The sequence below is a fragment of the Emys orbicularis genome, chromosome 2, assembly GCF_028017835.1.
Source record: "Emys orbicularis isolate rEmyOrb1 chromosome 2, rEmyOrb1.hap1, whole genome shotgun sequence".
Classification (NCBI taxonomy): domain Eukaryota; kingdom Metazoa; phylum Chordata; order Testudines; family Emydidae; genus Emys; species Emys orbicularis.
The window spans coordinates 71,204,193-71,276,281 of NC_088684.1; the positions used below are offsets into that span (position 1 = coordinate 71,204,193).

The 72,089-nt window shown below is 40.4% G+C and overlaps 1 protein-coding gene across 1 annotated transcript; it reads left to right on the top strand.

Annotated features, from left to right (window-relative positions):
• The first annotated feature begins 7,782 nt into the window (after positions 1 to 7,782).
• ALKAL1 (ALK and LTK ligand 1) lies at positions 7,783 to 48,161 on the top strand. The gene is made up of 4 exons (XM_065397665.1): positions 7,783 to 8,128; positions 40,827 to 40,880; positions 46,357 to 46,437; positions 48,097 to 48,161. Exons 1-4 carry the CDS (start codon positions 7,783 to 7,785, stop codon positions 48,159 to 48,161), a joined length of 546 nt encoding a protein of 181 aa, XP_065253737.1.
• Positions 48,162 to 72,089: the final 23,928 nt, after the last annotated feature.

Here is a 72,089-nt window from a genome sequence, read left to right on the forward strand (position 1 = left end):
GCCACAAGAAGTATCTAAGATTCACAGTGGGGCCTATTATTAATACAGGGTTCTACCCTTCTGATTCTCCATGGCACCAAGAGTGTTCACCAAGTACCTGGAAGTAGTGGCAACACATTTATGAAAACAGGAAATCCACATTTACCCATACTGGCTGATCAGCAGCAGGTCCCTGCAGGAGCTTGAGACAACCTTAAATTGTGTCCTTTCTCTGTTCTCTCAACTAGGATTTCTTGTGAACTACAGTAAATTGTCTCTCATACCATCAAACACAGTAGAGTTAATAGGAGCTTTAGTCAGCTCCAGAGCAGCAAGTGGTTACTTGACAACAGAAAGGTTATGATCTCTTCAGTCTGTCATAAACAATTCACAGATTAAATAGACTATGACAGTCCCTATGTGTCTGGAGCTCTTAGGCTACATGTCGGTGTGCACCTTGCCAAACTTCACCTTTGGTCCTTACAACTTTGGCCTCCACATCCAGATGGCTCATGAACGGTCCTGCCTCAAGTCCGGGGAGTGGTTATTTGGTGGCTAGACCCCTTGAATGTGTGGAAAGGGGGAAATGTTTTCAGTCACTTCCCTGATGATGGCTTTTATCATGGATGCTTCTGGAACAGGCTGGGGCACCCACCTCAACCACCTGCAAATGTACTGAGTAACATAAAACTGATGATTATAAGTTAAAATTCCCATTGACTTCAATAGGAGCAGGATTTCACCTTCTGGGTTTTCTTGTGTAGCCGGGTTGATATGAAAGACATGCTAACAGATTCACTTTGACTCAGTCAGGCACCTATTCTTTGAATCTTCACTTTATCTGCTTTCAGTTATATATATATATATATATATATATATATATATATATATATATATATACAGCCAAAATGCTTCTGAAATAAATGTAGTCAAACTTTACTAATTCTGGGTCACTGAGAACGAAAATGATGCTTAAAATTGTTGATTGGCTCTAGTTTTCAAGATATGCTATTGGGTCAGTATATACGAACCTTGACTTGGGAATGGCGGAGGATAAGTGAGTTATAAAGGGAAGGGATCTCAATTTAAACCAGAAATGACTAAAATACATCTTTGACTGGATCTATGAATAAATCTATGATTGGGTTTGGACAGTACTTGCTTTTTAGGCAAAACAATGAATGATGCAATCTGAAGCTGGTATTGCGTCATACGTGATATGAATTGCATCATGTTATTCCTAGAAGTCATGGATGATGCAATCATAACGAAGCTTACATCACTCTGCTGAACAAATTGCCCTATATCAGCTCTAGAAATCATACAGTGTCGTGCTTTCTTATTTGTCAGTGTTTGATTTTGCAAAGGGACACATTTCTGTTTAGCCAAAGTGAGCAGAGATGCCTTGTACTTGTGTGAACAGTGCAGATAACTTCTGCTATGTTTGTGGTGAAGTGACTTTTGCATCACAAAAGCGCAGTATAACCACTATGGTTAAGAAAGCCTATCACCTTTATTTTGGCTGCAAAATTGGAGATCAGGACAAGAGGTGGGCCCCACACATATGCTGCAACACTTGTGCAACAAATCTTTGCCAGTGGTTGAACAGGAAAAGGAAATCTATGCCTTTTGCAGTGCCAATGATTTGGAGAGAGCCAACAGATCATACCAGCAATTGTTACTTCTGCATAGTGCCTCCAGTTGGGAAAGGTGTGTCAAAGAAGAAAAAGTGGACTGTGCATTATCCAAACATTCCATCAGCTATACGCCCAGTACCCCACGGAGAAGGACTGCCGGTTCCTGATGCACCAGAATCATTCTCACTTGAGTCAGATGAGCAAGAGGAAGAGGATGAAACTTCTGGTCCTGAACCATCAATGTCACAGGACCCACATTTTCTCCCATCCTCCTCCTCTGAACCACACCTCATAACACAAGGTGAACTGAATGACCTTGTCAGGGATTTGGAACTACCCAAGAGTAAGGCAGAGCTGTTGGGCTCCAGACTACAGCAGTGGAATCTCCTGGCAGGTGATGTTAGGGTTTCCATGTTCCGTGACCGTCAAAAGGATCTTGTCCCATTCTTCTTCATGGAAGGTGATCTTGTAGCCTGCAACAACATCGATGGTGTGATGGCAGCCCTCAACATCGTTCACGATCCAGATGAGTGGAGACTGTTCATTGATTCATCGAAGACGAGTCTTAAAGCTGTTTTACTGCATAATGGCAATGTTTTGCCATCAATTCCAGTTGGCCATGCAGTCCATATGAAGGAAACCTATGACAACATGAAACAACTTTTGAGGTGCATAAACTATGACCAACATCAGTGGCAGCTTTGTGGCGATTTGAAGGTTGTTGCTCTCTTGCTTGGTCTGCAGACCGGATACACAAAGTACTGCTGTTTTCTCTGCGAATGGGATAGTCGTGCAAGAGATTCCCACTACATCAAGAAAGATTGGCCACTCCGACAGTCATTGGAGCCTGGGAGGAAAAGTGTTCAGCATCCACCACTTGTTGAATCAAGGAAGATTTTGTTACCACCCTTACACATCAAGCTGGGTCTGATGAAGAACTTTGTCAAGGCCATTGACAAAACACAAGCAGCTTTCAAGTACCTCCGTGGAAAATTTCCAAAGTTAAGTGAAGCTAAGATAAAGGAAGGTGTCTTTGTTGGTCCTCAGATTCGTGAACTTCTTCGAGATGATGCATTTGACCATGCACTGCATGGCAAGGAAAAGACGACATGGAAAGCCTTCCAGTTAGTGGCAATAAATTTTCTCGGAAACAACAAGGCAGACAGCTACAGGTTGTTGGTGGAAAACCTCCTCAAGGCATACAAAAGCCTTGGTTGCAACATGTCATTAAAGATACATTTTTTGCACTCTCATCTAGATTTTTTTCCCACCGAACTGCGGAGCAGTGAGCGACGAGCACGGCGAGCGATTTCACCAGGACATTGCAACAATGGAGAAACGCTATCAGGGCAAATGGAGCCCATCAATGCTTGCAGACTATTGCTGGACAGTGACAAGAGATGCTCCATTTAATGAATACAAGAGACAAGCCAAGAAGCGCCAAGTAGACACTGAATAGGACTAAACTATGTACAGAATAGTTTTTTGCCTTTTGTTTCATAATAAATTTTATTTATATAACCCTTTTGCTGATTTTTAAAGTGTTACATAAACAGGACAGGTGAAATATTATCATGTAAAGCAACCATAAACACATGAAAAGACCTAGGTTTACAATTTACGATTAAAACTCTACTATCTACACAATATACATAGACATAAAATGTAAAAACTTAAATATCTTAGAAACAGTAGCCAATCAGTTGTTTTAATTGTCATATTTGAATTCAGCACATCAGAATACATAATAAATAGCACATTTTATCTCTGAAGCAGATGACTTCTCAAAAATTGTAGACCAGTGTAATTTGAGGGTAAACTTGGGTAGTTTGTGTATTTTAGTACCTAGAAACCTCATCACTAAAGCAACACTTGCAAGGAGGTCACCCACTTGCAATTGAGCTATGTTGACTGAGGATAAGGTGAAAATTCAAAAGAGTGTCTCACTGAGCCTAAATGATTTTGTCAGTATGACTTTAATTTCAGCCCAGCTGAACACACACTTGTTACTGAGGGATGTCAGAGAAGAAAAAAAAAGTACCACTAATCAATGCAGTAACTAAACCAGTGGTTTATAGTTCGGATAGCAAGTAAATATCTCAAACAATTTATGGCTATTGTGGTCATGTTCTTTACAAATGTCCTAAATAAGGGGCCGTGTCAACTCTAAATCCTTTAGAATTAAGATTTACTCTCTTTGCTGTCTTCCAAGTACTTTTGCTATAAAAATCACACTGGGATTCTTTCCAAGAATACTGATGTGGGGGCTCTTCATGGCCACTGCTAGATAGCCCTGCTGGAGTCCTGGCCTGAGAATAGGTTTTCAACCTATCAAAATTGCCTGGGATTAGTTAAGCAGTCTTCTCCCTCTAGTTGCTGCCCATGTCTCCTTCTTTGAAATACTTTCTGAAGAATGCACATTCCCAAACAACATAAACAGAGGTAAGGCTTTGCGCAATAATAGAAAATAAATCTTAAAAACAAAATCATAGTTTCTGAGGTTCTTGGGTACTTTTTTAACAAAATAGGAAAAGTTACTTAAAAGTAGAGATTCAGGAAGCATGTTGCCCTAATTAGTTCTTGTAATTATTTTAGGGCTTGATCCAACTCCCATTGCAGTCAATGAGAATCCTTGCAGTGACTTTAATGGAAGCTAGATCAGCCCTACTATCTGTTATGCTTACTCTCTTACTCACTTGGTTTCTTGTTTATTCTCTTGAAAACAGGAGGAATACATTTAAAAAAATGTAAAAGATGGGATAGTGCATTGGGCTTTCACCTATGGCAACCTGAGTTGTTCTTTTTATATTTATTTATTTAATTGAAAGTGTTTATTGTTTTTTAGGTGGGAATACCAGTATATTGTTAATCCAAAAAAGTTAGGGTGCAGGTCATTGGAAAGAGAGAATAAAGGTAGAGAAAGGTAGCAGGAATAAAAGAGAAAGGAAGAAGTTGGGTGGTCCAGAAGGTATTCAATGAATGGCAATCAAATAAAATGAAAGTGTGATACAGAGCTTTGCAGTATATAACTATAGATTATTGACCATACGTGTCAAGGAATAGGTTATCGCTACCTACAACCAAATTTGCTGGGTTTATACTAATTCCTAGCAGACATCCGCTTCCCCGAACCACCACAGAATTTGGATGGCAAGAATAGTAGTTTTTTCTCAAGGGATGCTCAGGCGTCCAGATCAGGATCCCCAAGATGTTACTGATCAAGATTCAGCTGCATTTGCAGAGCTGACTAGGGAAGCTTGCAAAATGCCTGCTCGTTACTAGGGTTTTGAGACCTGAGATTGGGAAGATTACTTTAGGATCATAGTGATTGCCATACCAGGTCACTCCATGTAGCACAGCATGCTGTCTGACAAGGACCAGTCCCCAATACTTCTAAGGATGATACAAACAACCCTGAGATAGCCAATTATGGGATAATCTGACCAAGGGAAAGTTTCTTCCTAGCTCCCCTATTAGTTAAAGTTTGGCTTATATGTCTAAGCATGAAGATTTATATCTCCTCCAAAACTCTTGCTTAAAAAAAAAACACCCTTACTCTTACAACTTTGGTTACTCCATATAAATGTCCAATTCTTTTTTTAATCCTGCTAAATTTTGTCCTGAGGCGACTTGTGGCAAAGGGCTTCATAGGCTAATTCTGTGCTGTTGTGAAGTATTTCCGCTTATCATTTTAAAATGCGCTGCTTTTCAATTTACTGCAGTATCTTCTGTGCCTGACTGTTCTTCCAGTGCAGAGGTCCAATTTTCAATGATTTCAAAGCTTCCTTTCCATCTTTATGAATCTTCAAGGCAAATGTACATACATTTTGGAATTAATGATTTTGCTAAGGCAGTGATAACTATTTTGCCATTTTATTTTTTGTCTCCCATGTTCTGAAATTATTTTTTAAAGAAAAGTATTAACTTTTAATGTGCTTTACTTTATTGGTTCATTAAAAACTCTCTCTCCCTACCTGCCCTCAAACCATGACAAACCTGGGTGTGTGCAATTTATACACACTGTTCCTTTCTGATAGCTTCTTTTTCCTCTCCATTCAACAGTATGAGAAATTAATTTTACTTTCTCCCAATGTATTAATAGCTGTACAAGGGAATTCCACTACGTTCAAAAGTATTCTCCTCTCTTGTACGTGTAGGTTTAGCAAGCATTTCCTAATCTTCAGAGAAATCTAATTTCACAAATAGATCCGAGCCACTTCAATTGATGGCTTTCAATTGCTATCCACCGGGGGACGAAAAGGGAGGAGGAAGTTTGTCAGAAACACTTTCGCTGAGGCGAAGAATGATTACCAAAGATGTCTTCATTGACTGCCACCCACCTACAGTCGATAGTACTCAAATGAATACGCCCGAAAGTGAACTATATAAGACAGGCGAATGGCTGCTAAAGGCGCATCCTGCTGTTTTGGGTTTAGAACCGATCGGTCCCCATTCACTCTCTAACCAAAGAAGTACGTCTTCACTGGGAGGAAGAGGAAGGAAAGTCTCTTAGCAACTTAGAAATACCAGAGTTGAGCAAAATTTGACTCTACTTCAAGGTAAGCGCTCCCTCTTGTCCTCTGTTTAGAGAGAGAGACATTTTGCCAGGCTGCTGCAATTCTCTTTGTAGTCAAGATATGGTGGCTGGGGTTTAGCGATTTCTTTAATTATTCCAGGGGTAGTGTCACCACTTAGAATAATCAGGATCCGCTCGCCGCATCAATGAATGAAAGGCTAAATCCGTTCCTAATTCATTCCTAGAGCTAGTCATATGCAATAGCTGCCGGTGCAGCGGCACAAACCTCGAACCATTTTTGGGGCAGTTCGATATCTTTTTAGCTCTTTTGACAAAAGGGAGTTGCAAGCGATGCAAACATAAATCGGTTTGTAAATAACTGAATTATTCTCCCCTTTCGTAATCCTAATTATTTGCTATATTTAGAATAGCTTACTTAGATGTATTAAGTTCTCTGCTAGGAGTCTCAGCCCGTCATTATTGTGTTTGCCTTTTAAACCGCCTTTCATATTTGTCTCCGCTCCAAAATAATGAAACACCCCAGCCTCCGTTTTCCTAAGATACTTAAAGAAGTATCTTGGCTGTAGTGTCTCCACGTGTGTAATGTGCTCGCGTGGATGTAGGAGGGCTTTGAGCTCTCACACTGATATAGTAAAACATACTAAAGGTTTGGACTTTTAAAATGTATTCGTAGCAGAACACGGGCTACATCGAAAAATAAAGCGCCTAAATTCTCTTACCAGTCACCTAGCATAATCACTAACCCCCCCCCCCCCCAGAAAGCCAGGAGTTCGATCAATGAATGTGCCCAGTAGATTCACAGAGATGAAAGGCAAGCCCTTAACAAGAACTGGGGGAAATTGTCATTCTAAGGGGAGAGACAGCGAGAGTGTATTTTATATAATGTATATCAGTATGAGAATCTAGGGCAATGCCAGAGTAGTGTGGGGATTTCTAGTTCTATGGTTTAAAAGTCCTGGGAAGATTTCTCTTTCCTTCCCCATTTAAAAAAAAAAAGTCTCTGTCTCGGTTATTTGTGTCCAGCTGAAAGTTAAAACTGGTTGTGATTCCGCTGAATGACTAAAGCTTCAGGGGTGATCACACTGGGAGAAGAAAGCCAGGCAAATCCCCCAATAAAGCCCGGGATTGTAATATGTGCTGCTTGGTTAATACCCTTGTCCTAATCCGTATCTATAAATGTGTCCTAAAGGGATCTGAGATGAAACTGCAACGCTTGCCGCGGTGGGCGGGGAAGTGTGGTGGGGCCAGGCAATCCGGAGAGCCCTCCTTCTCCCCCCGCTGCCCCCCACCCCAGCGCAGCGGGGCTAGCACTAGCACGGTCCCCAGCCCGGCAGCGCGCACTGTAGACGCGGGAGAGGAGAGGGGTGTGCTGAGCCCAGCGCCCTTGCGCCCACCCGGCTCCCTGCGCGTCCAACAACACGCGCCTCCGCTGCGCTCCAGCCAGTCTGGTCCCAGCAGCGCTCTTCTTCCCCTGTGCTCTGCAGCCGGCCTCAGTCAGCCCCCATTGGCTTCGCTCGCTTTCCCCACCCAGTGGGACAGGAGCCGGCCCCAGCATGAGGAGAGGGCTGGGTGCGGACATGGCCAGGAGCTAACCGTGCTCTGCTCTATCTTCTCTCAGGAGCCAGAGAGATGCGAGGGGCAAAGAGATGTCACGCTCTGCCTGCCATCTTCTTCCTGCTGCTCACTTCAGCCCCTGCGCCGCCGGGGGTCGAGGGCAGCAGCAGGGACCTGGAGGCGCCAGGAGGGGACAGGAGGACTCTGCTCGATCTCCTCTTGCAAGCTATCGGGGACAGCCAGAGCCACCAGCCCCACCCACCCCGAAGGGGGGACAGGGTGATCTCCAGGCGCTACAGCGGCAGCGCCCTCTACTCCGCAGCTGTGGACCAAGACCCCCGGGTGACTTCCTCCTCCTCCGCCTCCAGGGAGCGAGCAGCGGGGCAGGTGCCCCGGCTCTTCACCAGCTCCAGGCACGTAGGTAAGAGCAGCGTCCCTTCCCCCGTCCTTTCCCCTCCGCATCCCCGATCCCAGCAGGCTGGGGACGGGTTTCAGTCACTAACCGCTCAGCCTCTCTCCCCATCCCTGGCCTGGCAGAGGAAACTTGTCCTCAGCAGCTGCGGTACTTGTCAGACCTAGGTAGGGTGACCAGATGTCCTAATTTTATAGGGACACTCGCGATTTTTGGGTCTTTTTCTTATATAGGCTCCTATTACCCCCCCCCCCCCCCTGATTTTTCACACTTGCTGTCTGGTCACCCTAGACCTAGGCTGGGAGGAAGGGCGTGTCTCCCCAGCTCCCCCGAGGGCAATCACGCGTATTTTGTCGTGCTCCGTGGGGATCTGTGTTTCAACCCTGCCCTTCTATCTGCGGGAGCGGGACGTGTTGATGGCTTTAGAGCCAGCAGGAGCCAAGCTGACCGTCGTCCTGGCTCCGCTTTCACGTGGATCCCTGCCGCCCAGAGGAGCTGGCCTCAGCCTTGTAGAAACACAGAAGCAGAGAGCGAGCTTCCAGAAATCTGCTTCTGCGCTTCCTTCCCCCTCTGCCCTGGTATCCTCGTCGCTGCTGCTCGGCTCCCGTGGCAGCCACTGCAGCGCGCAAGCTGCAAACTTTCGGTGCAGGCAGGAGCAGCACGCGGATGTTTTGACTAGAGCAGAGCGCGTGGCCCGATGCCCGGGATTGGATGCTGCTGCCTGTGTGAACTGCAGAACTTTCCCCACCTTGTCCTTAAAGTTTCTACCTAAGCGATTCCCATTCACTTTCAGGTCCTCGGGTGCCTTGTTAGCCTTTAAGTGCAGCAGGTCTCCCGAGGCTAAGACGAGCCTGAGTTTACCCCGTGAGCTGCTGTCCCTCTCCCTTACACACCCGCAGGCGGGGCGCAGGAGGTCGGACGATGGGCTGGGGCAGCGGAAAGCACAGCGCTGGGTAGGGAGAGCCGCTGGGGGCGGGGGTGAGCCGCGGCAGCACGGGAGCCTCTTACAGAACAGGGGCCGGGGGCTGCTCCAGGAGAGCTTTTCTTCTTTATCACTTCGCCGTCGTTTCCTGGCAGCTCTCGGCAGCTCCTGGGTTTGTTTCTGCCTTTGCGTCCCTCCCGGGGCAGGCGGTAGACTCAGCGCATCGAGACCCGGTGGTTCTCCTTCCCCTTCCGCCCGCTGCACCCTGAAGGGGACTCCTCTCGGACCCGTACTTTTTAACTAGCAAACAAATATAGGAAGCGATTTATTATCCTGCCGCCTCCGCTTTGGCTCCATTCCCCAAACTAGGAGTTCAGCTTGTCTCGGGCTCCTCGGGGTGTGTGTGTGTGTAGGGGGGAGGTAAAGTCACACCAAATTTACCAAATTATGCGGTCCTTATCTGGAGGAGTGAGAGGGGGAATCGAGTTTACCGGTGTCATGTGATTGTCACTTTGGCTGCAAAAGTCGAGCTTCATATTTTTTGGAAAAACAAAACTACTGAGTAGTGGTTTTAAACCAAGCCCCTCGCGTTTCATATTTACATTGACTTGTTCTCTCCTTGGGTTAGCACAGAAACAATTCTCAGGAAAACGAATTCCTACCCACAGTCTGCGCTGGCAGTTCTCTTCTTCCTAGAATTAAGCGCAGAGAAAATAACTGATGTTACATTTAGCTCTGGATTTATTAATTCAAGATGTCTTGTTTTATTGATCATGACAGCACCATTTGGTCCATATATTAATTAAATGTTAGCCACTTTCATGAGTCTGCGTGGGGGAAATGCAGTTTACCTTTTCTTCTTTTTGTGTGAAGAAGGTCAGAGTAGGTCAGAAACGTTGGTACCATTAAGCAATAAAGTATGGCAGGGGAATGAATTGTGGGTTTGGGCACAAAAGTCAATTGTGATCAACATAATTGTGCACAGCACAGATCAGGTACTAAGATCTTATTGTGATAATAACATCTTGTATCCAGTAATGATGCCAATACACTGAATTACAGTGATTAGTTATTAGCAGAATTCTTTAGTAGATAAATGTATAGATAAGACACACAGTCTTTTGTCTATGTGGTTAGGCTATGTACATTCTACATAACTGGTATTTTTGCATGAAAGTAGCATTATAAGATTTACAAAAAGGAGATTAAAGCGTGAATATATCCTGGCTTTAGCCCACTGGTGTTTTCCATCAGGCTCACTGCCATTTCCTCCGGATGATGCTGGGCAATGAGGAAAAGACACATTAGAAAAGTTGACATGGCAAAAACAAATAAAGTTTGGCCCTTCAGTATTGTACTTATGCCTCTTCTATACACAGTCCTTGACCCCTACATTTCAAAGGGGCAGGAAGATGCAATTAGTGAATACAGTCCCAGGAAGGAGGGTGTCTTTAATGAACCTTCCAACATTTCCCCCAGTGTTTAGACCACCAGTTTACTGAAAAGAGAGGTGCCCATGATGCATGATCTATCACTATCCTGGCTTGGACTACATGTGAGACAACTGCAAATATGTCTGATTTTTCACGGGTCCCCTTTTCAAGGCAACATGCAGGATGCTTGACCAAGTTCCACCATAAGTAATTTATTCTCATGATTGGATGGTAGAAGGACAGAATAATTACACTCCCTGGTCTATGTATAGAAATCCTCAGGCTGGGGAGTGCTATTTTTTTTAAAAAGCATGATAGATGCAAAAGAAGCATAAACCTCTTAGTGTTGAGAGCAGCCAGACTAACTCTGGGAGTTATAAAAAAGTCTATTAGAAAACATGTTCAGATAATATCCCCACAGATTCATGTGCTGACAAGAAGGGTGATAGCAGGGAACATAGGTTTTGACATACCAGAAAAGACTAGTGGGCCATCAAATCCTGTATCCTGTCACTAACAGTTGCTAATATCAGATGCTTTAAAGGAAGGCATAATTATACAATACCTACCATAGAGGCAGTTTCTTATGCACTGAAATATAAAAGTTATAGGCATATAAAATATTTATATCATATCTAATGTAACAGTGACGCTTCATTACCCATATAAATGTCTATTTTTTAGAATCTTTTCTGATGGACAGAGAAATACTTTTGAGTGCAGTTCACACAGCATGGTTTCTTTCTCTTTAAATACTTAGTTTTAGAGAATGTAGTGCTTGTGAAGAATGCAGGACTGATAACCTTGGAAACTGCAGGCCTCCAGTTATCCATAGAACAGGTACAACATGGTTAACCACCGAGCAAGCTTCCTCCCTGACCTAGAGAGATCTTCTCTAGAGTTTAGAAATTTTCATGCCTATTCAGCTTCTGGATTTACTGACACAATAGACAGCGAGAGTGCCAATTACACCTATTTTCATGGCTGAGGTTTTTGAGGTGGCCACCCATACACTTGAAACTGGACTTAGTTAATCAACTCTTTTCATTTATGTCAATGGCATGGTGACAACTTTTGTTTCAGATGGTCACAAAGTGTCTATTGAACTGGATTGATAAAGAGATCTCTCAGTCAGAAGGCTGGTTCACTCAGATCAGGATGCAGATAGAGCTCCTTATTTGGATCATCACTCTTATGTTCATTTTTGAAAATGATCATTTTGTGTCAAATGACAATTCAGTACCCCTTTTTGTTTCTTCTTTCAAAAACAAAAGGTACATGGAGCTATGGCACAGTAGGAGAAACACCTATTTTATGTGTCCTTCCTTTCCCTCTTCTCCTAGGAGCCATTCAATAGATTTGGAGAAAGAGGTCTTAGATTATACTAATCATCTCATATTGTGCATGGAGACCCTTATTTCCAGATCCAGTGAAGATGACAGCTTCATCATCACTTTCTCTCTCTCCACTCAGAACCCAAGTCACAGGAACCTCCATTGCCCAGATCCTTCCAAGTTACATCCGACGAAGTGGGCATTCACCCACGAAAGCTTATGCTTCAATACATCTGTTAGTTTTAAAGGTGCCACAGGACTCTCTGTTGCTTTTTACAGATCCAGACTAACACGGCTACCCCTCTGAAAGATTAACTAAGGAAGTCAAATAAAAATGTTTGACTTCTTAACTTAATAAAATAGAATTACTTATAAAGTGGCTCCATCTGTTACTTTAGCTGATCTTTAGGGGTTGGTCTGTCTGGTGGACATGTTATTCTGGAGAATGGAAAGTTTTGATTACTGTTATTTCCTTTTCTCCCAATATCCAGAAATCTTTACTTTCACACTATACGTAGGAAAAAGTTATTTGAATATTGAAAATAAATAATAATAATAATAATTAATTGGAGAAAGCATAGGCACTGCCTGGAATATCCCATGTGCATCATGACAGAACATACTTTTTAATTTCCTATTATTTTTATAATAATTAGCAAGTTTCTATTCTTCATCAGCCTCAATTCTGTTCTCCATTACATCATTTAAAATCTGAAGTTGTCTGTTGAATTTACACTGGTGTAACTGAGAACAGAACCCGGCTTTGTGGCCTAAAATCCTGGAAAAAAATCAGCTGATATCTTTTAAAATAATATCCTCTCATAGCAAAGGCAAAATTTGAGCCACATAGCTGTTGTGAATTTAGATGACTCTTTCCTCTACAAAAAGAGAGAATAGTGAATATATACGGTCTTTTAATTTTTAGGACTACTTTAGCATGTAGGCTACACCAAAGCTGTTCCTGTTTTGCAGAAAGTATTTGGATAAAAGGCAGCTAAGAAAATCTCATGAAATTAATGAAATATTCATGTTTACCCAAACATTCAATTAGAAGATAATCTGAGGACCACCGTATCTTTGTGGGAAATACAGCTTTAATTTTCAGATGAAAAGGCAGAATTGAAAACTCATGTACTCAGAGTAATGATGATTAGGAAGCCACAGTTACATATAGGGAATAGGGAGAAAATTTCAATCATGGTTCAAAAAGGAGGGACCCATAACAACTTTTCAAAGCAAAAAATATGCTTCTTAATATGACGAGTTCTCAGACTTATAGAGGCTCAAAGTATGGATGTTGTAGTAGCAAATTTAACTCCATTAGGGATAACACACTATTCAAAGGAACAACGTGTATTTTTAGTCACATTCTAGAAGACATCCTAGCAGAAGATTGTCTTTTGGTTGCTAGATATTACTTTGTCTGAATACCTCTCTGGGGAATAGGTGCTCACTTTCGCTAATCAAAATGGCCAAACAGAGCCAGTGGAGAATCCCCTCTGTGCAGGGGAACTCACCACTGATGGAAACCTGGCAGATGCTGATCAGCCACCTCCTGTAACAGCTGCCCTACCCACTCCCACTGTAGAAGAGGATGAAGGGGGTGGCTGGGTGGAGAGGGACTGTGGTAGAATAGCACTTTACTAAGCCTGATACCTCTCTGGCATAAGGACCCCAAATGTGTAAGTTAGAGCTTTTTCCCACAGCTGGAAGTTGAGCTGGGTCTGTGTAGGTGAGGCTCAAAGAGCTGGAAATGGCGCTGTATCAGCAATCCCCCTCACTGTCGCTGTGCAGAGTTTGGATACAGTCAAGAATCTGTTTCACTATCCATGCCCTGAAGAACCTACAGTCTAATTCAATGTAAGACCTAAGTAAAGGGAGACAAATAAAAACACCTTCCCAGCATGATTTGTTTAACCATAAACATGTGATCTGTAATCAATTCACAGTGAACTGGAATCATAGGTTCACACAACATGGATCCACCATAAAATATGTTACTTTTAACTGTAAACTAATCAACCATGTTGTCTTCTGATCAGGTTATATTTTAAATTTGTAAAAATATATTTAAAAAATTGCTCACTACAGTATTTTTACCATATGCAAATTTAGAATCAGCATAATAAATATATACATATATAATATTCATGTATGCAAATTCATGCAATTTGTATACAACTTAATGCTTTAAATGTTCAAGTTTTGAGAGGCGAGTAACTTTAAAAAAAATCTTATTAATATTAGTAGGGGCCTGACCCAGTAAGGTGCTCAGCACCAGTGCCCATTGGGGGCCCTAAGCAGCAATATTTTTGGAGGCCCTCACACACAACACATACTAATAATTAGTTGGGGACCCCCTTGAGCTGCTCAGGGCTATAAGCAATTGCTTAGTCATCTTATGCCTAGTGCAGGCTCTGCTCAGCACTTTGGGCCTGGATACACAAAAGGACTTAGGCATTGTGACTCTGAGAGTCACAGCACCTAACTTTTAGATGCCTGGAAAATCACAGGAGCACATTACGATTCACCATGCCGAATTAGGTGCCTAGGCTCCCTGTAGAATGAACGAGAAGAGAGAGATGCCGGACTGTGATTCACAAAAGTCAGCGTGCTAGTCAGGAAGCTGCCAAAGCTAGCCAATGGGAGTTGCCAACCAGAGGGGTATATGCTAAGTTCCACCCCTCTCTCAGTGATAAACACTTAAGTCTGGGCTGCAGGGAGGCCCCTGCCTCTGCTAGCGATTTACAGCCAGGAACCCTCTTTGGATGCTGGGTATTAGAAAAGTTAAAAATAAAAATCAGTGATGTATCCATTACTAAACAAGGGAAAATCTTCTGATGCTTTCTGGAATCCTGTTTGTATTGTATAACTATATTTAGCATGACAAATGAGCCCCAATAAATAATGGGTTAAATTTTGGCTCCATTGAAATCAATGGCAAAATTCCTATGGACTTTAATAGGGCCAAGGTTTTACCCAATACAGAAGGAAGCAAATAACAGGTAAAATAAATTAGCTTCAAAATAATCTGTGGCAAGGACTGGATGGTTCATAGGATCAATAATGGGATGTGAATTTTTACCTCTATGCCAGTAATGTGACTCAGCCTAGCTTGGTAGTGAGTCTATGACCAAACTGTTGAATGACATAAATCAATAAGCTATTTATTTTATTCTGTATTATTATCCAATTACTTGTTAACCCAGCAGGGGCATAGCAATGAGCCAAAGGTGGTGGGTGATGGTCTGGATGAACAAGAGTTACAATAGGGTAAGACTATGGGATATGTTTATTGTTACATAGGCATCTATTCAGCGGCATATAGTGTACATGTAGCTACAGACAGCAGTGTGGATGTTGTGAAAGACTCTGGCAGAGGCAAGGAAGTGGGAAAAGGCTTCAGCAGCTCCCTGCTGCTGGAGTCATTCACTGGGGCGAGAAAAGGCTCTGGTGGGGGATAGGTAGCACAGTAAGGCTGATCCTTTCCCCACTGGTCAAGTCTTCCCCTGAAGTGAGGGAAAGGCTCCTGCAGTGGGGAGCTACTGGAATCTTTCCCTGCCGCAGTGGGGAGCTGCTGGAGTTTTGCCTTGAGACGGGGAAAGGCCTCAGCTGCTGGCAGAGCCTTTCCCCACTGCTGGAGTCTGTTACTGTGGTCGGTAAGGGCACCAGCAGCGGGGAGCAGCCCCCCTGCCCCACCAGAGCCTTTCGCCACTGCCTGAGTCTTTTCCAGGGAAAGGCTCCAGCAATGGGGATCCAGCTGGACACTACACTGCTAAAACAGCATTGTAGCTGGGGAGACACAGTTTGGGCGAGTAGAGCATCAGGTAGGGTATGTACTTCAATACACATCCACTCTCTTCAGGCATGTCTTAACTTGTCTAAGCCATCCCTCACTGTTTACACTGCTATTTATTCCCATGCTAGAGCGGCAGTATGAGTAAGTACAGTACACACCACCAAACGAAGTGTGCAGTTTAGAAACCCCCATAGATTTTTTTAAGGCAAGAAGGGACTACTGTGAGCATCTTGTCTGACCTCCTGCATAACACAGGCCACAAGACTTGCCTCTATTAATTCTGGCTTCAAGTCTAACAGCTGTGCTTGAACTGGAACATATAATTTAGAAAAACATCCAAGCTTGATTTAAAATTTTCCTTTGATGGAGAATCCAACACAACCTTTGATAAATTGTTCCCAGTGCCAGATTAAAGGATATTTGGGCTATGCACTATGGAAATCATTCAAATTAGGCCTGGCTGCCCCCTCATCATGCCTGAGGGGCAGCCAGGCCAAACCTGAGCGGCACTGAGTCCCTGTGTTCCAGGTCACAGCACCACCCACCCAAATCCTGTAGAAGTGCACTAAACAGACATTGGTTAATCCAGGCATGGTTGTTCCAATGGTTAACTACCTAAATTGTTAAAAATTTGCACCTTTATTTCTAGTCTGAATTTGTCTAGCTTCAACTTCCTGCCTTGGATAGTGTTATATCTTTCTCTGCTACATTGAAGAGTGCATTATCAAATATTTGTTCCCTGTGTTGGTACTTATAGACTAGGACCAAATCAACCCTTAACCTTCTCTTTGATAAAATGAATAGATTGAGCTCTTTGAAACTTTCACTATAAGGCATGTTTTCCAATCCTTTAATCATCCTTGTGGCTCTTCTCTGAACCCTCTCTAATTTATCAACTTGCTTCTTGAATTGTGGATACCAGAATGAACACAGATTTCCAGCAGTGGTTGTACCAGTGCCAGATACAGAGGAAACATACTCTTTCTACCCCTAGTTGCTATTCCCCTGCTTATATATCCAAGGATCACATTAGCTCTTTTGGCCACAGAATCACACTTGGAGCTCATTTTCAGCTGATTATCCACCATGACCTTCAAGTTTTTTTTTCAGAGCACTGCTTCCCAGGATAGAGTCCTCCATCCTGTCTTTATGGCCAGCATTCTTTGTATGAAAAAGTGTTACTTTACCATACTGAAACACATACTGTTTTCTTGCAGTCAGCTTACCCAAGATATCCAGATTGCTATGTATCAGTGACCTGTCCATTTCAATATTTACCAGGTCCCCCTGAATCTTTGCATTATCTGAAAATTGTATCTGTGATTATTTTATGTTTTTTCCCCCTCCAAATCATTGATAAAGATGCCAGGAACATATCCTCCTGAGACCCCTCTAAAAACACAGCCCATTGACAATGAATCCCTCATTATAATTACATTTTGAGACCTATCATTTCACTAATTTTTAATTCATTTAATGTATGCCATGTTAAATTTGTATCATTCTAGTTTATTAATCAAGATGTCGGGTGGTACTAAGTCAAATGCCTTTACAGAAGTCTAAGTATATTATATCAGCACTATAACCTTTATTAGCCAAGCTTGTAATCTCATCAAAAATTGATATGAAATTAGTTTGACAAGATCTATTTTCCAGAAACTTATATTGATTGGCATTATTATGTTACTTTCCTTTAATTCTTTATTAATCAAGTCCCTTATCAGCCATTACATGATTTTTCCTGGAATCGATGTCAGGCTACCAGGCTTGTAGTTACCTGGGTCATTCCATTTACCTTTTAAAATATTGGAACATCATTAACTTTCTTTCAGTTCTCTGGAACTTCCCCTTTACTACAAAACTTACTGAAAATCAGTATTAACAGTCCAGAGAGAGCCTTGATCAGATCTTATAAGCTCTTGCATGCAAGTTATCTAGATCTGCTAATTAAAAATGTTTAACTTTAGTAGATGCTGTTTAATATCATACTTAGTTTCTGTTGGAATGGAAAGTATTTAATCTCATCATCATCATCATCATATGATATGAATACAGTTTTTTCTCCAAATATAGAATTCTACATATCCATCTAGTAATGGACTCATTGCCATTGTTAGATTTTTTTTTTTACGTATATCAAGAATGAAAGGAATCCTATCTGTGGACCTAAACTATTATTATTATTATTATTATTATTATTATTTGGATTTAGTTTTAAATTAATTTTAAATGTTTGGGACTATGTCTGGAATGAGGGTCATGGTGGAGGACAGTGGGGAAAAGCTTTCTGAAAGAAGTGGGTTTTCTGGAGGGTTTTTCAGGCAGAGAATGAAGTTGTGTGATATCATGGTTTTGGAATACTACGGTAGTAATTGCATTAGAAATACTGTGTGGGATTCTCAAAAGTGCGTAAGTGTCAGAACATAGGGCACATGAAGCAGAGTAGAAAAGAAATGATATATAGGCAGGGTGCAAAAGGTGAGGATAAGGAGTTTGAATATGATATTGGGGTAAACTGGAAGCCAGTGCAAACATTCAGGAAGGCTGACATGTTCAAAAGCACCAGACAAAGAAGATGCAGATAAGTTTGAAGGGTATACTGTGAAATTTGGGGAGGCCAGTGAGAGGAAGTTTCAGGAGTCAACAGGACCAGAGTAGTAAGAATGGAGAGGAAGGGATGAATTTTAGAGAAACTCTAAGTGGAGAACAGATAGGATTTAACAATGGCCTTTAATTAGCAAGCAAATTAATGTGCTTTGACCTAGTCCTTTTTGAAAGGGGACGAGTCAAAGTGCATTAACAAACTGTTAATGCAGCAGAGTTCACGTGGACAATTAATATGAGGTGCTAGTCCAGGGTAGATTCACACTCCAGTTTGCCACAAACTAATTGTTCATGTAGACAGGGCCGGCTCCAGGCACCAGCCTTCCAAGCAGGTGCTTGGGGCGGCAATCTGCAAGGGGCGGCAGTCCATGTGTTTTTGCCCCCAAGCAGTGCACCGAATTGCCGCCGCGGACGGCGGGGGCAGTCCGTGCGCCATTAGGGCGGCACGCGCGTTTCCGCGGCAGTGGCAATTCGGCGGCAGCTTCTATGTTCAGCTGCCTGCGGCGGCAATTCGGCGGCAGCTTTTGTCTTCCGGCTGAAGACAGAAGCTGCCGCCGAATTGCCGCCGCCACGGAAACGCACTTGCCGCCCTAACGGCACATGGACTGCCCCCGCCGTGCGCGGCGGCAATTCGGCGCACTGCTTGGGGCGGCAAAAACAGTAGAGCTGGCCCTGCATGTAGACAAACCCTAGATGTGATGGAGGAAAGGAAAAAGGGTGTCCTTAGATTACTCTACGGCTGTGAACTTTGGTGTCATTAGAGATGGTGAAGTTGACAGTGACAGAGAAGGAGAGAGGATTTATTTATTTATTTTTTTGAGGGAGGAAAAATAAGGAGTTCCTTTTCACTTTGAGTTTAAATCAATGACTGGACATTTGAGAGATATTTCCCAGTTAAAGAAGCAGGGCCAGATAGAATGAGAGAGGTCAGAATTGCTGAGGTGGATTTGGGTATCATTAGCTTAGGGGTGATAACTGAATTAGTGAGAGTTGGTGGGATCACCCATGTATACCACAAAAAAGTGAGAAGAGGAGGGAGGTAGTTAAGGGGCCCTGCGAGACACTGGATGAGAGTGGGAAGTATGTAAGATGAAAATGAGGGGCCACCTAGCAATACAGTGACTGGAGAGGTAGGATGGAAACTGATTCAGTTTGCCATAGTCCAGTTTCTATCAGAAAAGTGTCCACATCACAGTTAGCAGTTTTTGGAAGCCTTGTTGCCAGTTTCAGCAGAGGCCAGAGGTTGATTTTTTATTTTTACAGATGTTCTTTCCAAGTGAGAGTGGAAGGAGTTTGCCAGGGTAAAAGTATGCCTGTACTGCATCTGTATTGTAGAGGATTTAATCTCCAGCACTGCTTATCTAGCACTTTTCACAAATAAATTTACTAAAATAATAACGTATTTTTGCTTTTCCTAAACAGTGCCATTTAAAATATGTTTTAAAACATTTTCTCAATATATCCTTATTTCAAAGAATTACACTTATATAAACATATCACAAGTGCTTTCTTCTGTAGAAGAAGTACTTGATTGAGATTGTACTGAAAGCTATAATTCCCTGAGTAATATTTTGATGTTTGTGCTTTGAGTAGGTTTGCTTTTGGTTATGAGGTAGGAATTGACCATGGGTTGTTAGAAAAGGGTAAGGTGTCTGTGGACATATGGATAGCTCAGTGGTTTGAGCATTGGTCTGCTCAACCCAGGGTTGTGAGTTCAATCCTTGAGGTGGCCACTTAGGGATCTGGGGCAAAATCAGTACTTGGTTCTGCTAGTGAAGGCAGGGGGCTGGACTCAATGACCATTCAAGGTCCCTTCCAGTTCTAGGAGATAGGCTAGGATATGTACACAGCGGGATAGTATTTTCTATTCAAACATCTTTTCAACTGATTACTTGTGGCTTTTATAATAACATAAGTTTTTAAGCAATAGTATAAATTCCATATGCATGAAAATAATTCCTCCAATTACTCTGGAGGAAAATCAGCAATGTCTAACTATACTTTACCAAATCTCTAAAAATGACTAATGTGTACTAGGAGAGAAATACCTAGCTGGACACTCTGTGGAGGAGCCCACCAAAGAGAATGGAAGAACTTCCATTGACCTCAGTGGGCTTTGTGTCTAGCCCACTTACAAAATCTGTCTGATACGTGACACAGAACTGCCTGGAAGTGAGTTTTACTTTCTAAAGTGACCATTACAATAGCTAATAAGTTGACAGTCTGATTTCTTTCAGAATACATACTTTTATTAGTCATCATTATTACATTAGGGCTGGTGATGATTTTGGAAATTTGTCTGCACACAACTTATGAATTCAGGCTGATGTTATGAAATTGATGCCTCATGGAATGTCTCAGTGCATAGTGAGTCAGCCATAAATTGACTGGAGTTTGTCAGACGAGGTACAGTGTTTAGTTCTAATACCTTAATGATCAGCTTAGGATAGTGGGATGGCTGAAGCCTTGGGAAAACAGTTTGACCCAGTCTGTCTACAGGGAGGGGGTCTGGAGAGTGGAAGATCCCCAGATGCAGAACAAAGAAATCAAAGTGTTGATGCTAGCCTTTAAAAACCACAGAGACTGGGTGAATCAGAGGAGACTCACAGAAACACACAGGAAGCTTTGGGCAGGAAAGAGGAAGAGATAGGAAGAGGCATCAGCTGTCAGGGATGCTATACTTGGTCTGTCTTCAGCATAGGGGAACGATCTAGGTGACCTCTTGAGGTCCTCTCCAACCACACATTTCTATTCTATGCTTTTGTAGTGGGGGGGGTCCTGTTTAATTGCGTGAGCAGCTGTGGAAGAAGGAAGCTAGCTGACCTAGAGAGAGAGGATCATGGACACCCCAGAGGACTCAGTACTAATTCCAGAAAATGCTCCAGAGTGGTGAGGAAACTGAGGCAGGGAAATGAGTATTAGTATTTGTCATTTTTCTAGATCTGTGTTTCCCTTGTGCTATCTAAGTAAAGAGTATTTGCCTTTAGAATCCCGTGCAAATCTACCTGTGTGTTTATCTGTGGTTCAATGAAGAGCTAAACTGTAAACCCAGAGTGCCCAGATGGTTGGAGCTCCAGGAAAAGGTGTGCTTAAGCTATGGGGAAATCTGAGGTGTCAGTACTGGTCCTGGTGGCCATGGGTAGCAGAACTGCCCATTTCTGTGAAGGGATAACAGAGAGAACACTTGGTTGAAAATGTCACAGAGAGGCCACAGACACTGCTGGAGCCTGCTCAGCTAAAGGGAAGCTTAAAGCACATGGGTCCAGTGGATTAGGACTCAGAATCGCAGCCTGATGCCAGAGAGATCTTGATTATGGTTGTGTGTGACACAGAGGTTATTACTGGTTGTTGCTTCAATGACCTTTTTATAGGCTATTTATTCATGTTTATGACATGTTTAATATCAGTTGGTTGAAACATGGTTGTTCTAGTGAAAATATTGTTTTGCTATTGTGTGATTGTTCATTGGTACAGTATGCACAAAACTGATAAGAACTGAATCAGACATTAAGAATACAACCATTTGCCAGGCTACTGACATTTTTTATATCATTTTATGCCTACTATATTTTATTATGCCTAATGGGTAAAATTCAGTGCTGTGCAAGTGGGTTTAACCCTGCTGATTTCCGTAATCTTGTGCTTACTCTTACAAAAGGTGAATTGTCTCATCTAAAGAAGAAAAGTGTGTTTAATGCAAACATTAGAGCTGATTGAAAATGAGACCCTATTATGAAAAAAATGAAAATCTGAATTTTTTTGTTTTGAAGTGTTAGAAATCAATCCTTTTTATTTTTGAAATATGTGATTTTTTTGTCTTACATTTTTGTTTTTGAAAATGTTAAAATGGTTAAGCTCAATAATTTTTTCAATGCTTTTAAAAATAATGGGGGGAAATGGCACAATTTGTCTCACAAATGAAACATTTAAACAATGTCAACAATTGTTTGTGAAACATTTCATTTTAGAAAAAAGCCAGTTTTTGTTCCAAAATTGAAATCAGCTGTAACAATTGTAGTCTTAGTTCTTTTCTTGGTGTGTTCAGCTATGGTAGTTGTTTCATTTTAGCAAATATTCCATTATGACACAGTTTGGAACCTAAGTGTCTGGGGATGGTGATTGAAAAAAAAAAAGTTAAACTGCACCACCACTTACTGCAGCTATTGTCAGCTTTAAGATTTACTACAAGATTAGGGATACTATGACACAAGCACAATGATAGATTTGCCTTATAAAGCACAGTGTCCCTTCAAAATAAAAATAACTAATAAAAGGCTACTGAAATGTGGCTCACAACCCTATTAAATCCTTAACTACACAGTTTCTCACCCCTTCACTATTTATGGACCAAGGTTAGATATTTCAATGAAAGATACCTTTAAAGAAATAGTGTTAGTAAGTAGTGCATACTTAACGGTGCATGTGGCAGCAGCAATGGATAAATGTGGCAGCACTAGATAAGTACAGTAGATCGGCAAACCTATTAAATCCTGTGGGATTAAAATAGCCAAAGAGTTAGCAGTGATGTTATTAGAATAGCTTTGATAAAGCAGTTACTCCTTCTTTGTCTGTTAATGACATATCATAACTAATGTACGGGCAGTGTATCATAGTGGATAGAGTACTGGATAGCTACTCAGGAGACCAGGGCTCTATTACTGGTCTGCTGGGTGACCTTGGGCAAGTTATGTTGCTGCTCTGTGCCTCAGTTTCCCCATCTATAAAATAGAGATAATGATATTGATCACCCTGGTAAAGTGCTATGAGATCTACTGCTGAAAAGTATTATTTACCACAATAGACATCTAGTTTGTCAAACAAGTTTTAATAATTTCCTAGGGATTTTTGTCTTGTATATAGTATGGTTTGTTTATATCCATTTACATCTTCTTAAAGTTATTTGATATGACTTCAACTACATCACCAGATTGTAATAACCATGAAACCATAGAATATTCTTTCTTGCGTGTAATGCTGGTGAAAGGTTTCAGAAAAATGGCCTGTGGTCCTTTTTCCACCATACCCCTTCCAGTATAACCAATGTAATTTATAATCCTTACCTGCTTTGACAAGATGTTAGTAAGCCCTTTGTGACAATAACAGCATGATACCTTTTCAATGCAGCGAAACCCCTAACCACCCTACTGCTAATCATTCACTGAACTTTGTATGACTAGAAAACTGATGTGGGTATGAGCTTATGTTGGTTTCCAACTGGTTTCCTGTCATCAGTGACTATTCCACAACCCCCATAGAAGGATTACTTGGTGGCTTAGAAATGTAATTATCTGCTTGAGCCTCCAGCTGCTTGTGCCACAATCAAGCAAATTAAATCATTACAAATCCAATATATCTTACTATACTGATTCTAGTAAATTGCGGAGAACCTACATCAGGCATTGTACAATCTTGTCCTCATCTTAAGTGGCCCCTCAGTATTCCCTGGACAAATTGCAATAGATTTCATTGTAGCAACAACTCTCTTCACTATTATTACTAAATTCAATGCCTTTGTGCTCATGGGATCTAAGGTGTTTAGCTTTCAGATAGCTGTGGCTATTTCTGCACTGAATAATGTAATTTAGGAGACCAGAAAAAGACACAGTTCAATGTTTGGTAGAAAAAAAAAATTGCTGTGAAAACTCTTTCCTGCGGATTCAGAAGCAAAGCATAAATCCTTCATTTGGTAATGCTTCAAAGTACCATTTCCAAATGAACACCATGATTAGCCTTGTCAAGCTTTTTATAGTAAGCAATAGATCTGAGTATTCAGGGCCAAATATTGGAAAACCCATAGCAGAATTGGGATACTCTGCAAATTAAATCTTGCAGTTACTTTCACATCACGCCATGGAGAGGTGAACTTTATAGATAGCCGTACTAACATGAGGATGTCCTGAGATCTGCAGGGAAAGCTCATGGATCACAGGAGAATCTGCAGAAGGTTGGCACATCTACATTGAGACCCAGGGACTCTGTTGCTCACTAACTTCACCCTAACCTTGTTCCCACTGGCTCCTCACTTCTGCCTAAACAGCTCTTCATTCCTTTAGGGGCAGAGAGTGGTGTCATGAACAGTACTGAGCATGAGATAGTACTACCAAGGTCAGCATTATCTTGCCTAGAAAAATCCTCCTGGGTTTTGTGGGTAATGATATCATTGCTGGCCCAGCTCCCTTTCTCCCCAGCTGTGTACGTGTACACACACACACACACACACACACACACACACACACACACACACACACACACACACACACACACACACACACACACACACACACACACACACAATTACAGAATTAGTGGTATAGGCATGGCATAAAAAAACCAAACATGGAAACAACAGCGGCATAGTATATGGAGATTATTTGTAGGGGATTAGATGGGCTCTGTTTAAGGTCAACACTCTTTGCCTCCCAAACTTTGGCCCATTTAAATGTGAGGTTTTCACATTTTTCCCTTTGGTTTATCTTTCCTAGATTCATATATGGTTCCCATTACCATAGTGTATGAACACCTCATAATCTTTGATGAATTTATCCTCACAGCATCCCCACAAGTTAGGGAAGATTATCCCCATTTTGCACATAGGGATACAAGGCAAAGACATAAAGTGACTTGCCAGGATCACAGAGAAGGTGTGGAATAGAGTAGGGAATAGAACTATGGTTTTCTTATGTCCCAGACTAGACCTTAACCACTGAAAAATCATGACCACCATGGTTTGTAAAACAAATGTTTTCAATAATTACTATTTTAAAAAGTGTAATATCTTTCAATGGAAAACCTACAAGGCCAGGGGAAAGCATTTGAAAACCATTTTGCTCTCAGGGGAGAGGTCTACATCCTCACGGTACAGCCCCCAAATGCCAGAGTCCATGGGAAACTTCAACCTTGCAGATTATGGAGGTTTGCACCTTTTTGGGTTGCTCCCCTACCTGGCCTTAATAGCAACACCCCCAGAGAAGCCATGCAGTAATTAGTTCTGTCTTCCTAGATCCCCAAAGCTTGGAGGAGGAGTTTAATGCTGATGGGAGGAGCATTAACTCCCACATGGATTTGTCTGCAAATCCAATATTTATTTATCATGTTTGGAGGGGAACATGCTATACAGAGCTGCTGCTCCTAAGCCTAATCCTCACTCCAGCATGCCACCTTTCTCCCTACAATGCAATTTTGGCACTTTAACTATGTGGTGTTTGTGTAGAGGGATGAATTTCTAGTCAAATGCCTCATTCCATGAAGCCATAGTTCTCTATTTCTTTACCTTTAGAATATATTGAACTGAAGCTTTAAAACACACTATTAATAAAATCATTTAATAATAATATTTAATAATAATCATTTTATTCAAAGCATCTGATGTTGGAAGTTACAGTGTGCGCCTAACGCCTCGCACCTTGAGGTGAGATTAATGGTCCTGATCTTTAGTTCGGGCCAAGAACTGCATAGTGCAGCTGGTACTATGCTAGCCGCCTGCTGGAATGTTGCTTGTGTACTCTGACTGCCAAAGGCTCTAAAGGGGTGATTGAGCAGCCAGGATCAAAAAAGTTTAAGGAATCCCTGGCCCTGCTGCCTTTTCTCAGCCATGCCCCTACTCCAGTAGCATAGGTTATGGGTGGCATTTGATCTACTGGGGTGATCCAACTATGGCTGACCCTGCAGACTTTAGGGCTGTTGCCCAGTGATCCGGGGAAAAGTGACTGAACCAGAAGCAGGATCTGGACCATTTTATTGGTCGAGTACAATCAAGTAGATAATAGTCATGGCTGTTACTAATTCTTTTGGACTTAACACACTGGATAAGCAAATACTTTGAGTCTAATTATTATTTTATACAAATCTGGCAGTGTAAAGTGTCCTTAATATGGGTTCAAATGTAATTTGTGTTCACTTTGAAGTACTTTTAGGCTAACAGAGCAGTCTAAAGGTGTAAATGAGAATCTGGCCCTAAGCCTTAAGTGTAAGGATTCCTTATAGACTGGTATGTCCTTTATTTAGATATTCAGTCTGGATTACTAATTACTCTATCTGCACCATTACTGTTCTAATTCAAAGAAGAAATAGAAACATTTCTAAAATAAGCATAGGAAATGTCAAGTACACTAAAACATTACCACCTACACTGCAAGTAAACTCGAGCCTAATATGTCTCATTACTTTAAATAACTTGTCCTTTTAAAGCTTTATAAGCAGTTAATGTTTATAGTAAATCAGGGTTTGTTCAAAATGTAATAAATAATTTTTGTTCCACCATCAGGTATGCCTGCTACTTTTTCTCATAAACAGCTAGGGTATCCTATCCTCTCTTTTTACTGAAATCTCTCACTAATGCTCTCAGATTAATATAGCATCTAATAGATTAACATAACATAATGCTTTCACTCAACTTAATTTGTGTGTTGTATATATAATTGTCTCAATGCCTTTTTTAAATGTAAAAAACAGGCATATACTTGATAAGAGGGCTTTTTAAGCACATATCTGCATTTGTAACTCTGACACAGGAGAAAGAGGAATAGTTTACTAGGGAGCTTTAGACTGGCATCCAAATGATGCTTAAATTCAAATTCATTGTTTGGTATAAGTAGACTCATGATAAAAATTATGGTCACTAAAATATTTTTTTCTTCATTTTGTTTAATATAAAACCTGCAAAACTGCATACATCTAAATTTACTTCCATTGGAATATTTTTAAACAGCTTGCTGGGAAGACCAATCTAGTATAAAGTGGGGAGAAAGTGTGTGTGTGTGTGTATATATATATATATATATATATATATATATATATATATATATATATATTTAAGTTTGGTTTATTTCATTCTCCTGCAAAACTGATGGATTGAAGCAGAAGCTTACAGTGGAAAAGAAAGAGAAGTCATGTTTCTTAATGGTCTTTTGTTAAGTGAAACCTCAAAATTTCTACAGGCTAGGGTTAACTCACACAAATATGCTTTATGAGAGAGACCATAGAAGAATCACTAATAAGCATTGCTATAGCTGTTTTTTGTGCTCAAAGACAATTAGCCTTGTAAATGTATCCTGATAATTTCATTGTTGTTGAGGCTGAAGAAGAAGCTGACATTTCAGACTCTCTAAGTCAAGTATTAATGAATGATTAGAAAGCAGCTGATTAGAAAGCATTGGCTTAGAAGAGACCATTGTATTTTGAACATTATTCTTTAATGATTTTTATTTATCTGATAAGTTAACTCATTCACTGGCAAAGGAATCAAAATCCCTTGGCAAGTGAGGGATCATGGCCCATGTAGTTATGAGCTTCATTTGCTGGGCCACTACATGGAGCAGCAGTGCATGCCCCAGAGAATAGAATTGGTTGGTATATATAGAAATAAACACAAAAATCAAATCAGCCTGAGGTGGACCATGATCCCTCCTCTGTAATGATACACATGGGGATCACAAAGGAGGATGGGAGTCCAAGTATGGGGCCAAGTAGGCAGTCACAAGTGGGTAGGTAAAGGTGGTGGCCAAGTAAGGGACCCAGGATCAGGTTCTCCTGCCTTCAGAAGGTCATTAAAGGCTAGGTGAAACTCACTGTCCTCTCCTTGCTCCACCATTCTGTTCATCTGACTAGTGTTTTTGGTGTCATTCCCCCCTCAGATATTTGACTGGGGCCTGGTTTCTTTCAGTTGTGTCTGAACTGAATAGCTCTTGAATTATTAAGAAAACAAAAAAGACTGATTTCTCTTTTTTAAGTGACTGGTGCTTAGCACAGTTCACATGCTTTTAGAAGCATAATAAGTGAGTTTCTCTGCAAATTTCCAAATTTCATTCCATGCTCTACACTAGCATTTCACAACAGGGATACTCAAGTCTACATGTCATTTCTCAAAGCTAAAATAAAAAAAAGGCAGCAATGGAGCAGATTGTGAGCCCCTTTTGTTTCCTTTAAACCACCCTCTTTGTAGATCTTTCTGTTAGGGTGGCTCCCAAACTGATGTATGGAGAACAGTAGTTAACCATAAGACGTGCCCCAAGGCATGCTCAGTGAGTAATCATTTGGATCCTGTGATATGCCAGTGCTATTGAATTGTGGATTTTCTTCAAATTAGGATCTTGATTGGCAAGTATAAAATCTACCTTCAGGCTCCTCTCAATGCACCTGAATGAGTGATCTCTTGGGAGGTTGTTTATTTGGGGTTACAAGTGTCATGACATAGTCTTTCAACATGGTGGTTGGTATCTTGAGCAGCCTCTGAAAAATTCAGCTCCTTCTTAGAATGGGTGCTAAAAAGTAGAAGCGTAGATACCTTTGGTTGCACACTTATTGGATACCTTCTTATTTGTTAGGCATGGGGATATGCAGATATAATTTTTAGATTCTCAGTTGCACCTCGTATCTTGCTGGGCAGAGCTGCGGGGTTGCACCAAAACAGCCAGTTGCAGTTCCCTCATCCTATCTGGCCTCATCTTAGTTTAAAACAGTCTCAAGGCTACTCTAAAGCCTCAAGAGATCAGTACACAAGCTGAGAATAACTAGAGTACAGTGGTGCGCTAGTCATGCCCCTTTCTATGTCAAGGACTGAAGGGGCCAGAGGGAGGGAATATAACATAGAAGATGACTATACAAACCTGGAAACTCACTCATTCTGGGGGAATCTCCAACTGGGAAAATCTACTGGTATTATGTCCTTTGTGCCACCAGAGCAGAGAAAAAAAGGCTGGACTGAAGAAGAGAATCTGGCTCAATGAACTTAAAATAAATATCAGCTGTTAGAGCTCTGACTTAATTGTTTTGCTAAGTAGATCATTTGAATTACACACAGATTAGGGACCCGTTCCTGTTTCCACTGCAGTAAAAGGGAGCAGAATCAATCCCTAAATCTGCTACTACAGTAATGTCTTTCAGCAGCCACAACTGTATCACATGTGAATATTACATCTTTAGGAAATATATCTATCAGGCACCCCACACAACTGCAACTGATGCTTTGCAGTTTATTGCTCTAGACATAAGTCAGTTATCTAAAACAGTGTATTTTTTTGTCCGTCATTGTTTGGTTGTGATTTTATACAAAGCCTTTTTATAGTTTGATGATACGAGATTTCTAATAATGACATGAATGATTCTAAGTATCATAATATGAACATCAATTTCAATTTCCAGTTTTATGATAATAGATAATCAATAATATTTAGAAGGTATTGTGCTATTGTGATATTAGCAACATTTTCCTTTTCTCAACACATTCTTATTTTAAAACTCTGATGGAATAAAAATGACACTTGTGTCCTGAATGAAAGCGTTTAGTGTTTTATAGATAACTTGAGTAATTCTCTTGATCTGTTTTTCTTTGATTACATTTAAGTAAAAATGTTTGATCTTTTCCCCCTGAACATATTCATCAGAAATGGTTATTTTCTCTTGAAAACAAAAGATTTAAAGCAAATTTCCTTTTATAAAATTAGCCACCGATGTTACGTGTTTCTTTTGGCATTTTAATATAGAGTATCAGGGTTGGAAGGGACCTCAGGAGGTCATCTAGTCCAACCCCCTGCTCAAAGCAGGACCAATCCCCAGACAGATTTTTGCCCCAAATCCCTAAATGGCCCCCTCAAGGATTGAACTCACAACCCTGGGTTTAGCAGGCCAATACTCAAATCAACATCTTATATTAAATAAAAACATTTAATCATGGAGTTTCTGCTGCAATAAGTTAACAATCAGGAGAAAGAGAGCAGTAACTGGAAAGTTGAAAAGATCATTTAGGCATAACTAGAATTAAATTTACTCTAGATTTGTTTGATAGTCTTGCATTAAGGAGGGAGAGAGAGAGTGGGTGAAGCTTTCACATGTGCAATTGAAAATATTTTTCTGCTGCCTAGCTAACAGCCTAGACAAGGCATTACTGACTCAGAGTGAAATACAAGCTGACAGACGACAGGAGGAAAGTATTTGAGAAGATCTACAGTCAATTTATAGATTAACATGTATTGGTATAAATTCTGACTGGAAGGTAAATGAATATAGATATTGTATGTAATTGTTCATAATGTAAATGAGATGAATATCTAGAAATGACTTAATACAGTGGCAAGTTTCTAGAGGTGTTTGGAAAACAGTGGGGGGAAATGTCCGAAATAGTTAGAGAAATTCATAGGTGCTGTCTTCAGACAGCTTTTATTTTCCTTTGTACTGTTCGTCAGTATAATAGGAGAGCTGGCCCTTAAATGAAATCGGGCTCAGTGCTTTTGTTCTAGTCCAGGTGCACCCTACTTTCGTGTAATGAGGAGGGTGGGTTGCCCCTGGGAATTATAAATGAGAGTTCAGAAAGCTGAGAGGGGAGGCTAGAATCAGGGCTGCCCAGAGGATTCAGGAGGCCTGGGGCAAAGCAATTTTGGGGGCCCCTTCCATAAAAAAAAGTTGCAATACTATAGAATACTATATTCTCGTGGGGGCCCCTGTGGGGCCCGGGGCAAATTGCCCCACTTGCCCCCCCACCCCCTCTGGGCGGCCCTGGCTAGAATCCTGAGAATGTTTAGAGGGTGAGTTTAAAACCCAGAGGCTAGGAAGGGAGAGAGTCCAGTGTCCTGAGGGTAAAGAGAGCTCAAAGAAGAGCAGAGTGGGGGTGGACTGAGAGCTTGAGCATGGGGATGCCCCTGAAGAAAGGAAAGGTGAGAGTTTTCTGGCTGAGCAGAGGAGCCAGATCAGGCTAGTGAAAGTGGAAGGCAGTCAGGGGTTCACCTACAAACTTTTCCAGGCCATAGAGCCATGACCTGAGAAGGCTGAGGAATGATGGATACCAAGGGGGACCTTGGTCTGTAAAGACTTCAGGTCTCCCCTTTCTCCTTAGGGCAAGAATTCCACCAGCCATATCCTAGTGCCCATTTACCTCAGAGAGCTGGTCTTTTTAGTCTTTATGCACACTGGACACCAGCCACAAGTTGCAACAAACTAAACATTCCTTTATTACCTCCTAACATTTGAATTCCTACCCTTATTCCTTTTTACCTAAAGTGGGCCTCCATAATGATGCCAGGAAGGGAAAAAACCCTCCAGATGCTTGCCATTTTGGGCCAACAAGTGTAAATTCCTTCCTGATCCCCCCAAAAAGAAGTGATTGATCAGATCTGCAACATCCTGGATGCACAGCTCCAGTATACTTCAACTATAGGAAGGGAGATCAGGCCAGCAACAGTGTTAAGATGGCCACCAGACACATAGCAGGGGTTTCAATGGCGGGAGGGGGTGAATGAGAACCAATAAGCTTCCCTCAACACCCCCTGACTAACCAAAGGCAGAGAATCCCCTCCTCCCAGGCACATCCCCAGGTGTAATTTAAGGCACAAATTGCTCTCCTGTCCCCTTCCCAGGAGTTGGCCATCCCACCTCTGGTACAACCAAAATTTCTTCTTGCTGAGAAAGAGGGAGGGACATTTTGTTTGTCTCATCATTTCTGAAGAATTCATCTAGAGATTATTGAAGTGCTACTGTAGACCTTATTCAACCTTGCCTTTCACCTTATGTAGTTATTTACACTGGTGTAAAGTGAGTGTAGAATTCTACCATTTTGATTTGAAATGAGTAACTGTGAAACACAAAATAAAATGCAGTCAAAAAAGTACGCACAGGCATGCTTAAGTAACTTCTCAGATCAGATTCACTTTAGTGCTGTGCACATCTGCTGGTCTCACAGAGTGACATAATGGGTCAAATTCTTCTCTGGTGCAACTCCGTTGATTTCAGCAGATTTACCTCAGGGATGAATCTGGTGTATTATTTTGCGATTAAGTGTACCCACTCAATATAATACGTTGTCCTACAATTAAACCTCTACACTTGTAATGTTAACCTCTTTAGAATTCCTGATTTTTTTTTTCAGCTGAACAGTGAGTGAAATGCTATATGAGATAGCCACAGTAGTATGTACTTATTTGTACATTATGCTTATTTAAAAAGCACTGTAATCTGGAGGAAATACTTTTACATTTATTTTGATATTACATTCATTTGTTTAGTTTTGGCTTTTTTTGTAATTTAGCATGTGACTATTGCTAATAACCAATAACATTTTTGTTTAAAGAAAAGTTTATCATACAAACATCCTATGTTATTTTTGTTGGCTGATTCCTCAGGGAAGTTATACGTGCTGAAATTTGGACAGCACTAGCCGTTATCATGTCACAAAGACAGGATTACAACTTTGCTTCATGGACACCAAGTCAGAAAGCTGGGTTATAAATTATCCATGGAGGTAGCAGTAATAGAAAATGGAAAAGAGAAATGCAGGTAAAGTCAGTTTGCATTTTCCTTGTCTGTTCTCTTCTAGTTTTTCTGACTGTGAAAGCCACTGTTGAGGGACTAATTTCTCTACAAATGTCAACAGACCTTGTGTGTCCTCTGCTTGCATGAGAGAGGGGAGCCAAACATCAGAAATCTGGGCTTGGGAAGGCACAGAAATAGCAAGAGCATTGGTAGGCAGCAGACCTTAAGTATGCTCTTAAAGGGAACTGATTCAAGAATAGCAGTGCAGAGGTAAGGGGCCTCCTAATGGAAGCAAGTTAAAGGGACTGAAGTCCCTGCCTCTTGGACAGAAGGGGAAATCCAACTTTCCCACACACCCCTCCAACAGAAGAACAAAGAGGAAACTCCGCAAATCAAAACTCTAGGATTTGGAACTCCACTATGCGGGAACAACTGGCATAGTAGAATATGGGGCACCATGTTAAGTGTAATATCTCATGCAAATGAGATATTACACTGTAAAAGCAGCACTCATGTGATCCTCTCCTCTTGTGGGAGACTGAAGAAAGTCTTCTTCAACAAACTTATTTAATGTTAGAGAGGGAAGAATTCTATGTGCCTGGGGCCAATGGCTTGGTATGTTAATAACTATCAATCATTTAGAGTTGTAAAATATATCCACAAAGAACATCATAAAAGACAGATGATTTAGCAGGATGCTATTTATGAAACAAACACGGGCTATGGCACATTGGGAGGAAGTGTTATTTGGGGCATTTCAAGCTTAATCTCATGTGATTATTGTGCAGCTCTAGTCAACTATTTTTTTTATTGCATCCTAACACATTAGGAACAACTAACACTGACTAATTCAGAAACTATCCCTAGTTAGGTAACTGAAAAAAGGATAAGTAACTCTTTTAAGAACAATGGGTATAGTGTCCCCTTCTGCATAAAGATCGTGGGAGGAAGAAATTAATTCTATAAACCCAGAACTAGTTCCCTGTGTGAAGATTCTAAGGCATCAAACCCTGTAGGGGAAGAATTTGGGGCTGTACAATAGGAACCAGGATCTGGCCTCATGTCCAAGAGGAAACTGGAGATATCCCTGCAGAGAGACTGGCCCTCTGTGCTTTATCCCATCTCGATCCTCTCTAGACAGCATCGCTTGTCCACTAGTAGCTTTGCTCCTTGTGGGGCTCCTGCTAATTAAGAGCGAATGCTGCTCTGAATGGCAATAACATTTAGTGGGAAATTTGCTGGCAGTAGTGTGAATTTCTCAGCAGATCAGGATATGCCTCATCTGAACCCTCCTCTCCTTCCCTCCACATCCAGAACCTTGCAGAACCCTCATTTTACCACCTAGTATTCAGGTGGAAAGGGGAAAAAAGGAAAAACTGTGACAATACCTCCACTTCTTCCCTTCGCTATTTTTGGGGCCTTTGCAGAACCTGACATTGGTGCAAATGGCTGGAACCCTGTGCTGCAGGGGTGTGTGTAATGGAAGTGCAGGTGATGGAAGTTAAGGATGAAGATTGAAGAAACTGGTGCTCCCTCTGCGCCCTCTTGCACTGCCTCTAAAAATATACAAGGATGGTATTTATATATAAATAGAGTGACCAGATGTCCCGATTTTATAGGGACAGTCCTGGTTTTTGGGTCTTTTTCTTATATAGGCTCCTATTACCCTTCACCCTCTGTCCCAATTTTTCACATTTGCTGTCTGGTCACCCTATATATAAATGTAGTGCTCATGTCAGCGAGTGACTGATATTACTAGCATGAATCATCCATAGTGCAGGAAAGCATTGTCAGGCTTTGCATACGCAATTACACTCCAATCCTGACTCACATCATGCCCCTACTGTTCTAGTCTTTGGCTTTTTAATGACTCATTACTGAATAAAGACATTCTGGTACTATATATGTGCGTGTGTGTGTGTGTGTGTGCACATGTGTGTTTTCATGTAATAGCACTCCTAACTAGAGCTGGGAGAATAGTGCATAAAATATCCTTCCTTCAACATTATTTGAATTTTCTGGGCCATGTTCATACCCCCTTTGATGCTCACTTTCTAATGAACATCAGAAAATTTTACTCAGAAAAAAATCACAAAAAGTGATACACTAACTTGAGTATATACAGAAGCAAAATTTAAAATGTGGATAAACAAATAGGCAGGACGTAAATGCATTCATCTAATAAGGAAACAACAACAATGCCATGTGGCTTGGCTGACAAATCACAACCAACTATCACAGTTTACATTTTGAATATTCTCTATGCCTAGAGTAAATATACTGAATACAGATTTGTTATACAGCAAATAAACCCACCAGGCTGGTGCTGTGTTCAAAGATATTGCGTAAGTAGAAAAGGAAAATAAATTAGTCAAATGCTTCATTGTGAATTAGTCACTACACTTGACTCACAGCTTTCATCCCCCCAAACAGACTTTTATTTGGAGAGCTATAGGAGTGGCAGTGGTATATAAGTTCATGATATTCTATTGAGCAGACAGTGTTTTTTGTTTGTTTGTTTTGTTTTATTATTGATTTATTCTGAGTCATGTACTAAGATGAAACCAGCCAATCCATTTTCACTTGTGGTGTCACCAGTAATAGACCACCCTTAGAAAATGATAAAACATTAGTTAACTTCCTTAAATCTTCATTACACTACAATCCAGTGCATTGTCATTTTGAATTTCAAACAGATTTGTACTACTCATGGGAAGGAGATCTTCTCTGGGTATAACATTATCCCTGCTGAGTGTCAAATCATTTCCCATTTATCCCCCATAAAACATAATACACATACCAAACCCTTCAGTCAATGAGAGTTGTGCATGTTTCTTAACACAAGATATATACAGTACCTCCTCTTAAACAAAAATAGATATTTCACTTAGGCTGATGGAATCAATGATGTATATACTAGGTGTGTGGGGGAGAGGGAGGGGGGCAGGAAATCTACCAAGTTAACTATGCATTTATTAGTTGCACCAAGGTTTTAGATTGTGAGTATCTGGAGAAAGAAAGAGATAAGCTCAAAAATAGAACAAAGACTGAAATAGATCTGGGAGGCAACATGAATGGATTGATTGACAAGTATTGAACTAGACAGTTGAGATGAATATTTCCTCATTTAGCAGCCATCATATTTCAGGGAGTTCTATGCCTTCATGTACACTTGCTTCAGGAAGAGGATTTCAGGCCATTTACAAATGTGGGACCCTGGGCAACATGATTCCCCAGAGTGAACTAGAGCCAGAAACTATCATTAAGGAAAGTGTACACTGTGATATTGTACAATGAGAGCACAGTGCACCTAGTATGTAAATATAATTTCTCAGTAACAAACTCAAAATACAATCCTAGCAACAGCCTGCAAGGAATGCAAGAATGTGCAAAGAGGTGTATCCTAGAGTTGCAAGAAACCAATACTGCCCGAATAAGCTATGCATTAATCTGTGAGGCAAACTAAGAACCTCCATAGCCATTGTGTCAGGAACTGAAAAGGTGACGGTTCCCACAATGTATGATATCCTGCCAGAACTTTCCAGGCTAAATATGATGTCGGAACTGGGTTTTGGCACATAGGGCTGAATAGAGTCCAGCTAGGACTGGACTATGCATTTCCCTTTGGTCACCACCTGAGAGAGTCTGCAGGATTTCCAAAATAATGGATGAGGAAATATTCCTCTAAATTGTCACAGTGAATGATTTGACTAATTAACTGGCATTGGCAATATTTTGTTATTGCTTTTAGCACTGTAACACTTTCTATTTACATAAATTTGTTTAAACTTGGTGTAGCAAGATCTAGACAATCTTACAATAACTTTGTTTCATCTTGGCATTGTAATATTATCTTAATTGGCTATCCATGGGCTCTCTAGACATCATGGGATGGTTTTGCTGAAAAAAAGCCCCATACAAATGAATGGGGAATTTCTGTTGTGACAAAGAATGCTACTGAATTTTACTATCGAGGGTGTTCTAGTATGTTTAAAATCAGAATATCTTCTTGGCCATTTTAAAGTTTTATTCCTAAGCCAACAAACAAGCTCAGTCCACATTAAGGATAAGAGCTCTGCAAAATCTTTTTTTACACCCCCCTCTTTATAGTTAAACAATAACAACAACAACAAATACAACATAATAAACAGTATCATGAATTGAAATAATCTTTTGGAGAAAATGTTGCTTGGATTTATGGCATACCTGCCAAAATGTGATTTGAGATGACTGAGCATCAAGGTTTATAGTGGAAGAGACCGATTCTCATTTTCTAGCTGCAATACTGGTGCCAGGAAAATACACAAAAAAAAGCTTACATAGAGCTTAAAATACCATAGTTGTAAAAGACTTTGAAGTCCAAATATGTGGAAGTAAGTCCAGAGCTTGTAAACATTTGGTTCTTTTTTAAGGCAGATATTCTTAATTTTATATTTTTGTAAGATTATCATTCACAGAGGAGTAAGCAGAGACAATGCTAAATATTTCAATGGAGGGATTCAAAGATAGAAGTGATGATTCTAGGATTTTGTGTAAAATCCATAAAAAGTATGTTCCTGTAAGCAAGGTAGGTGTATCCATTGGGCTCATGACAAGTTGTCATTGCCTCAGTCAGTTACCCGAAGTCTAGGTGCCTCTAAACTAGATTAATAGAAAAAATACTACTGAAACACTAGTGCAGGATCTGTTCCAAACTATTCCTTAGTAATGGAATTCATTTGGCTTCAATAGAACCACAAAATAAAAACCACCTTCTCAGGCATTTCTTCTGAGAAATAGGATGAAACAAAACAGCTTTACATGTTTGGTCATATAACCAGAGTGAAATACCCCTTGCTTTCTGTTTGAATAATAATTTATTTAAGACTACTTACACAATATTTACAAAAGTAAATGCTGTACAGTAATGATCCCTAGAGGCTTGCACAATGTAATGTTCTATAACCCAGACCTTGGAATGCAGAAAGTGAACATGGAGTCACTTGTTTTGTTGTAGGAAGAGAATAATGGAGTACAGTATAATACAAAAGGAAAAATATGTGCTGGAAAGCTTAAAGAATCTTGTGTCCTACTGTAGATATTCTGAAATATTGGAGGTTCTTACACTTTGGATATAATTCCAAACTTAAAGAAACTAAGTCCTGAATATAGTTAAGATGGCAAAACCATTTCCATTCTAAGCTCTTGTTTAATATGCTTATATATTTCTGGGGATTCAGCCACCGTGCAGTAATTTTCCTTGCATATAGAAGGTGGATTTTTTTCATTGGCTTTTTTTTTTTTTTTTTTAAGTTTGAGGAAAATCCCTTCATTTGGTTACTAATGTGGCTCATTGTTGTAGTAGGTATCTGGGTACCTCAAAAACATTAAACAATTTATTCTCACAAAAGGAAAGTACCTGTGTTAATTTTACAGATGGGAAACTGAGGCACAGGAAGATTAAATAACTTGTCCAAGTCACACAGGAAGTCTGTAGTAGAGCTGGGAATTGGACTCTAATGTCTGGAATCTTAGTTCAATTCCTTAACCACAGTTATTACTGTTATTTATTATCTATATTAAAGTAGCACGGAGAGGCCCAACCAAGGCCCAGGGCCCCATTATGCTAAGTACAGTTCAAATGGAGTAGAAAACAGTTCATGACCTCCTGAGCTCACAGTGTATCTAGACAAGACAAAAAATGAGAAGGGAGACAGAGGCAAAGTCATGCACAAAATCTGTGGGGTAGAGCCCAGGAAAAGCCTAGCTCTCAGTTCCCATCTGGTACTTTAACCACAAAACCATCATTCCTGCCCCAGGCATCAGAGCAATTGTAGAACAGTTCTAGCACCACTGCTCCAGCCTTAGTAATTTTCATGACCATCACCACCTGTGGAGGGGGAAAGGAGGGGCAGGATTTGCCCCCGTTGTGCTTAATTATCTAAAGGAGACTAGACATCCAAGATGAGAGATCCCACTGGAACCAAGAAAGAAATCCCTAAGTAAAGAAGATTTCTTATGATTATTAATTGGGATTATACTAGGGATGGAACTCTTGCTTATATTATACAAGTACATGTCATTATAATTCACTTGTAACTTTGCCTATCAATATAAAGGAGAAATGCAAGATTATAAATCTATGCACAAGATGTTGCATCATGTCTGTTCTATATCAGAACATAAATGGCTTAGTATCCTATACCCATATATTTGTGATGGTTAAATAGTACTTTGATTACATTTGACCTCCCTATGCCACATTCTCTTCATGTTCAAAGAGTAAAATATATATGCTGCTTACCCATATAAAAATTTAATTTGTATCTTCCACACATAGGATACTATTCTGCTGTATTTATGCCCAGTGCAGCTCCATAGTAAGCATAATTTAAACAAAACTTTGCAAATACAGATCATTTCTACTACACAATGCTGTTTCCCCTTCATGAAATGAATATACATCTAAGGAATTTACCTTGCTACATGAGCAGCCTTTAAAAGGTGATGCATACCATGTGAAATGTTACTAAAACTGTTAAAAAGAGCTGGTTGCAAGCCTGGCTAAACTAGCACAGAGCTCTTGTCTTGGAAATTTTACACCAACTTTTGGAAGCTTACTCCTTCTCAAGATTCTGCTTCTGCCTTCTGTTGTTGGGTCCATCGTATACAACTATCAAGCAAGGGCTTAATTTAATTTAAAGTCCTTTGGGAATATGGCTTTATTTTTTATTATTATTTTTATTTTATTTTTTGGGGTAGTCCTTTAAATCCTGGTGGAATTTGTTGATCTTTGGTGTTGGGAATTTTGAAAACATGCCTGCTTTTAAAACTGAGAAGACTTGACTAAAAAGATGGGAATTAACTCTCTTAACAATAGTACCATCATGCTGACTCTCATTGTTAGCCTCATAGTCTGGCCATGCTGCCTTAAAATTGAGAACTACTGCAGAGTAAAAGTTACTGTTGCTCCTCTAGTGCTACCAGTTAGTTTCAGATAGAGTTGCTGATGTTAGCAGGTGCAGTTGGGAAAATGCTACCAAAAAACCTGAGACTATTCACATTTTTAATACAAATTAATTTCAGCTGTGCTTGTGGCTTGTGCGTGTGTGTGTGGTCACTTTCTGTGAATATTCTAGTGAAATGAAAGTAAAGGCCTTTTTCACATTTCACTGAGAGTAATTTTAACCCCCCTGAAATTTCATGAAAATAACCTCAGTGTGCTGGGAGAGAAATGAATTGGCCAACCAATGAAATCCATGTCAGATCAGGCTGGGATTTTCCAAGGCACCTATGGCAGTTAGATGCCTAAATCTCATTGAAATTCTGTAGGATTAGAGGACATAAATGCCTTTGAAAATCACAACCTAAAAATACAGTCCCTTCCCACCTCTGCCCCCCTTCAGCCAAAACCCCCCCCAAACCAAAATCCCTGCCCAGAGTCACTAACAATTTATTTTGGCAGATTGCTGCTGCCTTCCAATCTATGAAAGGGAACTTGCTTTCTGTCATTAGTTGAATGGGAGTTAATTCAGACCAGATCTGGATTCATTGCTGATAATATAACAAAACTTAGGTAGAGCCATTTCCTATTGTTTGTCTGTGGGAACTGGGTAGAGAGCAGCATAAGAATACAGAGACTTTAACACTATATAAACAAGAAGGAAACTGCTTATAGCACCTAGACATGTTTGGTGATAAGTCCATAATGTTAACTCCTAATTTGTCTACTTATTGGCATGCATTTTGTGATCCAAGTATTTACTATCTGATACAATGATATTTAAAGTGTAAATTGAGTGATGCAGAGGTATATGGAATGCATGATGGAGAAGGGGCAAGATCTAACCCCTACTGACATCAGGGGAAAAGCTCCATTTACTTTAATGGGAATTTAATCATGTTCTAGGTGCATTATGGAGTGTTTTCCCCTTCCTCCAAAGCCACAAGTTCTAGGTATCTTAAGAACAAGATACTGTATTTGGCTTGTATCTATCTAGTTTTTTATATGGCCCCAGTCACTGTGGTACCTGAGTACTTACGGTGTAGCACAGCATTTCTGTGTTTAGATTGTGGTCTTTCTAAAAAAGTATGGTTTAACTCTACCAAAAAATATGGATTTAATTAATACAGGAATTACTGGGTGAAATTATATGGCCTGTTTTATGCAGGAGGTCATACTAGAAGATTGTAATGGTCCCTTTTGGCATTAATCTATTGACCTATGAATTATTTGGAAAAAATATTGAAGCTAATTTAATGAACTATATCATATATATGAAACTGAGAATGCTTACTAATATGGGAGGTTATTGTGTGCATGTACAGCATATTTGTGTACACATTATTCTCAGTTTATTGTAATAAAAGTATCATCTGTATACTTTTTTTTCTTCAGAAATATTTCCAAGAGATTCCAATTTAAAAGACAAGTTCATAAAACACTTTACAGGTAAGGACAACTCTTCGCTTTAATTCGTGAACATGAGTATATTCTAAACAGGCATGAAAAACTAGTTACATAGCTAATATCATTCTTAATGTCTGGTTCTGAATTTAACACTTGTGAAATTAAATGGAGGCTGGAATTTTCAAAAGAGACTAGGAGAGTTCAGTCCCTATATCTCACTGGATTTAAATGAACAGTTTGCCAGGGCTGTTGATGAACAGAATATATCCATATACTGCAAAATGTATATATCAAATTGCCATTTCCAATCTGATATGAGGGAAACGAGGTATACATGAATGTAAATCATATCTGCTTTCTCTTGATAATATTTTGAAAAGTCACCTTGAGTTCATCTCTAATTTTACACTATTCTGTCCTTGACCATAAAGTTATGTCAGAGCTACCTTACTGTTCTTATTTTCAACTTCATTAGTATTAGGGCTGTTTCTGGGCTCTGTTTATTATTGATAGGTAGGCTCAGAAAGCTTACTAACATTTAATCAATAACAAATTAAACATCAATTTCACTATACACACAAACCGATGACAAAATATTTCCATCGATGATAATTGAATTGCAAATAGGCAAAGTAGGGAAATGCTACCTGAGAACTTATTAGAGTCAAAATGCAGTGATTTAGACTTTTGAATTAGGTTTATTACAAAAGAACTAGCAAATGAGTAGTAAAACAGGTATGATTTGTTGATTTAAAGATTTAAGTGTATAAATGTTGACGTGATGTTGACAATTTGTTTTAACAGATTATAAAGCTTAAATGTTTTGAATTTCAGTGTCTACTGTCATTAAATAATTGTGACTACACCATAATTTTATGTAACTGAACATTTAATCAATACAAATCTAAAAAAAATGCTTAAAAATAAACATCAATATTATCTGTCAAAATTTAAAAAAAAATTGAATTCTGCCAAGCTTATTTATAGGCAATTCTATGTCACTTATCAGCCTAAAAGTGAAGTGCCTCTTATCTCTGTTCTTATCATGTTCAATCACACACAGGACCATGATTGATGTGTAAATATCAAAGTTTATTTCAAAGTGCAAAAATCAGTACTATAGAATGCAATTTCTTTTGCGACTGTAACCTCAGTGGAAGATACTGTACCCTCTGAATATAAACAATAAGAACTGCCTGATAACAACATGTTTCTGTCCCCTTCATTCCTGTTTCCCATTTCCCTCTTCTCTCCCACCCCTGCAAATGTTCAGGAATTAAGGGGTAGGAGAATATCAGATGAGTGGTGATGGTGAGAGACCTGTAGAGGAGTGCTCCTGATGGGGGGAGGGACAGCTCAGAGGTTTGAGCATTGGCCTGCTAAACCCAGGGTTGTGAGCTCAATCCTTGAGGGGGCCAATTAGGGATCTGGGGCAAAATCAGTACTTGGTCCTGCTAGTGAAGGCAGGGGGCTGGACTCAATGACCTTTCAAGGTCCCTTCTAGCTCTATGAGATAGGATATCTTCATTAATAAATAAATAAAAAAATTATGGGGCATAGTGGACTTCGGAACAAGAGAAATGGAACAAAGAGAGGAACAGGAGGTTGGAGGGGAAATAGCAGCAACCAAATGAATTTGGAGAGAAGCCCAGGCCTGTGGGGAGGAGAATGAGATGCAGCTTAGGGCAGGAATGAGCTGCAAAGAGGAGGCTGGAGAGGAGAAGGGAGATGATGAAGTCCTGGAGGGTAAGGAGGAGCAGGAGATATGACCCCAGGTAGCAGAGGGATGAGATGTAGCTCCAGCCAAAGTGGAAGGTGACTCAACTAGGTGATATAGAGAATTCTCTGCAAGGGTAGAAGAAGGTAGAGGGGCAGCAGGATGGACTGAGAATATGGGAGAAAGGAGGGGGAAGAGTAGGAGAAGAGACCAAGAGACACACAATGAGATTCAAAGTCCTGTAGTTCCCAAGTGCCACTATCGTGGTGTAAAGGAATCCAGCTGTTCTATGCTTTTTTGGGCTGAATTGAAAAATGTACATTCAACTGATAACCAAATCTCCTTTTACTAATTCTTCCTTAGTTGTTCTTGCTCTAGTTGTAAGAACCCGTATCTACCTCTTTGTTGAAAGATTTAGTGGAGTCAGCTTACAATTTTACCCCTCCTGGACAGGGCCTGCTTCCAGCAGCTTTAACTTTCAATGTCTCTTGCATTGTTCAAGTGTTCTGGATACTACTGATGTTAAGAAGTGAGTGGCCTTGGTGTATCATGGGTACTGTTTGCCAAGATAGGAGCAAATAAAAAAAAGGAAGGGTGGCCTGAATGACTTAAAATGCATATACTCAAAACACAGTTACATACAAATCAAGTTATTTTTTATTTGTAAATAAAACAATAACTCTGAAAAGCAGAAAGCTCCTTCTGTCTCCCCCCCCCTTCCCCTTCTCTTTAACCCTCTAAGCTTTCAGTCATTTCAAGCCCCCTTAATCGCCTTCAGAGTTAGTTTAATAAAATGACTTTGTTTTATCTTATCCTGTTCCTCTATGCCAAAGTCCGCCCTTTTTCAATGGAAATCCATTTCCATCTGTTAAAATGTCTTCAGATTCTGAAGTTCTTCTACCAATGGATTAAACAGCAAAATTCAGTAGAATCTTCCCTAACCATTCAGCCTTTCCTTCTAACTCTTTCATATGCCTCTGTAAATTCACCTCTGACTTTTTTCTACATCATTGCGAGATTTCTTTAAAAATAAAAATTGGTTTTGAACATATTTTTACTGGATATTTCATACCGATATTTAGAGGCAAAAGGCAATGCTTCACAGAGCTTGTTACCTCAGTGCTGTCTCCTTCACTCAGGGACAAATGTCCACAAATCTTCAAGGTAAGCACAGTTTAAGGGTAATTCTAGAGTTCTTGATGATTGTGGATTTTTGCAAAGTTGCATCTGCACAGAATGTGCTCTATCACCTGAGGCCTTAGAAACCAATAAAGACATGGCTTTGATCATACACACCGTTGTTATTTCCTAACTGGTTTATTGCAAGAATGTGTACCTGGGCTTGAAAATATGAGCCCTGATAAAATTACAAATGGTGTGGAATGTAGTAGCACATCTCAGAAATACAGATTGGAACCAGCACATGATCTTGTACTTCACTAGTTTCCATAGAACAATGGGTCAAATAGAAGGTCTTGGTCCATATTTTTAAGGCTCTAAATGATGGGGCTCAGGTTACATAAAGTATTGTCTCACCCTGTGGAATCTCCTTCACTTTTGACTCTTCTCAGGAATGGTAGAATTGTCTACTTTGAGTGAAGCATGTGTGAGAGGAGAGAAGGATTTTCTAGTACCCAGTTTTGGAATTCACTGTTGAAGGAACTAAGAGTGACTGCAAAGCTTACCGCTGTCCAGTACACATTAAAAAAACAAAACAAACACACATAAAACCACCACCAGCAAAAGTCTTCGACTTTGCTTTCCTGTGTAGCAGTGCCTAACACGCCCGTTTTATTTATTTTAAAACAACAAGAACTAAAAACACTCATAAGAGTTCTCTTTTGGGGAGGGGAAAAAAGAAAATGTCACTTGACTGGTGTTAGTCATATTGTTTAACATTAACTGCTCAAATACTGAAGTGGGTACAGTATAAGAACTTAGATGAAATAGAAATCATACCTAAAACAGAGTACATTGGTCAAAAATATCCATGAATACTACAGAACATATGACCAGAATACAGAAGTTAGCGATGGATAAAGATCTAAATAGGGCCTGATCCCGAAGCCCTTAATCATTTGAGTCCGTTTCTATATGAGTAGTCCCGTTGAAATTAGTGAGACTATTTACCTCAGTAAGAATTCCTTGCATGAATAGGGAAAGATGGATTAGCCCATAGAACATGTAGTCTATCCACATAGTCCAGGATTATTCCCTATGGTATATTTTGTAATGTTCCCAATTTACATTTTAAAGGTCTCAAGTAATGGGGCCACTTCCCTTGAAAGACTATTCCACAACTTTAGTAGATCTCACCATCATTAAATTTGTCTTGAAATTAAGTCTAAATTTTCAATATCTTAATTTCATCCTATTATTCCAAATTATAATCCTGTTTGCATCACCATAAATAACATGAACCGTTATATAGACATATTCATTGTTAGTTTTAGGGCATGCAGAAAAATAATCAACATTTTTTTCATAGTCCATATGCTTCCAAATTAAGAAAAATATTCTACACATCAAATATGACAGGAGATTATGCTCATTTTAAATGTTGAATAAGTACTGTAAGTAAGATTCTTGGACAATAAACACATTAAACAAAGTAAGGGTTTAATTTAAAACCCCAGATGTTCCCTTATATAACAACAATCAATTTTAAAGATTTTGTTTCATCCTACTACCTTCATCTGACTTCCTGGCCTATTAGCTACTTTTGGGCTATTTTGATTCACTTTCTCTAACTCTTGAGCCAAGTTCTGAAGTCCTCCTCAGTTTCAGCATATTTGTGCCATGCAAACAGAAGACACTGACCGTATGCCCAGACTGGGAAGCACAGCTAGGAAGATGTCATGGATCCAAAATAGCAGAGGCAAACCAGTTACTTTCCTTTGGGCCTAACTCTGAAGCATAGTGGGTGGTTGAGGATGCATAATACTTTGCAAGAGGCACTTAGGGGCCAATCCTGCAAGTTGCTATCCTATTAAAACAGTTTAATAAAACAAATCTTTAAATAAAATCAAAAAGTCTCCATGCAGCATCTAGAGCAAATTGAAGTTGTAGACTAATTACTTTAGCTTTGCTGGACTTGGGAACTTTATTTGTTTAAAATGCTGCTTCTTTAGAGATAAAAATTATAGCAGCCAAACAATAAACTATATCATATTTATTCCTTTTGGGTTAGACTACTGTATATTGAGCTAAGTGGGCACTGTGGTAGCTACACAATTTTATTTTTTACTTAATTGGAAATTTTACTCCTGGCTTTGGACTTATTTCTGGGACTTCAAGACAAAGAGCTGTTTCACTTTCAAAGGATTGTATTCCTGACACATAGACCATGATCATATCAGTGAAAGAACATATTATAGCACTTCATTACAGTGACTAAATAGGAAAAAACAAAAAAGGAAATAAGGGAAAATTTAATGATAAAAATATATTGACTTTGGAATTTAACATTTCCCACCACCTCCACACCAATTTATATGTAGCTCCCTTTCTGTTATCTTGTAGCTTCATAATCAGATTACAATGTAATTGTTTAAATTGTATTAACAGATTAAGCATAATTATATTAAGGCTGTAAAACATTAGCAGTTGTGGATGGCTCAGACTTGCTTTTTTCAACCTGTAATGTCTCAGGCATACACAGATCTGTTTCTGAAGATTGTGTTTCATCCAGAAGAATGTTGGAGCAGGGGGGATTTATATACACGTGAACCAGCTATCAAACAGGCTTTGAAATACTCAAACATTTTCTTTTGTCGCTAACTGCTGTTTGTTATCAAACAGGGCCGGTATCATTCTCAGCTGAGTGTAGCAAGCATTTCCATCGACTCTATCACAACACAAGGGACTGTTCAACACCAGCATGTAAGTAACAGATGAAATGATTTTTAGCTCTAACACCAGTGTTTTTCTATTTATAAACATGTTTGTTTTGCCTTCTAAGGGTATGTCTTCACTATGTAGACTATGCCAGCATATCTCTGTAGTGTAGATGCAGCTGACACCAACAGAAATGTGTGTTCTGTTGGTGCAGGAACACCACCTCCCCAAATGAAGTTAGCTGTATTGATGGAAGGCCTCTTCTGTTAACATAGTTGTGTCTACACTGGGGGTTATGTTGGCATAGCTACATTAGTTGGGATGTGGTTTTTTTCAACTCCCTGACCAATGTAGCTATACAGATATAACTGATATAGCCAGGCCTAAATGTGTGCCATTCTAGGCCTGATCATGACCTTTGCTTATACGCAGTCCTCACTCCATGGAAAATACACTGGGTCTGATTTGTCTCTCACTTTCATCAGTTTTACACTAGTGTAATTCCATTAACTTCAGTGGAGATGCTCCTAAATAAGACTAATGTAAGTGAGAAGAGAACCAGGCCTCTGGAGAATGGCTACATTGTAGCAATAAAATGCCAATTTTTTAGAATAATTTTCTGTAATTACATACACACCTTAAAGAATGAAAGCCAATGAACTCCCAATTTTCAATTGGTTTTTGCAAATAAAAATAATTCCAGCAAGAAGAGAACCATTGCTTTTACTATTGACAGATTACAGGCCCAGTCCTACAGTCCTTACAGAGTTTTACCTGGATAAGGACTTTAAGGCCAGCTGCTAAATCTGTCTGAAAGCTTTGTTTAAGAATTTTTTTTTATATAAATAATGTACTAAAAGGGGGGGGGGGGAAATGGAACTCCTAACAAAGAAATTGTTCTAGTGCAACTGAAAGGAAAAAAGAAGCTGACTGGCAATCAACAGCACTGTTTGTCTACAACATTTAAATCTATTAGTCATGCAAAACCTCACACTTCCAGACATATGAAATCATTCTGCAAAGTAGAGAACACTTCTTGTGAGGTGTTGACAGCTCAAGTCCCATCGAACATTAGCACCTCACAGAATCTGGCCATCAAACAGGACAGAGCAGCCAAGTCCCAACTTGATTGAGTAATACTAGGCCCTAGTTCTCCAATCCTTATGCTGAGTAGAAGTGGGAACATAGAAATCCAGGCCCGATCCTGTAAAGAATAAATCATAAGTTTGTTTGTTGTAATAGAATTACTTCCTCTTTCCTGTAGTGTATAGGAATTGAATAATATCCCTTTAATTGGTTTGTGACCTCACTATCTTCTGTCTCATAAGACACCAAAACCCTGCCAGAACAGGAGTTTATATATGGCCTTGCACGTTATGTATATTTACTAAATACAATTATTTGGATTCACAGAGCCATGTGATCCTTCATATTATATAGATTTTGTAAGGCGCAAAAGACAAAAATCTACCCTCTACTTTAATACAATCGTGTATCATAGGTGTGTGATGAAAAGCAAAATTGTAATAAGCTACTGGTATCATTTTGCAACCAGTACAAATCATTTCATGTATTTCTAACAGAAAATTTTTCATTGTGCAGTTTGCATAAACCTGGTTCCCACTCTGAATATTAATGTCGTTCACCCAGAATACATAGCAATTCCAATTATTTATTGTTATTGTGAATGATTTTATTTTATAGATTACAAAAGGTGTGCAAGATTACTAACAAGATTGGCAATGAGCCCTTTGTGTACACAACCCTAGAAAATTTGCTGTGTAAGTATCCTTTTTCTTCATCTGATCCTTGTTTACTTTATGACCTAGTAATTTGCCTGATAGCTTTCACCTGTTATCTAGAAAACAAACAAAAATGTGGTAGTGTTTATAACCTGCTGCTTTGGTATTAATGTGCTCTATTTTTGTGCCACAGTTTGAATTTTGCACCTACTGGTGTATCATGGAGGTAGCACATTAATGTACAGACATCTGTTATCCATGCTCCGATGTAGTATTCTTACATTAGCTCATGGCTCCATATGATGTTTCTGGCACTAAATAATTATGGCTGAGATGACCCACTTCCATAAACATATCTGAGAAGGAAACTGGAAAGGTGGGGGAGGGCAGGGAATCTGTGAAGCTCCCTCATAGTATTTCCTCCAGATTCTTCCTTCAATGTGGCAGGGTTTGCTCCTCCAAGGAAAAAAAACCCCAGAAAGTCTGGTTTCCAACTCACAATTGCCCTGATATCTGTGAGGATCCCAGGTGGGATAGAATCCCTTAAAGGAACAGTGCAAAATGTCCTGTGCCTTTGCACCAGATCCAAGGCCATCTATAACTCCAAAATCTGCCCCTGGGAACAGGCATGAAGGAGGTGGAATTCATGGAAGTGGAGGTGTTAGGGGAGTATAGAAAACATAATACAGCCTGAGGCTTTATTAACTCTTAGGCAGCACTCTTTCTGGATACCAATCCCTTGCCTGTGGTTAAATTATGGGGCACAGTATCACAAATAGGAAGAAAACAATGCACATCTTTGAAAGAATGTCACTCAATCACATAGACTCTCAGAAGGATGTTTAGAATACCCCCAATCAGGGATATTGCAGATTATGTATTCCTCATGCCACCTTATTTTAAACCAAACTTTGCACCCTCTATAATCTGTATGTTATTCCCTGATAACCAGAAACTTCTATGCTCAAACTCTGTTCACTATTTTTTTTTAACATCATCTTAATAAAATTTTTAAATTTGTTCAAACTTTTCATGCTGATTGTTAAAAACACTCTAGAGTTACCATAGCTAATAAATATCAAAAACTGGGATATTTGTTTATTTAAATATCTTCTGCTGGTGTTAACTTCTTACTACACCCAAATAATGCTTGCAAAGAAATTACCACGGGGTAGCATGATTTCCAAAAACATTTCCCCTTAAAAATATAGTGATAGTCTTAAGATTTAAGAAGCTGTGTCTTTTTTTGATATCAAGACGTCAGTTCAAATTGAAAGGGAACAAGGAAAGAAGAGCAGGATAAAAAGTAGCTGCCTTTGCTGATTTGATTCCCAGGTGAAGATGGGAAGATCCCAGGTGCCCGAGGGCGAGGGGGGGAAGCTTAGAAAAATATGGCAATATTCTAGTGCCAGAAGAAATGAGACAACTCTTTCTTTTATCCCTGTATTTTTTATTTTCCTTGTTTAAACCAGAGTCATCACTATCTCGAGATGCTTTGCACCACTGCCACAGCACACCACTGATTCTAGCCCATTGTCTCCTCACTGTGACTCGAAGCAGGTGTCTTTCCTAACATCTCTCTTCTGTGCATCTCTATTTTTTATTTTCTTCCTGTGTGTTTCTACAATATTTATCTTCCCCTCTACGCAAGTCTATTTTTCTTTTGTTTCCTGCTCCTTGTCTCACTCTTACACTATGTCTCACTGGTCTGTTTTCCTTCCTCTCTCTTCTTCCTCTTCTCTGCCTCATCTTCCCTCCTCCAAATCTTTTTTTACCCCTCTAGCTCACTCTGCAGGATTCCCACAGACAGTTCTATGTTCCCATTTTTCTCTTCACATGCTCTTCCAACTGGAAGAGCTGAAGACGTTTGCTATAGCCTCAGTGCAGTCCTATTCCCCAGAAAGTTTACTGCCTTCTGCTTTATCCTAAAAATCAGGGTAAAGAGATCAGAAGTGGCTCCTGATTTATGGACCCAGCTGTTCTAATTCACTTGCCAAATGAATAGAAAATGAAGAGCTGATTTGGAGGTTGGAAGGGCAGGCAATGTGAGCAGCTTCCCACTCACCATGTTCTCTTTAACATGCATTTGGGCTTTCTTTAAAAAAAAAACAAAGTAAAGGTTAGAGGAAAAAAGTAATACAGGAAGGCAGTAGAAACATGGTCCGAGTCTTCCTTGCCTCCCTCTCCTCTCCCATGTTCTATCCTCCTGCAGGGGAGATCAGAGCCTGAGTGCCTGCTTTTTCAACCCTAGTATCTTACAGCAGCTGAGGCTTTTCTCTTGGGGGGGGGGGCGCAAGAGGTATGTTTGACCCACCTTCCTCTACCCTACCTGCTACCCATCATGCAATGGGGAGAGTCTTTGTTTGCTCCCTCGCCATCTGTCTTGGCAGCAGTGGGCAGGACTGGTGCTTCTCCTTACTCCATTAGTTGAGGATTTAATTGGTATGATTGATTCTTCCCCTGCTGCTGGCTCAATAAGGTCAGAGGTAGTGCTCCCTGCAGCAGGTGACAGAGAACCAAAATTGTTGTTGTTCCTGTCTCCCTTGTAGGACCGGCTCCTTGTGTTACATCCGAGAGAGCCCTTTTGGGTTCCTTCATGGAACCAACAGCAGGACCCAGAGGGTCCTAACCTCACCTCAGACATTTAAGTACCTTTCCGCCTCCTAATATAAAAAATAGGCCCATCTTAGGATGTAAGTGACCTTGATAATTTTGTTTAACCAAAAACAGCAACTGCAATACAGGGGAGCACAAGCTTGTTCTTCCCCCTTCTTTACATGCCCCGGGAGAAAAGGGGGGAGTGGTATTTGTACATTATGGTTCAAGTTTTCCTTTGGAAATCCCAAGCTTTCTTTCCAAAGGTGTATTACACCAACTCTTCCAGGAAGGGATGTACAAAGGTTTCCTCTGCTTCCATTTCAGGACCATGGAGAAGTCTACTGATGTGATACAATATGTGTAGATTGCCTGCTAGGTGACCTGCTAGCTTGGTTAGAAAAATGACAACACTGTAAGGCATTTAGGAACATAGTTTGTATGAAGGATGCTCACGTGGTTGCAATTACAATCTTTATAGTTTTGTCTAATTAAAGTTACTGTGGTTTGTTGCAGAATAGGTAATACACAATGGTACTTGGGAATGGCAATAATAAAGATTTTAATGGCAGCCAATGTATAGAAATGCATTTGTACTGTATGCATGGGAAACTTTCTGGAAAGGTCCAGCATTCACCACTAACTTTTAAACCTCCTCACACCATTAGTCAGGATCTGCAGATGCAAAACTCATTAGTGCTCACAGCACGGGGGCAAGACCCAACGGCACCACAGAGTTAATCTAAAGGTTTCTTCAAATCTAGAGGTTTCTTTAGTTCACACAAAATTGTAATTTGTAAACAGATTTGGATTAAGCGGACTGCATCAGAGTTGCACAGCTCTAAAACTAGGTATGCTTGTTCTTCTTGCAGTCCTTTCTACTACAAGAGAACTCTGATTTGCCGAGAAAGTGCCTTGAAATCTTCCCCAAGAAAATAGAAAAGACATCTTGTATCTTTTTGATTTACAGCATTGTTTTGTTACTAGATGCATTTTATTTTCATATGTTGGACATTCCATATTTGTGTGAAGGAAACATTATTTTATTTTAATTTGTAAATTTGTTGCCTATAGCTCAAATAAGCCAATTATTTAAATATATTGTATATAAAGAATAATAATATACTAATTAAATGTTATCATATGCAGAGAGTTGGCTAGTTTTTGCCGTTGATTATCTTGTTCTATTGTATTTACACCATTTTGCTCAGGCTCTTACTTTCATTATTTGCACTAACTGGAAATGCAAAAGTCTATGTAACTGAAATCTGAATAAGCTGTAAGTGGGATGTTCTACTTTCAATGGAAGATATTGTATATTCTGAAGCTTTGTTAATATATATACATTATATATTGCGCATAAGAAAATAATTCCCAGAAATGCACCTTGCTTTCAGGAACATTTGTATAGCTATTCTGGATGATCATCAGTTACATTTGTACTGGCACTTATGGAAAGAGTTGCAAATAATGTAAATACTATAAAAGACTGGAAGACTGCAATGCAGTTTTGGTGGAATAAAGAATATAAAAATAACCTATTTCTAAGTTGTTTTTATTGACACCTTGGATGGAGTTGGAACTTACATCTAAAGTATTATGTTATCTCTATAGTAACAGAACACTAATGTAATGCTGGAGAACTTGAAATAACATTCTGTTAAGAGATCTAACCCTTGATTTTACATAGCATAGGACTTTCACAAAGTTTGCTTCCAAAGAGCTACATTTTGCCCACGCGTTCAGTCTGCAGCTGATTAAAGATGTGAATGCGAGTACAGAATGCATCTATAGTGCACAGTGAACACGGCACCTAGTAGAGGGCTAAAGATACAGTCCACAACAGTAGAAACATTTTCACAAAAGTAATGTCAGAGATCAATATGCATGTGCTACAAGGGGCATGCTTAGAAGGTACTAACCCAGCTGGTAGCCACCCAAAACAAGTGCAGTGCACCATAGCAAGCTGCAGTAAGGACAGTGCACTAGGCCAGTTCAATACGCCATCCTGCCCTAGAAAAGCAAGATTTGTATTACACAGGGTATACCACACTGCATATATATGTTTCTGCTGCTGCTCTGAAGCCTCTTGGACATAGTGTAAGAACTATGGACAATAATATGACAAGTTCAGAGATTTTTTCTAAAATATTTGAACTATTACACCTCTACCCCGATATAACGCAACCCGATATAACACGAATTCGGATACAACATGGTAAAGCAGTGCTCCAGGGGGGCGGGGCTGTGCACTCTGGCGGATCAAAGCAAGTTCGATATAACGCGGTTTCACCTATAACGCGGTAGGATTTTTTGGCTCCCGAGGACAGCGTTATATCGGGGTAGAGGTGTACATCTTTCTTTGATGATTGAGCAGCTCCAGCAATTAAGGTAACATTTGTTCTTCCTTTATAAATTCATGTTATTGTTGTTTCTCAAACTTTTTACCATCACATCCCACTTTTCTCAAAGTGAAGAAGAGCTCAGGCCCTGTCCTGTTGTATAATGGAGATAATATTCTTATTAATGAAGTACTGAACTATGAAATTCTAGAAGCTTTTCCCTGAGACATTTCAGTGAGACAGATGAGCTTACTTCTGTGCACATACCTTCTCTAGTAGTAGAAAGACTGCCCCAAACTGAAATTGGACCATGGTCTCCTAGTTTTCCAAGGAGCAATGAGGCAGGATGGGAGGGAAACTGGGTGATCCCAGGAGTTCTGGGGTCAAAGAATAGGGGAAGATCAGAGGCTCATGGGGGATACCTTTCCCCACTCTAGTCAGTTCTCTGAGAGCTTCTATGCATCCATACTGTTCTGTTTACCTCCCTACCAGCAAGGCCCATAGGTTGCCTCTTTCTCCTTTTCAGTGGCTCCATATGGCTGAAAGCCATGAGACCAAAAGAGAAAAGACACGAGTTTCTGCATCATAGGCATGGATAGGAAGAGTCCCTGCAGGAAAACCTTGCCCAAGCCCTGCTGGATGCATAATATCCAAGGTCATTTCAAACACGTAGACATAGACACAATTTAAAAGAAAATCCCATGCAGTTTCTTATTTTCAGGCTGAAGACGCCTGATCTGGGCTATTTAATGTCATTCTTGGCTAACCTATAATAATATAGTAATTTGAAGGTCTGTAACTAAATCATAAGCTTTGTCTCCCCGTGATAGGAGGTAAAGACCCTGGTCCTTGATTGTCAGGGAAATGGTTAATTGCCTTTCCGTAGGAAAGGGCACAGCTATCTTCTCTCAGTGCAGGGATAGTCCAAGAGAGGATGGAAACATATGTGGAGAAGGGAAGTCCCTCCTTCTCACCCTCAGATGCTGGGGTTGAGAGAAAAAGAATGTGAGTGAACTGAATGAGGGAAGAAACATAAGTTTGTGAGCCCTCAGGACTGAGATCAGGAAGAAACTAAACCTAAGAATCAGCCTTTCAGCTTTCTTCTGGTGCCTTGGCTGAGGTAAGTCATGTTTTGCTGGGAATCTTGGGTGGGGAGAGGTTTACTTTTTCTGGTTAGCCCTTGAAGGGCCAGGATTCTTAGAGGCTGCTATATTGTGATGAGCTGGAGTTAAAACCAGCCTTTCCCAGGCTGTGAATCATACACCTACTGTTTGACTTCCCCATGTGGCCACCTTCTTACCACATTCCTTCAACCCAATTGTCAAATACAAACCTAAACAGATCAGAGTAGAAATATGAACTCATATTCTACTACATGAAAGGCACACCAGAAGTATTTAGATGCAGCATTTTTCAATCTTGATGATGGTAAAATTTGTTCCTGGGCCATACTTTCAAGACCACAGGAGTCTCGGTTGTGCCTGCATATACAAACAACTAACTGCATGCATATACTTTATAGATACTATTTAGACACCATTCCTTTTTAAGTTTGGCCCTTAATTGCTACAGTCTTTCTGGGATTCACATGGTTCCATCAACTACCTGGAGTTGGGACTTTCAACAGTGGGGCATCCAGGCATTGGCCCCCCTTTTTGCTTCAGTCTCTTGTGTGGAGGCTCCCTCTATGGCTTGGAGCTTGATACCACCCACTTTTAATCCCTGACTTGAGTGTATCGAGTAGCCAACATTTGGTGGAGCAGTCAGCTTTCATGGTGATGGCACCGGTAACTGTTATGAGGCAGAGCGAGCAAGCAAAAATTACCAGGGGCTGAAATGGAGATCAGGCATTTATTTGCCAAGAGAACTGCTGAAACAAAGCACTGGATTGCTTTTGCCCAGGCGCTAGTATGTAGATGAAGAAATCAACCTTCATGATGAAGTATTAAGGGAAGATCAAAGCAGCTGCCAATAATGACAGGGAGGTATGATGCACCGCAAGGAAAAAAAGGTAATGCTGTGCAAGGCACTAGAGCACAGAGACAGAAAGAGGGCATAGAAAGACTACAAGAATATAATAGAGCAGCTGAAGGCAAAGGCTATACAATGTGGGCAATGGGGCTATCTAGTAGGTAGGAACACATGGAGATCATATAGAAAAGCTAACGCAGTGCAGATGCATAGCCACAGGGAGCTCTTTCCCCAAGCATGGCCAGGAAGGATCTCAGTGGAATGTTCCGAGGACAGCATTTGTACCCTGCAGGGGACAGTACCAATAGCCATTAGTGGGCACGGCTAATGCTCTTTCTCCACTACCACGGCCCCAGAGGCAACAGTCTATAAAAGCAGTGGGGGGAGTTCTGCTAATCTCATGCTAGGGAGCTAAGGCCCAGGAATGAGCATCTTGGCAGATGGTACCAATAGAGATTTTTTTTGTCCTTTTAACTTTCTTGTTCCTTTAGAATGCAGAAAGAAAAGCTTGTAGTTCAAGTATGGATGGAAATATAACCCAGAGGTTATAGTAATGTGTGTTGGCTGCTTAATAACAAGTATATATATTCACTTCATGGCAGGGGCCACCTTGACCTTAATGAATGCCAGTGGTATATGAATTACAAAGATATCAAATAATATGGCAAAGTAATGGTGAGGCTATAACAGTCTAAAAAGGCAAGGGAATTCTGAAAAAAATCTTGCCACAATGCTCTCATGACAACCCCTTGTGTTTAATGATTACATCCTATGTTGGGAAAACAACATGATAGATAACATGGTTGAAATGCATGTATTGTAAGTATATAGCTAATGTATTTTTGTACCTTATTACAATCTATGGGTCTCATTTTATGACCCATTATTCACATAAGACCCACTTCACATAAGCGATCAATTAATCTTTTTGCATAAGTAAGTGTTGCCACGACTCATCCTGACTCCTGAACAAACGTATAGAATACAGGCAAAACAAAAATTAATGGTGCTGTAAATCTGGGAGTCTAGGGAAATGTTCCTTCTTTACAATTACATGAAGTCCATCTTACAACAGAAATAGCATTGGTTTTTTTATATTCACTCCAAAATGCCACACAAAGACTAAGCCCCATGTAAAACCTATTTAAGGGCTACTCACAACTTTGAAGCAGATCTTAATAGGTGAATAGGGCCTCTCAGAGGGTGCTCTAGATTGGGTGAATCTCACTCTCAGAGCAGCTTAAACACTTTAAATCTAAAAACAGCTTAAACTGCTAAGCCACTCCTACAGCAGATTAGCAAAAGCTATAGTTTAGATCATTGCTATAACTTCAACGTGTATTGGTATTTAAAAGTTCTAAAAGTTTAAAATTGGAAACTCCTTAATGTGCCATGAAAATACAATAAAATTGACAGAAAATGTCTAATGGATGATTGCCACTGCTAATTCTAATGAAAAATAATTGGTTGCACTTGCTTAGATCCTTTCATTTAAGAATCAAAAAGTGATTAAAACTCCTTGATCCAAAAGGAATTCAAGAAGTAAAGCAGTAAAAACTGACACAGAATGAAAAAAATATGAAGCATAAAAGAAATATTTAATATTTAATGTAGCATGCAATGTTGAAAAAGACTGGAATTTGTGGTTCTGCCTCTTGCAAGTACTGCAGTCATCATGAACTTAAAACAATAAAAACTTCATAGAAAGTCACACACGGCCGGAGTTTCTGTTGTATACATGAGTTGTGAATTACAGCTAAGTGTATATGTTTCCCCCTCACCCCCCTAAAAATCAAAATTTGATGCACAAAAAGTTAAAGGGACAGAACCAGGAAATGGGGAGAGTGGCTTTAGGTCCTTAGCACCCTACAAGGAGCAGGTCAGTGGGGCCAGGCTGCTGGAGCAGGAGTAGAGGATTTGTTGTCATTCCCGAGCATGGGGCACAGACAGTGGCAAAGTTCCTTCGCTTCCTTGCAGGGGGTAAAAGCAATGGGAGCAACAGCAACTTCAGACCCCTGGCAAACATTGTTCTTGCATGGCTCAAATGCTATCTTTGTGAAAAGGTCTGGAGTGTAGTGTTGGGCAATTGCTTTCCTGCCCCAAGTGCATTCTCAGACACTATGGCGGTATCTGTTCTGTTAACTCTCCTGTTGCACATGTATATGAGGCCGTTGACTGAGTTAACTAGGTGATAAAAGCTGCCATGTATTCATCATGCTGGAAGCCCCCCACTCCACACTTCCATTGCATATGCCCCAGCTGCAGCATTAGAATAAATAATTCAATGTCTACATGAGATTGGGGCATAGATAAAGACACCATCCAAACAAGTCTGTGGAGTCTGGATTGAGATAATGAATGGAAGTATGGGCAATCTAGGATGAGGCTGGCCACACGGGAGGTCTTAAACTTGACAGAGTTGTTCATTACTAGTGTCTCTGCCAGATTCATGCCCTGAGTGAGATTAATTCTTGCCACTTGCTCATGAATTTTGCAGCTGTTTTTGCACACCAAATACACTCACTCTTCTAGGTGGCAAAGATATAGGGTGGGCTTTAAAGGCACAATTTTTTAACAGGAAGGATGATTAATCATTGTCGGAAACTACCAAGAGAAGTGGTGGATTCTCCATCTTTTCATGTCTTCAAACCAGACTGGATGTCTTTCACAGTTCAGGACACTGCATGTGTATTCCCCATCTGTGAACCCTCAAGGACACCCACTTGCTGTACCTGTCTCCTTTATCAATACCTCTCTTGGACAGAGATCTATGTCTCTCTGATTGCTGAAAGGGTTTTTCCTAGGCTACACAGTTCCCTGCCTATACTGTGATATCCCCAGCAAACCAGACTGCTTAAATGAGCCAGCATCTGCACTTTGGTTTCTCTTTGAAGGCTATGAACACCTGTAATTGCCAGCAGTCACAAGTCAGCACACAGCTCTTTCTAAGCAAGCACATTTATTCTTAAGGTGAAAGCATTACAGAGAAAATAAAAGTTACTATATGTATGCCAAAAGCTTACCAGAGGTCACTCATCAGCCTTATGGGGTTTAAGTAGGCCAAGAAAGGTTGGAGCCCCCCTTGGATATAAGGTCCTGAGTCAGTCTAAACTCAGGCTATTTATCCAAAAGTCCATTCCTTGTCTGTTGAACTAGTATATGCAAGTCTCTCCAAGTGGTGATACTTCTCTGAAGGGGTTACAACCTGAGATAATTTACCCAATCTCCCCCCCCACACACACACACCCCCTTAGTTTCTGAAGATCTGTGGTTACCCTGATCCATGGAATTACATGCAATCCCTGGCCCACAATGATCTATAAACTTAATAGAGTAAAATCTCCCAAAGATATTTCAAGAAACTGCCATTTCTGTCACAGATTGTGTTTACCTAAACACAATCTCATGGGCTCAATACAGGAGTACTGGATGAAATCCTATGCCCTCTGTTACACAGGAGATCTGTCTAGATAATACAGTGGTCCCTTCTGGCCTTAAAGCTTATGATTCTGACTGATTATCCAGGTGACACAGTTTGCCTAGTCACCAAGTCCGGCTAGTCTGCACTAGGGTGACCAAATGTCCCAATTTTATAGGGTCAGACCTGATATTCCAGGCTTTGTATTATATAGATGCCTATTACCCTCCACTCTCTGGCCTGATTTTTCACACTTGCTATCTGGTCACCCTGGTCTACACTCTTGTTACACTGGTGTTGGGGGAGATCAAACAAATCTGCAGTGATGGAGAGGGTCAGGAAGGTTGTGAATTGAAGAGTTTCATGTGGTCACTTAGCAGTAAAACATCACATGCTACTCCCAGCTTTTTTCATCTCAGTGATGTGCACCTCTTTGACATTGGTTCTGATCTATACATTTTTAAAATGCAGTATTGAATTGGCTGGATGGGTGACTGGAATCTATAGTTAACTTGACAGTAAAGTTTTGAGGGTTGTGACATAATGAGTTATAATAAAAAATTGCAGTATTTGAATTAAGTATTGCGTAAAGGCTGGGACAGGCCCCATTATGTTAATCACAGTACAAACATACAGTAAAAGACACAATGAGTTTCCTATCTTGTTTGCAAGAGACATAACAGTAGCTTATGCAGGACTGCTAGGTTGTCTGAACTAGTACTGAACTGGTTCTGGCCAAGAGAGACTGCAGACCATAGAGTGGAATAAAATAAGAAGTGTTTTGCAGGAAGGGAAAACTGAAGTTAAAGATATCTTTTAGTATTTTAAAAAATATATATTTAGAGAAAAAGAAATGAAGTCCAGGCTGGTTCTGGTTTTTAAGCAGAGCACTGACTATTCCTAGAATTCTTTAAAATTTAATTATTTACTTTTAGATTCATAAAGGAAGATGAAATGCAGATTCCAGAGGGGGAAAATGTATTTCAAAAAAGGGAGGGATGGGGAAAACCTGAAGACAATCCCATTCTTACCAGAAGAGTGGAACAAGAGAACTGAATATCTGAAGACTAGCCAGACATCAGGTTCAGATGGAATCCATCCTAGAACTCTGCAGGGAATGCCAACAAAGACTGGAAAACATTAACAAAACTATTTTAAATTAAAGGTAGGAGCCAATGGCCCAGATGGAACCTGATGTCATGGTTAATAGATCCAGGAAAGGGCCCAAGAAAAGTGCAGCTCTATAAGATCTGTTAAAGGGATAAAATATGTAGAATGTAATTTTTTCTCCCCAGAAAATGAAGGCTAGTCAACACATGAGCTGTGAGAAACCCTCTTGGCCCAGCAATTGACTGCTGTATCTTGGCTTTTTGACAATTCTATTTTGGCCAAGAAAAAAAAAAGTCTGCTTTTTCTTTGTAATTCAAGACTGTTTTCTTCTTTTTTCACCTTTGAACTTAATGTTGCCCAGCAGGAAACAAAAAAGCATTAATATCATCATTTATTTGTTTAGCACCAAAAATGTGCTTCTGGCCCACAGTGACAGGGAATAACAACAACAACAACAACAAAATAATGACAAAAAACACTCCACTTCTTCAGGGGGAAGAGAAGAATAGAATGCTTTTCAGTAGGCCCCTTATTCCTTTGTGGATTAGTGGATGCATACATCAAGGCATCAGTCCAGCTGGTGCTCTGCTCAGGCTCGGAAACACTGCAATACTTTACCACAACATGGCATTCACAAATGTTTGTTTAAGTTTATTGAAGCTGCAGGCTCTAAAGTTTACTGGGAATTTTTACTATAGCTGGGTGCAACATCCTCTCATTGTCCCACATCCTTTCCTCCATGTACACCTGGAATCCTATTGTTGATTCCTGCTTCCGCAGGGCGATCTCTATCTTCCCAGAGGCATTGTACATGCAAATTTATTAGTATTCTTGCCACTTTAAGGATGCAGAAGCCTTTTTTCCACTGGTCAGAATGCCGGAATATTTTACGTGATGCTTGTGACAAAGTCTACAATATACATTAGGATGACTTAATAATTACATTATAATTACAAATTTGTATGACTGTAGTGTCTAGGAGCCCTAGTCATGGACCATGACCCCGCTGCCACTCGGGAGCTTGTTCATGAATTAAGATCAGAATATACCCCTATGAACATTACAGTGATGTACATAGTCAAAACTACATTGCTCCTTACAAGAAAATAGGCTGGTCATACTTCTTATATTACTTTACACTATATTTGCATAAACTGCAAATACTTAAGACAATTGATGGCATATTCATGTTATCTAAGTCTTTTTACATACTGTACTGATGAATACATTTCAGCATCTCAAGAATACTATTGTATTAAACATGCAATAAAACAAAGTCACAAAGGGCAATACACCTCTAGCCCGATATAACACGACCCGATATAACAGGAATTCGGATATAACGCAGTAAAGCAGCACTCGGGGGGGGTGGGGCTGTGCGCTCCGGCAGATCAAAGCAAGTTCGATATAATGCGATTTCACCTATAACGCGGTAAGATTTTTTGGCTCCCGAGGACAGCGTTATATCGGGGTACAGGTGTACTTCACATGTGTGTGAGAGCAGAGCCGGCTCCAGGCACCAGCCGACCAAGCACGTGCTTGGGGCGGCACCTTCTAAGGGGCGGCTAATATTGGGGTGGTGGGGCAGCGCTCCGTTTTTTTTGTTTTGTTTTGTTTCAGCGGGGCGGTGCTCGGGGTTTTTTTTTTTTTTTTGGTTCGGCGGGCTGGAGCTCAGGGGTTTTTGTTTTTGTTTCGGCAGGGCGGCACTCGGGGGGGTTGTTTCGGTGGGGCGGCGCTCAGGTTTTTTGGTTTGTTTGTTTTGTTTTGTTTTGGCGAGGCGGCGCTTGGGGGGGGGGTTGTTACAGTGGGGCGGCGCTCGTTTTTTGGTTTTGTTTTTTTTTTGCTTGGGGCGGCAAAAAAGTTAGAGCCGGCCCTGTGTGAGAGACAGAGATGCAACTTATTAAACTGGTATATTTTCACTGATGCCACGGACATCCTTTTAATAGATCATTTAAAAGACAGATCTTTACAATACATAAAGAATTATCTGCACTTTAAAAGATTTCTAACCCCTAGAAACATGATATTTTACACGAGTTTATTAAAGTAACTGCTTTCTTTGTTTTAGGAAAGCTAGAATAATCTTCAATTTGAAGGATTAAGTTTCTTCATCTCTACGGTTTAACCCTGTTTATGCTCAGATTATATCTTTCTGAAATTAGGTGTCACAATTAGGAATTCAGGACGAATCCATCTGAAAAAAAAATGGTTACCACTATTTTTAATTGAGCACCACTGACGTACAAAACATAGAAAGACGTAATCTTGGTTTCAAGAAGCTTAAATTCCAAATTGCCCAGACAAAACAGTTCTTTCTCACACACACAAGCAAACTGGACGATGAGATAAAGTCGCAGAACAGTGCAGATAACTCCACACTTTCCCCTGTACCTTTTTTCTAGTCTACAATACATTTTTGTTTTGATGTTTTATTGCTGAAAGCTTTCATATTCCGTGTGTGATTTTTAAGGAAATAAACTAATTGTGCTTCTATATAAGACGCTGTGGCATAAGACCTATTACCTGATCATTTAAAGCAACTGGGCCAAATTCACCCCACTGGTGCTAGCCAGGGCTGGCTCCAGCTTTTCTGCCGTCTCAAGCGGAAAAAAAAAAAAAAAAGCGAGCGGCAGCACTTCAGCGGCGGATCCTCCCTCTCTTCATCTTTGGCGGCAATTCGGCGGTAGCTCAAAGAGGAAGAGAGGGAATGAGGGACCCGCTGCCAAATTCCCGCTGAAGACCCGGACGTGCCGCCCCAATACCGGATGGAGTGCCGCCCCTTTCAATTGGCCGCCCCACGCACCAGCTTCCTATGCTGGTGCCTGGAGCCAGCCCTGGTGCTAGCTGACTTTAAGAAATGCACCCAGAGGAGGGAAGGCAAGTGGTGCCTCCAGGACAACCCTCCCTCAGGGAATCTGCTTAAAGATGCACTCTGTCACAAGTTCCAGCGAGGCTTCTATAGAATCCCCACCTGCAGTGGCAATACACCGAATCAGCATATGCCCTGGTTGCTATAACAATCCCATTTTTAGACATCACTGATCCCCTGAAGCTGGCAGAGTGAAGGATTCAGCTGCCATCTGCTTTGGTCCACTAGGATCTACAATGGTGAGCTGGGTTAATTCAGCCAGCTCTGGCTGGAAAAAGATGTAGTATACATCCTTCTCTTTTAATTTAGCATCTCTGAGATTGACTATTAAAACAATCATTCCCCAAAACATGATGAACAGGGAATGCAGGCCATGCCCACAGAATGAGGAACTATATCCTGGAAAACAGTGACTCTGAGAAGGATTTAGGGGCCATATTGGAAAGCAACTCAAATATGAGCTCCCAGTACAGTGCTGTGGCAAAAAAAGGGCTAATGTGATTAATAGCTATATAAAACAGAGGAATAGAAGTAGAAAGGTGATTTTGACTTCAGAATATGGCATTGGTGAGACTGACACGGGAATATTGCATACAATTCTGGTGTCTATGTTTTAAAAAGGATGTTGTAAAATTGGAGCAGATGCAGAAAAGAGCTAGAGAAAAATGTCTTATAGTGAGAGACTTTGAATAAACTAAACAGATTGAGCTGTAAAAGCAGACTGAGAGGTGACTTGATTAGTGTCTAGTTACCTTCAAGGAGAGGAAATACTGGATATTAAAGAGCTCTTTAATCTAGCAGAGAATGGCATAATGAAAACCAGTGACTGGAAGCTGAAACCAGACAAATAAGGCACAACTTTTTTTTTTTAAAGTGAGGGTGATTAACCTTTGGAACCAGCTAACCAGGGAAGTAATGGATTCTCCATCTCTTGATGTCTTCAGATCAAGTCTAGGTGCCTTTCTGGAAGATATGCTTTAGCCAAAAAGAAGTTAGTGGGTGAAGCTTAATGGCTTATGGTAGAGAATTTCAGACTATATGTCTAATGGTCATTTCTGAATTTATGAATCTTAGCCTTGCTGTTGCTCTCTCAATGAAACTAATGGTCGACTGACATTATTTGTGCATGATAATTGTAAACATACTGGGGTGAGTGTTACTGGTAGAGCTCGTTGGAAACATTTTGCTGGAACCATTTTCTGTCAAAATGCAGCTCCAGTGAAATCAGAATGCTTTGTGAATTTTGCTGAAGTTTGGGGGGCAAGGAAGTTTCTGACCCCATTGAAATGTACAGTTTTGACATTTTCTTGGAACAACATTTCAGTATTTCCTTTCAAAAGGGTTTTTTTTTTTGGTTCTGAAATGTTATTTTTTTATTTTGTATTATTGTCATGGGGTTCACTCACTGTGAGCAGCACCTCCTGTTGGCCATCAGCTCTGCCAGCTTGTGCTTTCCCTCTGATGTTGTCTTCTTCCGCTGCCCTGCTCACTCCCAGGTCTGCAGCTTCCTCTCTGTGGCTTGGCCCTCCAGCCAGGTCACTGAAGTCCTCCCCTTCTGGGGAATTCAAAACAGTCTTTCCAGACCTGCTGTCTGGCTGGCACCTCCAATGCCCTTGCCACTCCCCAGTGGCTAGTAGGGGAACCCAGGCCCACTCACTACACTAGATTCTAGCTCAGGGACCCTATTACAAGCAGCCCCAGTCCCTATACAGTCCTTCCACTTGCTGCTGTTTCCCTGGGCTTCTTCCTACATATCTGGCTTCCTCACTCTCTGGGTTTGTCAGCCTCCAACTCCCTCCACTGAGGAGATGTCTACAGCTTACTTCCCTGCCTTTCTGCAGCCAGCTACCTGTCTTTATACATGGTCTGCCTGTTCCTGCACTGGTAAGCCTGTCCTTAATTAGCTGCCTCCAAACTAAATCTCCCCTGCTTGAAACCTAATTAGTTGATTGGGCCCAAGTGTCTTAATTCAGCTCTTGCAGGGCTAGTGTGGGGAGTCCACCCCATCACAATGGTATTAAAAATGTCAAAATCAAAATAAGCAGATCACCCCAAAACATTTCCCCCCTGAAATGTACTATCATGAAAGATTTCAATGGAGATGTGGGGTGTGAGCAGATTTGTTCCTAATCAGGACACAAACAAATTTTGAAATCTTCCATGAAAAGGACTTTCCATTCTCCGTCCAGCTCTATTCACTGGTTGTTTAGAAATGCTTTTCAACAGAATGATCATTTCTAATGTGATATTATAACAAGAAATACTGTCGAGATAATTTTAAGGTATATACATGTCTGCTGTACAATGTCAAATTAGAAAGATCTTCATCTGAGGTAAATTGGTTTATGGTTCATTTTCCACGGTAAATGAAACACTTTAGTGGTTGATCAAAAACTACAAAAAGGTTAAATCCTCCACACACTGAGCTATGAGAGTAACCCCATTTCTTGTGCATCTCTTCAGATCAGTGAGATAGCAGAACTCATTTTTCAATGTCTTTTGCCTGCCCCTCAGACCTGAGTGCTGCTGATCCAGCTGGGGGAAAGAGTTTCTAGATTTACAGCTCCCTTGTACAAGAGCAACAGTGTTAAATCCAAAACTAACCCCACACCTGAGATTACATTTGGAGTTACTGTTTTTAGATCAAAGCCTTTTATACTGACTGGTGAACACTGAATAGATTATTTCTGTTCAAGTGTATGACCATCATTTTTACAGGTACTGCTTGTTCTATGTGCAATGCCACTTTTTCCCGTTTTTAACCACTATATTTGAAATGGATTCATGCCAACCATATTTTTTCCCTACATTAAGGCCAACAACTACCTCTACAGCAGCTAAACTGGACAATCCAGTTAACTGATACACAGTGCCATCTTCCATGAAACATACATCCAACTCACTAAGTATCTCCCAGCTATGGTCTGTGGACCATTGGTGGCCTGAGGGTCACTTGCTGGTATCATCTGATATAGGGGTCTGACACAGGTGTGCAAGCAAGAACCAAATTTCAAAGCTAGGTCCCCGTCACAGCTTGGATTAGAGCTCTGAAGCCAAACACCCCTGTCACATGACAGGTGTCAATAGGTGTTTGGGAAATGTAAAACATACAGGGTAAAACTGTCTTGATTTGAGCAGGGCTGTAATAGCCAACTACCCAATTGCTTTAAATAACAGCTACACAGACTTGATCAGTGCGTAACAGGCCTTTTTTATGTATACTAACAAGTGTACCAAAAGTAGTTACACAGTACAGTATATTGTTTTATTTTAATAATTTAAAAATAAACTATTCCTTTTTGAAACTAGATGTTACTTATCAAGTTTGAATGAATGGTCTTTTTCCACTTCATGATCTTTTTGTCCTCGCCCCTAAAGCTGTGTTTCAACAGAGTGCAGGTTTCCTGATTTAATTCATTGTTATGAAGAGAGTTGCTCCATTTTCAGGCAGTGGGGATATTCTGTAACTGGTTCCTACCCCTCTAGTGATGCTGGAAAAGCACTCTAAACACATGTAGGGGAACAACTCAGAAAATAAATAGCTAGCATTAGCCAGACCTTTGATTTATCTTTCCACTAAGTGAAAAGTTCACTACTGACACCTAGAGGTAGTTTCATAAGATAACATTTTGCTGTACTGTAATAGCCAGTAATAGTATTGATAAGTATTAGAACAACTGGTAAAATGGGAATGAAAATTTGGGAAATGTTTGAATATAGACTTACTTAAATTAAAATGGTATCCCATGAGCAGGTAGCTGAAAACCAACATATAGGAAGGTAAAGGACATGAAAATCATGGCAAAATTGTTTTGGTTCCTCTAATAGCCAAGCACAGTTGCATGAGGAGACCTTATGCTATTTTGGTTTGTGGTCCAAGTGCAGCTGATTCAGGTGACTGCTGCCCAACCATCTGGTTAATTTTGTTGTAGCGCATAGCTTGTGTATGCTAAAAATTCAGCCATAAACTTTGCTGACACCTGGTGGATTCCACTGACAAAACAGTGAGATACTAATCTGCGTTTACATCATGTGTGTGGCTGTCTGTCTGATGCCTCCCTTAAAATAAGCAGTCATTTAAGCTTCTTCAAATGATCATTCCTGCATTTTAGCAAAGCTATTTGTCCAATTTTTTCTTCTCTGAGTCAAAAATTAGTTACTTTCTATCTTGGATATGAATGAACTGATATGTTTGGAGGATGTGTTCTGTTTTATTTCACACTTAATTATGACCAGAATCTTCTGTAGGGAATAATATGACAAGTTGATCTGTCTTAAAGTTGTCTACGCTGTCTTTTAACTCAAAGACTGTAATCTATTTGGAAGTCTACAACTTCTCTCAAATAGCACCACTGGCAGCACAGTGAAATATCTAAAATGGAACTGAGATCAATGAGTCAGGCCTTGATTTTTGGTTTTATGTATACCCATGTAAATCAGAAGTTACTCTACTGAAGCCAAAAGGAATGACATTGGTTTAATGCTTCTGTAAGTGAGATCAGAAGCAGGCCCTTGCGACTTAGTATATCTGCGTATATAATATGAAAGAAAAGTTATGAGAAAGGCAGTATGGTCTCGTAGCTAGGGAGTCAGGTGATCTGGATCTTATTCCTTGCTCTGCAATCTTGGGCAAGTCAGTTTATTTATCTGTGCCTCAGTTTCCCCTCCCACATTTGGGAGGTCCTGTCTGTTTAGAATATAAACTTTTGGGGACAGAGGTTGTCTCTTAGGCCTGGTCTACACTAGAAAATTAGATCTGTTTAACTTAGTTGGTCAGCAATGTGAAAAATCCAGACCCCTAAGCGGCATAGATAAACTGACCTAAATCCTTGTGTAGACAGCACTAGGTCGACAGAAGAATTCTTCCATTAATCTAGCTACTGCCTCTCGGGGAGGTGGATTACCTATGTTGACAGGAGCATCCCTCCCTGCAGCGTAGGTAGTGTCTACACTGAAGCGCCGCAGTGTCACAGATGCGGTGGTGCCACTGTAGAGTTTTAAGTGTCGACAAGCTCTTATATGCACAGCGTCTAGCTCAGTGGGAATTCAGTCTTAATGGAGATTTCAAGATGCTACTACAATACAAATAATAGCACTCCCATAATCTTTGAAAGATGCTCCATTAGAGATCAGCCCTGTGGCCTAGTAACAGCATCATGCACTAATTCTGAAATTTTTGCCATAGCTCTCAGGATGGTTAGTCAAAAGATAGCACTTTGACCCATTGAAGGAGAATGTTTCATATCACTATACAGGCAACCCCTGGCAGAATGAAGACATTGCTTTTCTAGGCTCAGTAGGGAACCTCCTCCTCACTGGAGGAAAGGTCACTGAAGACACTGATGGGGCAAAGGGAAGTATCTTCTCCGTGCTCAACAACTTTACACAGATTGTTAATTTCCTTTTCAGTCATCTTTAAGAGCAAAAAGTCATCAGTTTATTTATTTTACTAGTGATTTCTTGGAATTTCTGGTTGAACATTGTCAATATGCATATGAATATGCATAGAAAAGCTCTTTCACTGGAGGATTTCAAAAAGAGACTTGGTAACCATCTGTCTTGGATGGTTTAGACACAACAAATCCTGCATCTCGGCAGGGGGTTAGACCAGATGATCCTTGCGGTCTCTTGTGACCCTATTCTAATATAAGAAAAGTCATTTAAACTCTTCTTCCTAGAAGGAGACATAAAGAACTTTATTAATGTAAATATAGGCCATAACCCCTTCTCAAAAACTTTTTAGTCTTTTATAACCAGTGAAGACTGGACAATTTCCTATTGGAAAACAGAAGGAAAGAACCTATAGTAGTAACGATGCTATATAACCAAAAGATGGATCCAACTATGTCAGTGGGAATTTTGTCATGGATCTCAAGACAAGTAGAGTCTAGGACCTGGACTCCTATGGTTTCATTCTTGTTATTTTATTACACTGTTAAAAAAAAATTTTTTAATGTTTTATTTAGGCACAACTGTCACCACGTGTTTAAAATGTACAGCTATGTATACTTTAAAATGAAAACAAACCTCAAAGGCTAGTTTAGTGGCTGTCTTTTGTTTACTACAAAATACAGTAGGTTTCAGTGAAACTTGTTAAAAACAAATGGTTTGTGTTAGATTTGGGTAACAGCAGCTTGAGTTATTTATATAGCAAATATTAAACTTATTTTCAACACTCCTCAGATTTTACTTTTAGAACTAAAAATGTTTTTTAAATGGCCTCTGTTGAAATAAGACAAGTACAAAATTTTTAACTCTCCTCAGAATCACCCCTCGTGCAATGTTATACACCAAATGCACAGCAGATTAGAAGCACAAAATACAAATTCTGGAAGCATTAAATTCTAAAAATATAAAAATAAGGATATGCATAGAAAAGCTACAGAGCTGAGTGATGGAATCCTCAGCCTCCACCTGAAGTTGCTAGTTTATGGTGGGATCAGTGTTGTTCCTGCAGGAATATGGCTCCACAGCATGCAGGGCTTTCGGCTGCCTGCTATTGGCTTTGCATCGGGAATCTTTTAGAGGCATGGAAGCCCTTAGCTGAAAGACATGAGTTAGTTACCGGAAACATAGAATTATAAATGACAAGAACATTAAGTAACTGTCTTATGCTGAATTTCAGCCTAGCATCGTAATATGTCTTCACTGGTTATAAAAGACTAAAAAGACCTTCTAGATAAAGGAAATGTGGTGGATCTAATTTACCTCGATTTTAGTAAAGCGTTTGATACTGTGCCGCACGAGGAATTATTGGTTAAATTAGAAAAGATGGGGATCGATATGAAAATCCAGAGGTGGATAAAGAACTGGTTAAAGGGGAGACTGCAGCGGGTAGTACTGAAAGGTGAACTGTCGGGTTGGAGGGAGGTCACCAGTGGGGTTCCTCAAGGTTCGGTTTTGGGTCCTATTTTATTTAATCTATTCGTTACTGACCTCGGAACCAAATGTAGGAGTGGGCTGATAAAGTTTGCGGATGACACAAAGTTGGGAGGTATTGCCAATTCGGAGAAGGATCGGGATATTCTGCAGGGAGACTTGGATGACCTTGTAAATTGGAGTAACAATAATAGGATGAGATTTAATAGTGAGAAGTGTAAGGTGATGTATTTAGGGATGACTAACAAGAATTTTAGTTATAAGTTAGGGTCGCATAGGTTGGAAGTGACGGAGGAGGAGAAGGACCTCGGAGTCTTGGTTGATCGCAGGATGACTATGAGTCGGCAATGTGACGTGGCTGTGAAAAAAGCTAATGCGATCTTGGGATGCGTTAGGCGAGGTATTTCTAGTAGGGACAGGGAGGTGCTGCTTCCGTTATACAAGGCGCTGGTGAGACCTCATTTGGAGTACTGTGTGCAGTTCTGGTCTCCTATGTTTAAAAAGGATGAACTCAAACTGGAACGGGTACAGAGAAGGGCCACTAGGATGATCCGAGGAATGGAAAACCTGTCGTATGAAAGGAGACTCGAGGAGCTCGGTTTGTTTAGCCTAACCAAAAGAAGGCTGAGGGGGGATATGATTGCTCTCTTTAAATATATCAAAGGGATTAATACCAAGGAGGGAGAGGAACTATTTCAGCTCAGTAGTAATGTGGACACGAGAACGAATGGATATAAACTGGCCGTGGGGAAGTTTAGGCTTGAAATTAGACGAAGGTTTCTAACCGTCAGAGGGGTGAAATTTTGGAACAGCCTTCCGAGGGAAACGGTGGGGGCGAAAGACCTCTCTGGCTTCAAGATTAGGCTTGATAAGTTTATGGAGGGAATGGTTTGATGGGATAACGTGATTTTAGTCAATTAAGCATTAACGTGCCATTGCGGGTAAAATGAGGGTCCGGCTGTAGAATCTTGCCTGTATGCTCGGGGTTCTGCTGATCGCCATATTTGGGGTCGGGAAGGAATTTTCCTCCAGGGTAGATTGGCAGAGGCCCTGGAGGTTTTTCGCCTTCCTCCGCAGCATAGGGCAGGGGTCGCAGGCTGGAGGATTCTGTTGTGGGTGGGTCAGCTTTTGTGGCCTGCATCATGCGGGAGGTCAGACTAGATGACCATATTGGTCCCTTCTGACCTTAAAGTCTATGAGTCTATGAGTCTATGAGTAATATATCTTTGGGCGAGAGGGGTAGATTGGCCTTCCTTACCTCTCGTGTAGCCTTGCTGCTCTGGTCACACACCTCCCTGTTTACTTGGCCTCCATAATAATTACTAATGAACACCTTTATCTCTTATGTGAGAAATGATTCCAAGTTTTCCTTAAGGAAAATCTTTAAAGATTTCTGGAAATCCAGGTTTCATTACTTGATACAATAGTCATTGGCTGTATGGGAAAAACTCATGATCATTTTAACTTTATTTTTTATTTCTATACACAGTTTTCATGTCCTTGGGGGCACTTTGTGTAGTGCCTTGTGGATGTAAATTCAAGCACATACCCAGGCACAGGGTTAATGCTCTTTTTATTAACAGTGTGCTCTACCCTATTAGCGCTCACATACTAGACCAAATCCAGTACTTCTGGGCATTTCAGATTACAATAGTGGCCTTAAAACCTTTAAGTACATCTATGGCTCTCTTTATCATAGTATCTGATCACTTCAGAATCTTTAACGTATTTATCATCACAACTTTCCCGGGATAGGGCAGTGCTATTATCCCCATTTTACAGATAGGGGACTGAGGCAAAGAGAGATTGTGACCTTGCCCAAAATGTCACAGGAAGCTTGTCGCAGAACAGGGATCTGAACCAAGATCCCAACTCCCAGGCTGTCACCCTAACTACTGGATACTCCTGCCTCTCTTTCAAATAGACGTGTTACTACATCCCTCCCTCAGTGCTACACAAACTGTTCAAGGACTAATGAACACAAACCTGTGTAGCTTTCTCCTCCTTATTCTTACCAAAAGCACAGTTGCTAACAAACACAGTCCTAAAGACTTTATTCCTTAGTTGCCTTCTTTTTACACTGGTCACATTCAGATGTTTTTTTCCATCTGTATTTGGCATGCTATTCTTGAGATCTGCTCTTCAAAAGTCTTTAGTAAATTTATCTCATTGCAGTCATTTCACCAACAGTCTCCTTAGATTCTTTATGGGTTTATGCAACATTTTCTGCTTCAAAGAACTTGTTTGTTCAGTTTTCTAGTGTTTCTGAATGAGCTGGAATGGAAGGCAGGAGTATAGTACTAATTAATGAGTTAGTATACTGGGATTTTTCACTTGTTTATATTAAAGCACTTTACATATTACAGTATGTATCACAATCTCAGTTTTTCAGATGAAAAAACTGAAACCTGAGGCGACCTGTCCAAGATCACAAATAAGTCACTGCAGAGCTGGAAACAGAATCCAATTTTCCTGCTGTTCTGACAGGCCGTATGTAGTGGTCCCTCGCTATCCAGTGGGGAGGGAGGCCACTCCACCTCAATGTGTCAGACAATGATATTGGGGCTCGTGCCCCGCTGGTCAGGGCCGAGCAATCAGCAGTCTATCGTTTGCAGCCTCCTGGCAGGGCAAACCACAATTAACAGTCTGGGACTCTGACCCCTTGGCAGGACAGAGCAATAAGTAATTGTTAACCCTGAATCTCCTGACTAGGGCTGACAGCAAGCAACCGTCTAGGACTCTAGCCCTCTGGGCTGGGCAGAGTAATGAGC

Excerpts from the sequence above, each read along its gene's own strand:
- ALKAL1 (XM_065397665.1), top strand. The coding sequence starts at position 7,783 with ATGCGAGGGGCAAAGAGATGTCACGCTCTGCCTGCCATCTTCTTCCTG. Across the intron at positions 40,881-46,356 it reads GTTCATAAAACACTTTACAG|GGCCGGTATCATTCTCAGCT; the intron begins GTAAGGACAACT and ends GTTATCAAACAG. Across the intron at positions 46,438-48,096 it reads GGACTGTTCAACACCAGCAT|ATTACAAAAGGTGTGCAAGA; the intron begins GTAAGTAACAGA and ends TTTATTTTATAG.